Raw genomic sequence first — 72,089 nt, 5'->3', positions numbered from 1 at the left:
TAATTGTATATTCATATAATAAACTTTAGAATTATCATAAATAGTAATTAGGTGAACAAAAATTCATTGTAAGAGCGACATGTGTCAAGTTTTAGAGGACTGTATAGCATATTTTCAATAATCTAGCTTATGATCAATCTAGATAATTGATGTAAATATCAACTTGTGATATTTACGTGTTAAGATTTTTACATAAATATCAAATTTTGAATAACTCATGCGATAATATTGAAGCCACATATGAGTTTGATATTTTTAATACAAGTTCACGTGTGTAAATATTTATTTTTGTAAATGAAAATTACAATAAATCATTTAAGGTATCAAGTTTAAGGAAAATAATGAAAATATTCTTTACATAGGATTAATAAAATTTATATTTTTTTTTGGCATAAAATATTATACAAGATCAATTAATACTATTCTAATATTTACAAACTAATATTTTTCTTATCTTATGCGTAATACTTATAGGAAATAGAAGGTCTTACAAAATTTAGTGAATAACTGCTTTTTTAGGATAGCAGAAAAGAGCTGAAAAATTTTCAATATCATAGTGACGCGTGGAGCTTCTGCCTGGAGTCAGACATGTAAATAATACGACATGTCACTATATGCTAAAACAAATAATAGTGAAAAAATTAAATGCACACATATATAAGAGAAGTAAGAAAAAATGCAATTTATTCTTACATATCACCCGTGACGACATATACAATTTCTGCAATGCGTTTTCTATGTGACTTGCACACCTTGTGACCACTTGTAAAAAGACATAGTAACCCCATGACACCAACAAATTAAGCCCTAATATACTAATAAATTAGAGTAGACCCTTAGTATACTTATTGATAACTCTTAAATAACATATAAAGTAACCCTGACAACACTAATAGTGTAACCATTATAACACTTACTAAAATGTAAGCCATATATCACTTATTGAGTAACCTCTATAACACTAACCAACTAACCTTATGGTGGCTGGCCACACACATATACCACCCTTTGCCCTAGAATAATAACTGACACAATCCAACTTTGCATACATGTCGGTGGAATAGTTTGACCTAATTTTTATATAATTCAAAATCAATAAAAAAAAATTATAAATTTTTAATCATGAAACCTTATAATAATATCTAATTTACAACTTATTTCATGATAAAATATGTATTTATTATATTTATAAAAATAAAAAAATAAAAAAATAAAAAAATAAACTACTATCAAAGTTAATATTATAAATAATGAAAATAAGTCTAATGTGTTACAAATTAACCCCTAATATACTAACAGGTTAGTAGAAAATAAGTAAAGTCATTATAATTAATTCACAATTTAATGTACGCATGCTAATAAGGATAGCAAAAATATATGATACTAAATAAGAGCATATACTCTCTTTGAATTACACAATCTAAACTCTAAAGTCAATTGATAAGGACTAAATATATGCTAAATATCTGTGAATAATATTGATTGAGAAACAATATTAAGAAAGTCAAAGATATTATCTTAGAGTTTCTTTAATAATAAGATCTTTGACAATTACAATAAAAATAAAAAACAACAACAAAAAACCTAAAAACAGGGACACATGTTTGTTTTGGAGCTAGTGTCCTCTGTTTTAGTATAGTACTAGTTTTGTCCCCGTGCAATGCACGTATTTTTATAAAGTATGATATAATAATAGTCAATTGAAATAGAGTTAATTCAAATTAAATAACTTATGTAACACTTTTTTTTTTTAATTTGAATGAATTTTAATACATCTATCCTTTAAATTTTTATTTTTTTAATAATAAAAAGAGCATTTTTGGAAAGTAAATAAGTACGCGTTGAAAACAAACTCCCTTCTCTCCCTAGCTCTCTCTCTCTCCCAAAAACCCTACCCTTCTCGAAAATTTCTCCGGCCATGAGGCTCGCCGGCGAGCGTGTGGCTCACCTCCCATGCCACATCGTCGGCGAGCCTCCGATCTATTTTCTTAGGGTGTTTATTTTTCGTTTTTCGTGTTGGTTTTTGTCCAGTCGGCCTAGCAACAAGCGCCGCTTCCCCTTATTGGCCGCCTCTTATCCTCACCGGCCTTGTAGCCGGCACGCCGCCGACCTTCTTTTCCGCTTACCCGCCGTTTCTCTGCTCCACCACCTCGCCCGTTGTCGCGACGTTTTGTAGGAAAATGGGGAGGGAGAGTTATCTCCCTCTGAGTCCCTCGCGTAGGGCCGTTCTTAGTCTGGTGCTTCCAGCCGTCGCTGCCGCGATTCAGGGGTTTGTGGGGTTTGGGCCTTATGGGCAGGTCTATGCGGTTCGGGCTTTGCTGTCCGGAGGTGCGTGGTTTGGGTTGGTGAATCTCAGAGAATTGGCGGTGGTGCTCGGATGGGCTGCGGGGTCAGTTGTTATGTTTACGTCCTTTGTTTTCATTGTTAGGTTTCCTTCTGTTTTTTCTATTAATGGTGTGTGCGGTTATTAGGTCTCTTTTTTCTGTCTTTGTGTGTGTGGTTTATTCGGGTTTGTTATTTTTTCTTCTTGTATGGTGCGTTTGTGTGCTATGGGGAGTGCAGATCGATGTGCCGATCTTCTGGTGCAAGATTTGAGCCGGGTTTAATAGCTATGGGGCATTGGTTTGATCTTTTTTTGGTTTAGGCTGAAGGGTTATGCTTCCAAGCCAATATCCGTGTTTGAATCGGAGATTGTCTTGTCAATGATAAAGTGTATGACACCAAATTTGAATTCAGTTCAAGGAGAACAGGCTTCTGATTCAATTAAGGTTCACGTCAGAAACTACAACTTATTGTCAGACCCCCTTGCAAGAGGCTGCATAGGACAGCGTTATATGAGACAAGGGTATTTCAAGAAGTCGATTTGCGAGTGCAATTGTAGTTTATTTTATTTTGAACTTGTAATTGGTTCAATTGTCTTAGTAATGTTCGATTACGATTTCTTATGTAAGTGCCGTGTGACTTATTATTAATGAATTTTAATCTCCCCCCTTAAAAAAAAAAGAGCATTTTGGAGTGAAAAATTTTCATAAGACCATGTCAAGTGTCCCTCCAGTGACTACTTTAGTATATAATATAGATAAATAGATAGACTCTCTTCTCTCACATCCCTTACTATTTAATAAATCATTCACTAACTATCTACATTTAACTTTAAGTACTCTATTAACCCTTGATTTAAACTATTTAACCCATAATTAACCCATGACACGCTAATTGTCTCAATATTTGTGCAACAAAATTCTTTGTTAAAAGTTATAAGGGTCATATTAGTCCTTCAATGTAAAGTTTGAGCTCAAAAATGGTAAAAAAAATCATAATCAATTCCTTGATTTGCATGCTTGAAAATTGTTCCATATATCGCATGGTCTTTTTGCCCCTTAAGAATTACATTTAAAGTCAAAAATTGACAAAAAAAAAAATTACCAGAAACATCTCATAGGGTTTGCATGGATGAATCTATTGTGTCATTTTTCAAAAAAGGACACCATAACATGATGATGGGTCAAATTATAATTGGTCAGTTTTTGATTAATTTAAAAGACCAAATGTACTATACATGTAAATATAAATGTAAATACATGTACTACATTTTTTTTTATAAAAAATACATAACTATAATTTTTTTTAAATCTATTTTTATCTTTTTCAAATCATTTTCGAAAATTAAATTATAATGAAAATTTAGAAAATAAAAAAATTATCATTGTTCCTCATTCATGATCTTAATTAACCACCCAAAATCTTGTATAATCTACTCGGAACTCAGAGTAAAATTTCGTCCAAAGATCGAATTTATTGTATTTTGAATATGCTTCAATGATTCGTATACAAAATTTCGTCTTAGGGTACGATTGATAATTTTGATTAATGTAAAAAAAATCAAGTTGTTTGATAGATTTGAGGATGAAAATAGCCTTAGGAACGTGTATTGTGATGATTTAAAACACAAATCTTTCAATTTTTTTTACGATCAATGGATACAGATGGTGTGCTCTGAGATTTAGAGTTCGAATTCTTTTTTTTTCGCAAACCTGTTTAATCCAGAATCAAAATCTGCGATTTTTTAATCTGTTTGTGGTTAGGTAATTACTTGTATCTAAATAGTAATTACATGTCTTTAGTTAGGTAATTACTTATCTTTAGTTAGGTCATTACCTGATAACCCGCAAACAAGTTCGTGAAAATTTAATTACATTTATCAATCAAACAGGGGTTGATGCAAGCAAAAAAAAAAATGCCACCACTTCATCTTCTACAAACTGGGTACTCCGTGTTCTTTGACAAAATTGCGAAATTTGAATCACATGAATCATATTTTCGAACCATTCTAAGCGGAATTCGTTCTTTGCAAATACTTATAAAATGAAATGTTGTTGAGATTTTTTTATGTTCAAAAACCTAAAATCAAAAACTGCAAAAAAAAAAAAAAAAAAAAAAAAAAAACAAAGTGCAAAGCACAATTTGTTTTGGAAGTTTAATCCTGAATTCAGTTCGAATTTACGAATTTATTTGATTTTGGGAATAGGGCTAATCTATGACATGGTTGATGAACTAACATTGATGAACAATGTAATTTTTTGATTTTTAATTATAACTATAAATTCGAAAATTAATTAATATTATAAAAATTGATTTTCATAATTTATAATTATGTATTTCTTAAGAAAATACATGTATTAAAAAGAATACATAAAATACAAATTTAATACATTATGGACATTAAAAATAATCAAAATGAAAATAAAAAACTAAACAGAGGCCAATAAAATTTTGTCACATCAACAAGTTGTGGTGTCATGCCAATTAATAAATTAACTGAATACTAAAACAAACACCGGGAGTGACATGTGTCACATCCTGGTGCTGTTTTTTCCCTTCAAAACTCCCCCTCCCTATTTAGCAAATATCTTATTTGGAAAATTTTTATAATACAACTATTATGAAAACATTATTCCAAATGGTATATATTATCTTTGTAATAAAATGTTCCTTTTTGTTTTTTTGTTAAAAAATATATTCCTTTTAATTTCGTGTTCTTAATTCGTTCATACACATTTACCTAAAATATTTTATCATTATAATAACATAATTCTTCCAAATCCTATATATCATCATTATAATAAATGAGTGACTAGATTTTGACAAAAAAAGTAGTAATAAAATTGATTCATATAATTGATATTATAGAAATTACTTTAAAACATCACTTAATTTTTGTTTTCCAAATACCTCTAATATTTTGTTTGATAGACTAATGGGTTAGTAGAAATGACTATAGGATAAATGGTGTGTTCGACAACTATGTTATATGTCTAATTTTAAAGAAATATAAAATATCAATCAATTATTTGTATAGTATGTAATTTAAAAATTAATATCTTAGTAAATAAAAAATAATTATTATCTTTTTTTAAATCAATTTATTGAGATGATAAACTTATTACATTTGACATTCATAAATAAGCTGCATACTAAACGACACGCCGAGCATAGTTTTACAATATTAACATTAGAATTACCATTATAGTTGTACAATAGTGGGTCAGAGTTTGTTGCAAAAAAAATAATAATAATAAATAAATAAATAAATAAAAATAAAAATAAAAATAAAAAAATAAAACTTTCTGTTCAAAGTATTGATTTGAAATCTTATGCCACATTAATAATTGACTTAATTTTCTACTATATTTTTATCTAATTTTACAAAACTTTAATTTTTTTTTCTTAAAAAAATCTATAAATTATTACACAAACAAATTATACTTACATCATTTAATTTTGGACACATGTCAAACTACATTAAAAAATATCTCACTAAAACAATATACTATATCAGATTTAAGTTATTTTACTTAGCTTATTTTTTGAAAGTATATTGTATAATTTTTTTTAATAAAACAATTTATCAATAAAAAGCCAAACGACAATTACATTGTATAATATAATTGGGAATACTAACATGCATCATTAATGTAATATAATGTAAACTACTTTTAAATATTTTTAGCACACTTTTTCCTTGTTATTTCATTTTTCTTATATACATTGGATTTATTTATTCTACATAGATTGCCTCATTTTTATATTATAACATAATAAATTAAATATGAGAAAAAAAAAATTATTACTATTGTGCATCACACGAGCACTAATCTTATAAATATCTAAATTGCATGTCATAGGTTAATTAATCAAAGGTTAGTGGGTTAGTTAAAATCAAAATGGATTTTTAATATATTACATTATAATTAAAAAAATGCTAACCAATCAAACAACGACACGTGTCACACTTAACTTGTTAAAAAGGTTATCAATGATTATAACTTATTAAGGTTGATAACGTCTAAAGGTAGTATTATTTTTTTTCTCATTTCTTATTAGAAAAATTACACATTTTGTGAAAGAGAAAGAAAAAAAAAATTGCTCTTTTTTTTTTTAATGTTCTATCCGGTTTACCCTTTGGGCTAATTCGGATTCGGAGATCAGTTCTGGGTGGTTAGGTTCCAGTCCCCTACCAATTGTTGTTGCGAGGGATCAAACACAAGTCCTCCCTACCAAATGTAATCCCAATCACCACTAGACCAATATCCAATTGGTAAATTGCTCATTTTGTGCAAATGAGTAAATTTGAATATACAATTATACGGTGAAATCTATTTTCTAATAGTAATTGCCCTAGTGGTGATATTTTTTATTATTTTACAAATATAGTTTTTATTATTATTAAGTGAGCATTAATTTACTAGTAGAATGTAGATGGAAGATTAAATAACAATAGCATTTTATATGATTAAAGCGTAACCAACAAAGGAAATGCCCAAAATGACAAGTGTAATCATCTTTCAGGAAACGGAGGGAGTAATTACAAAGTATTATAATTTTATGGTATTCCATTTTTTCATATTTGCATCACTTTAGCTAGCATATTTTTCATATGACTTTGACTATTTATATCAATTACTATTATGTAGTAAAAATGATTGTAAAAACATTGAAAAATGAAAATAGCCGCCTTTGTAACTAATCCAATGATATGTTTAAGTATTGTTCATTTGGTTAGCTTAATTTCTTATGGGCAAACAAAATCCATTGAATATCATTTTGGACTTCTTGTTGGTTGACATAAAAATTGAAAATGGGAGCAATGATGATTCATAGGAATTTTGACTTCCCCTCAAAACTGAAATTTGCTGAAATGAACTTAACTGAAATGTGCTGAACTAGACTGAACTAGACTGAATTGAGAACTAAATTGATCTGCACTGAAATTTGCTGAACTAAACTTTACTGACCTAAAACAACCTAATAATAATAATAATAATAATAATAATAATAATAATAATAATAATAATAATAATAAGAAGAAGGAGAAGGAGAAGGAGAAGGAGAAGGAGAAGGAGAAGGAGAAGGAGAAGGAGAAGAAGAAGAAGAAGAAGAAGAAGAAGAAGAAGAAAATTTTAGAAAATAACACCACAAAAAAAACACAAATTTTGATTATAACACCACAAAAAAAAAAACTTTTATTATAACACCATAAAAAAAAACTCACAAATTTGATTTCACCACCACTAAACGGATTCTATAGGTTTAAAAAATTGAATAAAAAAAAGAAAAAAAATTAAAAAAAAAAAAAGAAAATCCCTAACCCAGCTAGCTCCACCACTGGCGCCACCTTATCTCAACCGCTGACACCGTAGCCCAGGTCGCCGACACCCATTTGCCTCCACCAAAACCGGCGAAACCACCCACGCTGCCGTATTTTGCCATCCCCCTCCCCTAAAACCACCCACGTCGCCGAAATTCTCACCCACACAAACCCAAAAACCACCAGCTTTGACGAAATCATCTCCCACACAACCCAAAAACCACCCACGTTGTCGAAATCCTCTCCCACACCATCATCGTCGCCGAAATTCTCTCTCTCACCCAAAACCGTCATCGAAACCCCAACCCACACCAACCAAAAACCGCCCTCACCTGACCCTAACCCGTTTCCAGAAAACCAATTAAATTAGAGATGGGCGGAGGCTAAACTGGGTACGGCTTTAAGGGTTAGGGTGGTGCGTCGTTCAGGTGGTCGGGGGTCGAGGGTGGTCGACTGGGCGAACCAGCAGCGGCGGTTGGTAGGAGTTTTTTTTTTTTTTTGGGAACAAAGTTATAATTTAATATTTCCTCTATTTTCATATACTTGCAACACACCTTTTATCACGCTTATTGATGATGTGATTAAACTAGGTAAACGAATGAATTAAGCTATGAAATATAAACCGTAGCAACTTAACTCTTTCTTCTTATAGGTGTTAAAATTTTGTAATTTAATTTATCAATTTACCTAATCTGATATCTTCCTTAACATGCGTGCCAAAGGGGTGTGTTGCAACTAAATAAAAACGGAGGAAGTATGTCATATGAGGTATTGGTATTATATTGAATATATAACTCCAAACCAACAATTTTTTTCTACAAAATTTATCTAAATTCACAAATTCCTATATGTAGTTGGCCACACAGTGAGACCAGCCCATCATACGGGTTACTTTGTTAGTGTAATAGATTCGTATTACTTGGTCAGTGTTAAAGGGGTTATTTTGTCAGTGTAAAAAGAGTTACTCTGTCAGTATTATAGGGATTACCCAGTCAGTATTATATTATAGGGGTTACTTGTCAGTATTATAGAGATTACTTTGTTGTTTTATAAATGGCCACACGGTGTGGCCAACCACACACAAGACCGGTTGATCCAAACTTATTTAAATAGAACTCTAAACTAACTTTTTGTCTATCCTACAAAATCTATATAAATCTATCAAACTTTATATCCTAATAGATTAGTCCATAATTTTTATTCTACAAAAAAATAATCAAATAAATCCTACGTTTCATACTAATATAGTAATATCCAATTGTTGCCTATGTAGCGCGACACCTAGCAAAAAGCTAACACGTCAAGTGTCGATGTCTCGTGGTCTGGCTTAAAGCTTAGCTTTATATATTAGTTACTAGTTTTGTACCCACATGATGTATAGATGGTTGATTATATTTTAGGATAAACTTTTTGGCTGGATTGTTAAATATAGTCATATAATCCATTTTATTAATGCATGATATTAAGACATACGATATCATGTCACTTATTTATATAATAGTGTACTTTTGGTAATTTTGTTTGTAGATAGATATCTTGGTTATTATTGACTTGAAAATATTTTTATTGAACTGCAATTATTTTTACAAAATTATATTATTTTAACTATTTTTTTTTTAAAAAAAAAACTTATTTTTACTAATTCTCTATTTTTAAAAAAAAACAATAAGTAGATGAGTAAGTCTTGTACTCCTTTCGTTTTTAAATACTTGTTCTACCCTTCATTTTTGACCATTATTTTCCTTGTGTGTTTTTTTTTTTATAATTTTTTATTCTTCCAACTACCCACCTACCCCACTACTTCCATACTTTATTATTTTCTCCATTTTCTCCTTAAACTCCGTGCATGGAGAAATGGAACAAGTATTTAAAAATGGATGGAGTATGTAGATAGCCACATGGGTTGACCACATTGATTTATAAGAATAATCCTTATTTATATATATATATATGAGTAACCATATTTATTCGTAAGAGTAACTTCATTTTGTCCATTAAAGTAACTCTAATTCATTGTATGAATAATATCAACTAATTTAGAAATAAGTAACCCCATTTATTCTTTCAAGTAACCCATAATTTTTTGTTTTAAAAATTGAAATAACATTTCATTTATCTAAGAGAGTAACCCTTTTTTTTTCATTTAAATAACCTACATACGTCAAGGTAACCTCATTTGCTCATCGTCGTAACCCATTATTACTTAATTAATTGCCTTATTGTGAAGTGGTCACACCATATGGCTAGCCACAAATAAGAATTTGTGAATTAAATTAAAAACTTTTTAAAATGAATTTTATTTTGGAAATAGAATCGATTTATATGATATTTAATAAAAGTTATGATTTATTTTGTACATATTAAATATTGGAATTATGTTGATGATAAAATTTATTACCCGTACAACTTGTTTATCTTACGCAGTCTATTTAAAATTCGCTTACATAGTATCTTATGTGTCACAATAATAACTATGTATTGTATATGTGGCGCTCCACTTGACGACAAATGGGAACGCTAAGGGCCTGTTCCGATTTATACTAAAAATAACTGAACTGAATTGAATTGAACTGAACTGAAATGAACTGATTGGAGCTTAATTGAACTGGATAGAGCTAAAATTAATAGTTTAAGAGAGAAGAAAATTAGGAACTGAACTGAATTGAAATGAACTGAAATTAAGCTGAACATTATAGGCTCTAAGTGTCTCGTAGTATAGTTGTGAGATCCGACTTTATTTATTAGTTATATTAGAGGGAGTATTAATATAGCTTTTGATTATTTTACAATAATAACTCTACATTTGTTTTATAATATTTTATTTATACTTTGTCCACAATATTTAATACGAGTAGTTTGCAAAAATGATCGACACCCAAATAATTGAGAAAATCTTTTTAATTTTTTAATAATAATTAAAAAAAAATGAATGGTTTAATTTCCCTTCCTACAATTCTTCTCCATCCTTTCTAATCTATAATCATTCTTTAGAATAATTACGTGAGGGAGAGAGAGATGGATGTCAACATCAAAAGAGTTAACATTTGAAATGAAGTGGGTCCAAATATCCTTTTCTTTCTAAAAAGGAATTTTTGATTTTTCAGGATGTAAATTTCTGACAAACCAAAGAAAAAAATTTAATTTATTTTCCAATCAATTACTGTAAAATTTTTCAATATAATTTTAATAAAAAGAAAAAAAAAAAAACATAGGGGGCATGATGGTAGGACACTGCATTTACAGAAGAGGTGCATTGGGAAACAGCTCCCGCGCTGTTTTCGCGCGCTATTTCTGAAAGATGTCTCAGGACTTAAAAGTAGCTACGACAAAACCCTTATTGCTTATTTGGGCCCTACTTTTCTATCAGACCATCTTGTAATTACTTGTATGACTTGTGTCACGTTTACTGTTTTTATGTGAATCTTTCTCTTTTTTTTTTTTTTTTTTAGTATAAAGTTTTTGTGCATTATTTGATTTATTGCTCCTCTGCAGTCTTTTGCTGCACATCGTTATTTCTTCTCAATTCATGTCAGTTGGACTTTGTATTATATTGTTCCGTAGTTCACTGTTACTCATAAAACTACTATAGTACATACATGTATAGCTCATTGGATGGTTGTATGTGGGTCGAAATACAAGGAAATCATTCAATTAATTAATGGAACTATGGATTTGAGGTTTTGTAAGATCAATCAACCAGCGACGACAACTACGGGTGTGGATTCTCTTACCCTTTTTGCTACTCTTAAAGAGTCTCGGTTATTATGCTCGAATTTAATTGATTTGTGAGAGATATAAATCAATTTAATTCTATTATGTTATATTTATAGTTGTTATTTATGTACTTAAGTCCTAATTGGGTTTTAGGTTACACTTGGGTTGTAATATATATACTCTGTTGATATGCAATACAAATCAAGGAAAATCATTTACACAAAACTTGAAAGATTTTGATAAGGTGCATTCTCGTGACTTGGGATACAAAATACTTCGTATAATCGTATATAATACGATGTATACATTTACAATTGCTTTAAAATTGAAGTTTTCATTAATGAATTGAAAAAAACTAAACAACCTTGATTTCCTTATTGTTTGGTAAATCAATCTAAGTGCTAAATTAAAGGAGTCTATTTATAGCAATTTCTAACTTTTATTCTCTATCAAGATAATTGGCTTCATTTTCTCAAGTACTCCTTGAGTCCTTGTTTAGTAATCAAAGTTTGATTAGATTAGTGATAAAGGTTTGGTCTTATTAATTGAAGATTACTTTCCTTAATAATGGCTAAGCAAATTCAGGGACATTTAACATGATGGTTTCCAAACCACCAATCACCTCCAATACATACCATGCATGGTAGTTCATTATGGTTTGAAAGGGGAATTATAAATCCCACTAAATTAAATCTAACTTTTTTTTGCATTTATAGGGTGTTTGGTGTGTCGGATTATGAGTTGGAAATAGAATTATTTTTTTTGGTGAACATGAGGAGCAAACCCCAGGAAATAGAATTATAAATTCCAAATTTTAATAAACAAATGTTTGTTTGGTAGGAATTAGTTAGTGAGTGGAAATGAGCATTGTATTATGGATCTTGCTAACGAGCGTCCTGAGGCGTTAATTAAGGAATAATTTTATTAGTTGAAAGAGTATTAAGTTAGGAATGAATGACAAAATCACGCGTCGTTCGGTGTAATTAATGTTAGTTTTACTTTAATATTTCCACTTTTAATTCTCTTATCTAACACCCCGGGGGCGCTCAATCCGCTCATTAACTTTTGCCTTGTATTATTTGGCCTTTAATCCCAAGATTTTACAAGGGCATGGCAATAGGTAATAAAAATGGGAGGAATTCTCTGGTTTAATAAAAAAAAAATTATTAAAAATAATACCATTTTTTAGCGGTCAGCTAAAAACAAGTCAATCTTTTAATTATTTCTGAATAATACAACCTGTAAGGGGTATTCGCTTTAAAAAGTTATTATACTTGCAACTTATATGGCCAGTTAATTTTTTATTTATCTTTTAAACTTGTTTAACAGTTTTAAAAAAATAATGCAATACCACATGCTCCATATAATATGTTCATTAGGTAACTAACTGGTTTTAACTTGTTTATAGCGAATATCTCTCAAAGTTTGTATTATTTAAAAATAATTTAAAGATTGACTTGTTTTTGACGGATCGTTCAAAGTTTGTATTATTTGTGATAGTTTTTCCTAATAAAAAATGCAATATTTCCCTTAATAACTAACAAGTGATATACTTTTAGTCAAAAAGGTAATGCTATATAAGCAATTAATATACCAATTGATTGTTGGTGTAGTGGTGATTGGGACTACACTTGGAAAAATTGCATGTTCGATCCCTTACAACAATAATTGGGAGGGGACTGGAACCTAACCACCTAGAAGCTGATCCCCAAATCCGGATTAACCCAAAGGGTGAACCAAGTGGAATAAAAAAAAATATATAAGCATTTAATATATTTCTTAATTTGATATTATTTTAGGAATGCATGACAAAATTCACGTACAAATTAGTGTAATTAATGTTATATAAATTAAGATTGAGAGTCCAAAAACTTCATTAACATTATACTTTGTATTAAATTATGTAGTTGATGGAAAAAAAAATGCGCAAACAATTTATGGTTCTTCCAATGTCCAAAAATCCGGTAACTAATTTACGTTTTATCGTGAGAAGCAAAGTAATTTTCTAATTTATTGTCCCTCAACAAGTAATAAGTGATACTATGAATATATATATATAGATAGCACGAGAAGTATAATAAGATCGTATATAATATTTTTTACCTGACATGTAAAATACTTCCTCCGTTTTTTTTTTATATGCACCTACCACTTTGACAATTGCACTATTCACATATTATGGTTGACTTAATTTTTTTCACCTCTAAAAAATGAATAAATGTTATTATATTATATATCATCAGATTCGTCATAATGTCTAGTTTCATAAAATAATTTTGTTACAATTTTTACTAATACACCATTAAAGATATTTATAGTTAAAGTAGCGTCTCGCCATATATAACTGTCAAACTGATGCATATAAAAAAAAAACAAAGGGAGTAATAAAGGTGGTCATTGGAAGAACTGAAGAACATGATTTCAGAATAGTACGATTTTATAAACTTTGTAATTAACAGTGAAAGGAGAAATGAAATTTTTCTTTAAAGATTATAGTATGAATTAGGTTAAAGCTTAATCAAGAAATCACATTAAATCTTAAAAATTGTGTTTTTTCAGGGGAAAGTTTTATACATTGCTAGAGGAAATTCATACTAGGCTAGTGTCATAGACTCATAGGGAGTAGCTTAGCATGTATCAAGAAATCAATAATTGTGAACTTGTAATTCTTCTTGTTTTTTTTTTCTCTTACTTTTGACGTATGGTAATTCTTCTTGTCATAGTAACAATAATAAGTTAATAACGAATGATTAATTGTCACATTTGGCAACAAATCAAAGGACAAAATTATCCTTGTATGTACATGACAATTTAAATCAACCTCCTAATCCATGAAAGGGATACGTGAATCTATTCTAATCTTAACAACACTGTTACATGCATAAATTTGTGAGTAATCTTCCAATAATCTTTTTATTAAAGGTCCCGCTTGATTGACAAAGGTACTTAATTATGATATGAAATAGTTCTAATTTGGTCATTAAGAGACATAATATTAAAAAGGCTACATACAACTCACCTAACAAAGCATTTTGACAGTTGTTTTACTGTTGAAAAATGATTAAAACGCTAAAGCATTTTGGATAAACTAGTTGATGAATAAGTTAATTGTGTGAATGAAATTGTTCCACGATCTTTTCTATTTCATCAAAGAGTAATTTATACTCCATTAATCTGGAATCTACCAGAGCAAGCGGGGCATAACTCAACTAAATGAAATTATTTGATCCAATACCTAAATCGAATTTATACATAATATTATCACTAGGGTTGTTCATCGGTCCACTCTTGGACCGAAAGCTAAAATTTTAAATTTTAAGATTCAAAGACTAACTCGAGTTTGCTTGACTGGACCTAGCTTGGACCGATTACACTAGTGCAAAACTTAGACCGAATCAGTACATACCGGTTTTAGTTTTTTTTTTCCTTCTATATATCATATATTATAATATCAAAATTAAAAAGTTAAAAAATGAAAGGAAAAATCAAAGGATGGAAACTTTGCGCTAAATTATCACAATTATGTATGCAAATTAATTCAATCTATGCTTTTGCTTTTAGCATCACCACCTATTCAAGTATTTGTGCAAAATAGCATGGCACTGACTACTAAAATGAGAATCTTAGGAAATATTCCGTTAAAACATATTGATTTGGGTGCAAGGACATGCTTCTTTTTGAGTGCTTCATTTCCGAGCTGCTAAAATTAATTGGTTAAGGTTTAAGGGGTCATTACTTTGGTTTTTAAAAGTCAATTTAGAGATCGAAATTGGCAAAAAGACCAAAAATCTCTAAATTTGTGTGCTTTTTCTAAAGCCGCAAAAATTGTTTGATATAGGTTTTGGAAGTCATTTTAGCCCTCAAAAACAAATTTAAGGCTAAAGCTCGCAAACCACAAACACCTCCATTTGCATGGAATGAAGTAAATGCATGGTTTAGTTTATGTGTTTCATTTCCAAATCCAAAATGTGTCCGGCTAAGATTATGGGGATTATTTTGGTCCCAAAGTACCACATTTGAGGTTGAAATTGGTAATAATGGCAAAAAAATCCTTGGTTTGCTATCTTGTAACCACAAATTATTTGATCTTTAATAAACAAAATGATCCCCAAAACTTTAATTCAGCGATTTCTGCAGTTTAATAAATGATACACTGAAAATCGGGAAATTCCTTGCATGAAACTAAGGAGTTTTTGTCTTTTTTTTTTTTTTTTTTTTTGCCCAATTTTGGCCTCAAATTTGGCACTAGACCACCAAAACTTTAATCAATCAAGCAATTTTGCGGCTTGAAAATGAAGCACACAAACCAAGGCATCAACTTTTTAATACTAATTGTAAAACGATTAAAACGATACATTTGAATGACGAAATAATATTCCCTAAGATTTAAATTCTTGTCACTGGCGTTTGTACTATTTTGCAAGAAAACTTTAAAAGATGCTAGTGATGAGAGCAAATTTACCTTACCTTATGTCGTATTATTATATTGCGCACACCACAAAAGTTGAGATTATTTAATTTAGAGTGCCAATATTCCTTAATATTCAAAAAAAAAAAAAAATGTTAGTTAATTCCCTATTTTGAACTTCTATAATAACATAGTTGATAATGGAAAAATATTACTAACACATTGAAAGAAGAAATAGAAGTTTTATTCCAAAATTTTAAATTTTAAAAAATCAATCTGATCCTAGATCGATTTTAAATGGATTTGTAATGAACCAGACCAAAAGACCAAACAGGCGAACATCAAATGTTTCTCAACCAAGAGACGAGAATAGTTCTAATGAATTCAGTCATGTTTGTCCTAATTCAAACCTGTTTTTAAAATATCCCTAATTATCGTAACATAAACAAAAAAAATTTTGTTTTGCTCCTCTCACGTGTAACAACCTTAGATTATTTGACACTTTTTGTAATAGTGGAATCTAATTAAAATTGTTGCAATCTGATCATCCTACACGATTTCATAAGTTTTACTCATTCGCTAAGTTACAATCCGAGTGTTTTGACACTAGATTCTACACTCTACCCTTGCCCATCACTCAAAAGGGTCGGGTGTAACCCATGGCACTTGTGGGGACGAAGGAACACAAGCTAAGTAAACTTTTGATTTGAGAAATCAGGGGCGGCATTCTTGCCTGTTATAGATAAGATAGAGAGAAAGAGGGAATGATCTATTAGAGTATTTGTGTATACACAACACACACAAGCGAGAACGATGAAGAAAATATAACATTTATTTAGACTTTGTGATTGTGATGATGCATTAAACAAGTGGCTACACAATATCTATATTGGTATAACAACAAAACACAAGTATTAAAAAAAAGACTACTTTACGTAGAAAACTAAGACTTGATTCTCAATATTTCTCATCTCTTAAAGAATTTCATTTACCCATAAAAGAAGAGATTTATTTAAGATCGAGATTTAATTCTCAATATTTTTTGTTCAAGCTCATTTGCATTCTTAGTGAATGAGCTATTGACCAAGTCTTTACTGAGCTTGTTCACGAGTGTTTGACTCATTTAGAGAAGTATTGGCGGCTTGGCGCATAAGCTCTATATATTTGGCATGCAAATATGATGGGGTGGCATTGTTGTAAATAATGGGAACTTGAGGGTGGAAAATATGATGGAAAAAGTACCACTACATACATAATGTTATATCCACCCTTTCTTTTACCAGGACCACTGGCATACTGTCTGGAAGGACTTGCTTGTATTCACCAATCTTGCTTCTCTTCCCTCTTTGTCCTTCCTGATATAAACCAAACTTCTAACTGTCTCATTCCCAAGACCATGGATCCCTAATCAATCAAGCAATACAGACCTATTAGTCTCTGTAACATCATCTGTAAAATCATCACAAAAGTGCTTGTCCAAAGAATCAAACCTAAGATAAACTCAATCATTTCTCCAAACCAAGTAGTTTTCTCCCAAGAAGAGGCTGCTAAAACAACTACATTACTGCTTCTTTTGCCCTTCACTATATTAAAACCAAACAGAGTGCCACAAGGTGGTTTGCTTTGAAATTTAACCTTGAGAAAGCCTGAAAGCCTATGATAGGTTAGAATGGCCTTTCATTAGGTTTTGCCTTGCTAGAATTGGATTTGATAGGGATTCTTGTGACTTAATCATGAATTGCATTGTCTCATCCTCCTTCCAAGTTATGGTTAATGGGAAACCCACTAGAAAATTTCAAGCTTCTAGTAGGGGTCTGAGATAGGGGGATCCTATATCCCCTTACATCTTCATAATCTGCATAGAATATCTCTCCTATTTTATTCAAGAGGCCTGTGATGAGGGAGATTGGAGACCTTTCTACTTCAAAAGGGGAGGTACTCCTATCTCCCACCTCCTGTTTGTTAATGACCATCTCATGTTTGGAGAAGCTTCTCAGACTACCCTCCATAGTATGTTGGACACCCTCAACACCTTCTGGGAGGCTTTAGGAAAGAAAATGAACTCTTCTAAAAGCAAGATCTATTTCTCTAAACATTGCTCCATTCAAATAATCCAAGACTTCTCTGTTGCCCTCCATGTTCATGTTAGTGATGATCTGGGAACTTACTTGGGTTTCCCTCTCACTAACAAGAGACCTTCTCCCTCCCAACTTTCCTATATCATCACCTCCAACCTAGCCTAGAATTTTTTTTTCTTAGAAGTCTTCATCTCTCTCTTAGGCTTGAAGAGCTATTCAATCAAGTCCTCTCTTGCTGCGATCCCCCAATACTATATGCAGGCTATTGCTCTTCCAAAGAAAGTGTGTTCTAAGATTGACCAAATCTGCTCCAATTTTTTATGAGGTTCCACCTCCACTACTCATAAAGTTCACCTGCTTGCTTGGTCCAAACTTTGTGGCCAAAAGGATAAGCGAGGCCTATGGTTTAGACCTGCTCACTTGCAAAATGTTACCCTTCTTGCTAAATTGTGTTGGAAGACCCATAACTATGACATCTTGGCTTCAACTATATATAATTAGAGAAAAATACTATAAGAGAGCTATTTCCACTCCTTTTAAGTATGGCTCTCATGTTTGGCAGAGTATGATAGGAAGGGATGGGATATCTTTGCCCACTTCACACAATGCACTATAGGGAAAGGGGACACCTTTTCCATGTAAGGATATGGTAATGGATCCGTACTCGATCCGGATCCGTGGATCCATATCCGTTTTTTTACAGATATGTCTTAAAATTTTGGACTTGACGGATACGGGTCGAATTCGAATCCTAAGCTATAAAACGGATCTATATATGGGTCTAACAAAAAAACCCGTATTCAGATCCGTTTACTTGCTATTTTTTTTTAAAAAAAAAAGTTTATTTTTAAACTTAGGCCTTTTCCACAATATGTTACATCACTATTCATATTATTTCCCTTATTGTTCCTTTAGTCATACTGACTCACAGTTTGCATGATTTATTTTTGTTTTATTTTCTTTTTAATTTTATTTTAGGAAAAATTGCAAAAACCCACCTTTTATAATACCTTTTTTTTAAAAAAAAAAAAAAAACACCTTACAAAAATTTTCTTGGGAAAGCACACCTAAAACCACTTTTTTTTTTTTTTTTTTTTTTTTTTTTTTTTTTTTTTTTTTTTTTGCGAAATAACACCTTAAGCTGGTTTCCGGTGTTAGACTTGTTTTTTTAGCGTTAACTTTGCACGTGTGGGTCACATGATCTCATAAAACCACCTTCTTTTAAATTTTTCCCCTTTCCCTCACCGCCACCACCACCACCTCACTGCCATACCCACCAACACCACCTCGCCGCCACTACCAATTCACTACCACCCTCACCAACACCATCTCATCCAATAAATCTACTCCCATGAAAATTCCAACCTTGTTAATTCACCCCCATCAACCCAAAAACTCCACCCCACCTCCTCCCCCCTTTCTCCATTGAATTCCAATATTGCAAGCACATACAGGAAAAAAAAAAGGAATCAAAGACCACATTGGTGGACATCCTAAACACATTGGCCCCTCAAAATTATTGCTAATTTCATCCTAAACACATTAATTGACATGAATCAGTCCCAAAATAGCAACCCTAATTTCCAATTACAAACCCTAATATATGAAAATTTGAAAACCTAGCAAAAATTAACAAGCAATTTCATTAATTAAAACAACTTACTAGCTTCGAAATTAGGTTAATTACAATAATTTGAGCTCAACAATGGAGTTTTTTTCTTCGATGGAGAGTAATTGAGGCTTGGTTGGAAGAATAGAGGAGAGATAAAGTTCAATTGGAGGGAAAAAGGAGAAAAAAATAAGAAAGAGGGGTTTATATCGGGACCATGTGCGACTCACGTGAGAGTCCATGCCTGAAAACAGTTTAACACCGGAAACCGGGTTAAGGTGTAACTTCGCAAAAAAAAAAAAAAAAAAGTAGTTTTAGGTGTGATTTCACAAGAAAATTTATATAAGGTGTTTTTTCACAAAAAAGGTGTTATAAAAAGTGGTTTCTTGCAATTTTTCCTTTATTTTAATATGTGTCAGAACCATTTAGGATCCGTTTTGGACCGGGATCCATAGGATCCAACGGATATGGATATGGATCTCCCTTTTCCATACCTGACTGATCTGGATCCTGGGTACAAAAATGGATCTGGATCTAGATCCAGTCGGATCTGGTCCAAATCCGACCCGTTGCCATCTCTAGTTCCCTATGGTTTGATAATTGGTCTGGGTTAGGGCTCTTAAAAGCCTTATTGCTGGCCCCCTTCTCCCTCACCAACAAGGCGAGAAATTAAACACAATCATCAAAGATACACTAATAGAAAAAACTAAACGGACAGCCGCAAATGGCAATTGGTTATTGACTTCCGCTTCCAAAAACACCAAAAAAAAATGGAATAAGCAAATGGCAAGCGGTTTTGGATGAACCACTTTCAAAAATGTAAATGGCAAACGATTTAAACATTGAACCGCTTGCCATTTACTAAAAAAACCCTAAAAATTAAAACCCCATCCTACGCCTCCTTCTTCTCTCTCCTTTATCCCTCTCCCCTCATTTCTCACGCTCTCTCTCCTTTCATTTTTTAGTTTTCACTCCATCCTCACACCTCACTTCTCTTTCCTCTCTCCCCTCACGTCCTCTTTCTTCTCTCATCTCCTTCTCTTTCTTCTCTCATCTCCTTTCCTCTCTCATCGCCTTTCCTCTCTCGTCTTATCACCGAGAACAACCACTGACGTCGAGCACCACTGAGCAACCCATACCCTCACCGACCACAACAACCACTGACGCCGAGCACCACCGAGCAGCCCACACCGAGCTCCCACAAGCAGCCCACATCAATCAACCCAACGATCAACTAATTTTCATATCTAAGTTTATGGTAAGAATTTCGACCGATTTTTTTTCCCTTCAAATTTCATCTTCTATATGAATTTCTAGGTTGTTAGATTATGTTTTGCTTTGAATCGGTTAGATTATGGTTTTTTTTGCAGCTTTTGAGTTGAAAATTGGTTAGATTTATGGTTTTTCTCTTTGTTAGATAGTTCTTCTTTTTTTAATCTAAATTTTTAGGTCGTTCATGTTTTGATCTAAGTTTTTAGATCTTTCGTTTTTTGATCTAATTTTTTTTTTTTTTTTATGTTTGTCCGTGTTTGATTCAAATTGCGGTAGTGGCGTCAGTTATGGTGGTGGCAAAATAGCAGAGCGGTGGTGACATCAATAGTTTTTTATTTTTATTTTTATTAAAATGTAATTTTTTTTAAACAATATTAAAATTTAATATTACAACTAATTATTAATGGAAATATATATTTTTATACATATGTTTTATTTTTGTGTATCAATTTCTGTGAAAAAATAATTTTTTTAAGCCATAATGGGTAGCGGTTCGGAGCAAAACCGCTTGCCATTACCTTAAAATGGGAAGCGATTTTGAACCGCTTGCCATTTAAATGGACAATGACAAGCCCCCCAAGTGCAAGCGGTTCAAAAACCGCTTCCCATTAGGTTTTTGAATCGCTTGCCATTTACTATTTTCTACTAGTGATAACAGTTGGGATCTTGACTCTATCCAAATTTAACTCCCTCCCAACATTCACATTGACATTCACATCTCTGCCATTCCTATTCGTAGTCAGGGGGAAGACTTTCCATTCTGTTCCTTGGGTAAAGGGGAATTTTTTTTATACTGCTACTGCTTATTTCTATAAGTGGGACTAGACTTATCCTAGGGGAGGTAGGAACTTCATTTCCGATCATTTTTGGAATCTTAATGTGAGATCAGCCATCAAATACCTTCTATGGTCATGTTCTTGGCAATATTTGCCAACTGCTGCCATCCTCCACCACTAGAAGATCATTCCTTCTGACTATTGCCCTGTCTGCCTAATCAGCCTGAAACCATAGCCCATGTGTTGAGAGCGAGATTGCCTTAGAGCTTCCGAGATATGGCTAGACATTCCCTATAACCAACACTTCTTCTTTGCACCTTTCCCTATTTGGTTTACCAGCAACATTAAGGACTCCTCTAACCACCATCTCTTCAATCTTGACTGGAGATCCTCCTTTGCCACTATCTGCTAAAGAATATGGCTAAGGAGAAATATGTGGGTGTTTGGTAAACAAAACATTACCACTCAAGAGTGGTCAGCTGCTACTAAAAGGGTTAGTTGTCAATGAATCTTTTTTGTTTGACCAGATAATACTATTGCTAAACCATTATGTACCATGAGTAATCCAACCATTGCTCGCTATAGTATTTAATTACATTGATGCTTTCCACTATGCAAGAACAATGAGTGCTGGGTAAGCTTGTATATGCAGAGATCAACAAGGTTCATGGGTGCAAAGGATTGCAACCCATGTCATGGTCACCTCCCCACTACTTGCTGAATGTCTGGCCATCCTTATGGCCTTCCAATGGTGCAACAGGAATAACGGGAATGAAGCTGTTATTCTGTCAAATTGTCAGAGATGTGTTAAGGCCATTACTTAGCATAGCACTCCAACTGATGATCTGCACAATTTTGCTCTTACTTGCAGGCACCTAAGCCAAAGTCTACAAGAGGTCAAGCTATTGTATGTGTCAAGGATGAAGGTGCAAGAGGCAGAAAACTAGCAAGGGAAGCCAGATCGAATCTTGCAGCTCAACCAACTGGAAACCCCTGATATGTTACTTTGTAAAGCAGTACTTTTAACCCCATCCCTTCTTTTGGATGATGTTCTCTCTAACTCTAACTTTGCTACTATTAGTCCTACTAGGATGTATGTGGGTGTTGTGCCACCTTATTTTGACCCCCACTGAGGGGAGAAAATTGGTTGTATGTTTGGTGGTTATTCCACATCCTAATTAATTAATATGATATTTCCCACCAAAAAAAAAACACATAATAATGATACACAAAAAATACTATTCAGACAATACTTTAATGGTACATTATACATGCATAGTAGTATACAAAAATGTACCACTATATCATTAAGAGACAGAAAATGTACCACCGAACTCCAGGTCATTCTCCTATGTGCATGCCAAAACCCAATCATGTTTAATGAGCAACACTTTTATAGGGGAGTACTGTACTGTATGTAGAGGTGTCAATTCGGATAACCGGATGGAGTTTGGGTCGGGTCTGTTCGGGTCGGATATGTTCGGATCAAAATTATCCTTTTAACTCGAATCGGGTCGGATCGGGTCGGATTCGGGTCAGGGTCTATCGAGTCTGGGTCGGATATGGGTCGGGTCAACTCCAGATCGGTTCACTTTCAGTTCGGATAAATTTGGATCGGCTTTAAAACGGGTTTAAACGGATAACTTCGGGTCGGATGAATTTGGGTCGGGTTGATTTCGGTTCGGATGATTTTGGTTCGGTCAAGTTCGGTTTGATTAAGATAAGGTTGATCCGTTGATTCATTAAATGGTCAGTTTCAATTCAATTCCTTTTTGTGCTTGGCTGAATTTTGGTCGAGCCCAAATTCATATCCAAATAAGGTTATTTTTAATCTAGAGATATTATTGAGTTTTTACCTTATTATTGGTTCAATATGATTATTAATTAAGAAGCACGAAGTTTTAGTTTTCTCATTTGATCAAGTTATATATAATTTTTATCTTAAAGGAAAATTGAGATTGAATAATTATCGATAACTTATCATACCTATATAAGTGAGACCGAGCTAGTGATATATTGACGAGTAATAGTTACATATGGTGATATATACAAAAAAGAATATCAATTTTTTAAGGTTATTACAAGGTTACAACTCTTCATCAATTGTACAATCTTACGAGGTTATGACTTCTGTACTATTAGTTTAGTTTATTACTAATTCAATTTGTATAAGATATTTGTTAGAGTTGTTAGAATTACTTTATTACTAATTCAATTTTTATATTAAAAACTTGTCATTATACATATTGATAGTTAAATTAATTGTTACGATGTACATTCTTTTTATTTGCGCATAAATCATTGCATATGTATGTAATGTGTATATAACCGTACGATGTATAATGCCTATAATTCTAGGATAGAGGAAGTAGTAATGAAGGAATGTTATGTATTTGTAAATACATAACAATGATTAAAATGTTCTAAAAACACATGGTAGAGAGAGAAAAAAGGAGAGAGATAGGAAGAGAGTGCTCTTTATATGGACTCCACCTACTTTTTGGTTAGATTGTCTCACGTGATGGGTTTGTAGTAAACTTAAGACTTCAGACTATTTTTTTGTAGTAAAAAAGTTAACTTATTAATAATTAGTAAATATATAGTATAAGAACTTGAATAAAAAGGTCAATAATCAATTATGGTCAGGTTAAATTCAGATCGGGTAAAAATCAAATCGAGTTAAAATCGGGTCGGGTTAATATCAGTTCGGGTCAAAAAAGATCGGATCTGATCGGTTATTTTTCGGGTCAATTTCGGATCGGGTTGAGCTCAGGTCGGGTCAAATCGGTTCGGTTTGAGTTCAAATCGGGTCAAATCGGATTCGGGTTGAGTTCAGGTCGGATCAAATTGGTGCCGGGTTAAGTTCAGATCGGGTCAAGTTCGGATTCGGGTTGAGTTCAGTTCGGTTACATTTCGAGTTTGGGTCTTGAATTTCTCGGATCAAATTGGATCGGTTACAGTTCAAAACGGATAATTTTTTTCGGGTCGGTTCGGGTTTGACACCTCTAACTGTATGACAAGGACAACATGCCAAATTACTTTTATTTTACTAAAATTTATTCTTGGCATCGATTACATACTTAGGCCCTGTTCTTTTAAGCTTTTGGGTAGAGCAGGAGTCAGCAGAGCAGAGCAGATCTTAGCAGAGTAGAGCTGTGCCGAGTCAAGCAGAGCAAATTTCATTGTTATTATTGTTGTTGTTGCTGTTGTTATTATTATTATTATTATTACTGCATTATTATTATTATTATTATTATTATTATATTTTTATTATTATTACTGCATTATTATTATTATTATTATTATTATTATTATTATTATTATTATTATTATTATTATCACTCTTACTATTATTGCATTATTATTATAATCATTAAATATTATTATTAAATATTAATTACTTATTATTATTAATTATAATTATCTTTCAATATTAGTTAGTATCTTTAAATATTAATTTTAATTAAAAAAATCAATTATTATTATTATTATTATTATTATTATTATTATTATTATTATTATTATTAATTTTATGCATTATTATTATTATATTATTATTATTATAATTATAATTATAATTATAATTATAATAATTATTATTATTATTGTTGTTGTTGTTGTTGCTATTATTATTATTATTATTTCTATTACTATTATTATCACTATATAAAATATTATTTATTATTATTATAATTATTAAATATTAATTATCTATTATTCTAATTAAATATTAATTATTATTATTATTATAATTCAATATTAATTATTATTTTTCAATAGAGCAGAGCAGAGCAGGACTCGGCAGAGCAGAGCTAAGTTGCTCTAAAGAACGGGGCCTTATAATGGTCAATGGACGATGTTCATCCCGTAATGTTACACAGTTTAATTTTGATTAATTTGATTGTCCATTACAAAAATCATGTGAATGATGACTAAATAGTTAATAGTACAACTCTGAGTAGTGTATGTACTAGTATGTCCATAGTGAATTCACCGATTCACAATTAATTGTATTGAATAGGATTAACTCTTCAATATTCTATGTACTGTTTATAATAGTATAATACTACGTATCATTTATTTAGCCAACCTCTACGAACATACCCTGTATAATCAACTCTATCTACAACTACTTTTCTAGTGGATTTTGCCATATAATGCTCTTGTAATTGGTGATGTTAGGGTATGTTCTCTTTTCCTAATTATAATCTGCTTTATGAAAATTGTAAGATTAATATTACATCATGAGTTTAACTTTGAAAATCTTGGATTAATAGTCATTAATTGATCAAGACAATGTCTCAGCTACTTCCATGTGAAATGAGATTAAGTTCTTAATTAGCATGATTGTTAGATATGTTTAGAAACAAAATGGTGTGATGGAAAAAGTATAATTGATGTTAGGTTGTAAAGGTAAATAGGTAATGGTGAAAATAATTACTGTACAATGTATGTTTATGCTAATCATTTCTATATACTTTTTTTTTATTATTATTTTTTTTTATTTTTTTATTTTTGTATAAAAATGTTCACTTATCTCGTAAATTGGTAAATACTACGGATTGATCGAACTGAACTAATTAGAGCTGAACAGAACTGAAAATAAGCTGAAAAGAACATGCCCTTATTAGAGAGTATCGTACAACTTTATGTAATACTCCGTTAGTGTTATGATCACTGTACGCTTAAAAAAGAATTTTGATCATTAAGAAGTTAGAAAGCACTGTGAAATGCTAACTCCACAATCTCCGTATAGTTTAAGCCCTAACTTTTAGAGACAAGATATACTATTTTAAACTTTAAAATACTAGCAATAAACTTTAAAACAAAACGTAACAAACGTGACCAAATTATAATACTCCCTCCGATCCGGCCCCGAATGATAGTCACTTTTGAAGAAAAATCACGGGAATTAAGGAGAATTAAAGAAAGTATATTGAAAAAGTAAATTTACGTTGGGTATGCAAAAAAGTAGAGAGAGAAAGTAATTAAAGTACATGGGAAAGTTAGATTTGCACAAACATTTTTGCAAATGTTAGAGAATTTTGGTAAAAAAATAATATTAATGGTACTTGAAAAAAGCAAATGTGACTAACATTTTGGGTCACTAAAAATGGCAAAAGTGACTATCATTCGGAACTGGAGGGAGTATGTTCTAAACTAGTTTTTGGAAAAATGATCAAGGTAAAAGTTAAGTGCCGAATATTTTTCCCAATTTTTGTTTTGTTTTTTTTGTTTTTTTTTGTTTTTTTTTTTATCTTTCTCTAATGAGTAAAATCTATTCTATTAACTATTACTAAAACAGAAATGCTGATGTCATCAATTCTCTAAAGTATCTTATGTGTCAAATTCTTATTAAAAATTTTCCCTCCAAACTCACGTATGATGTCATCATTATTTAAAATTTTTTTTTATTTATTTTGCTCTTTCATTTTATTTGCTAAAAACTAGGACCAAGTAGGTATGAAAATAAAAATTCGAAACTTGATTTTGGCATCAATATTGTTGTATACTCCATACTACTTTTGAATATCCCAATAAAACAATATTGTTGTATACCAAATAGATATTGTTTATTTAGCTTTCACTCTAAACATATAAGAATGCAACATTAAATATAATTTGTCTAACCATCATGTTAGTATATTTTAGTAACATAGTAAATATTATGATGTAGCATTAGATAATAACAATTTTATAAAAAAATAAAGATTATGTAAATGTTATTTATTTTTTTATATACATATTTATTCTCCATAAAACAAACTTTTTTTTTATTTATTTATAAAAAAGCGAGATAAAATTTAAGAACAACAAATTAAAAGATATAAAAGTATTATGAATTATTTATTATTTTTCACTATCGTGCAATGCACGGGTACTAAACTAGTATAAAACATTTTAACTAAGTCGATTTGATTCGAGTTGGTAGCTGTATTATTAAGTCATATTTGAATCAATTATACATAGTACTTAAATGGAAATAATTGAAGATAGTTTTTATGCGTAGTATAGGGTACTTCGTATTTATTTTTGGGCTACTAGAATTTTAGTTTTGATCAAGTAAAGTTTTGAACAAGGCTAGGTAAAGAAAATCTTTATTGAGAATTTTAGAGGCAGTATTATGGTGCAATTAAAAAAAACCGAGGCAGTATTATGTATTCAAAATTTATTATATTACCTTGAATATTGATATTTTGTAGTATAAAAGTGTAAGAATGTTTTAAAATCTATAATAATAAATATATTTTGAAAATAAATGTATATAATTGATAATCACAAGGTCTAATTAAAGTAGCAATCGGTGCAACGCCCGAGCTATACACTAGTGATTATTTTAAAGGTCAAATCAGTTTTGTGAGGCTAATCCCTTCTACCATACAACAGGTACTAACACTGTCTAACAGTTCATAATGGTGAATACCCCACATAAAGATTAACCAAATTCCACAAAATTAATCAATATTTAATGTGTCATTATCTCTTTTAATAACCAATGGGGCCTAATCTACCTGACTAATAATCAACCATAATTTTTTTTTTTTTTGTTAAAATAACAAAAAGAATCATCTCTTTTTTTTTTTTTTTTTTTTTTTTTTTTTTTAATCAATTATCAATCTCCCCTTCTCTCCAAACTCCAGAAAGTAAAGCCATCACTATTTTTTTTTTTTTTTTTTTTTTTTTTTTTTTTTTTTTTGTGTAAACTAATCAACGCACCTTCTTATCATATCTTCTTCTTCATTATATTATTTCTCCTTCTATTCTATTCTATTATCCGTACACTTCGGTAACATTTCTCCTCTTTCTCATCTAGTGCAGCTCCTTATCTTTGTTTAACCCTATCTTCGTGTTCGTTTCTCTTCCATCTAATTTTGTTTAATTCTTACGATCCCGATTTATTCCAAGTTCCGAGTATCCTTCAATTCGCTTGTTAGCTATTGCGAATGGCGGGATCTTTTCCAACGATCATCCCAAATATTTAGGGTTTTATTAGGAAGAAAAAAATAAGTTAAGCCTAATTTTATTTTAGTTTTTGGAAATGGAAGATTATAGTCATGAATTGAGTGAGAATAATGGAGCTCGGAATTTCACATATGTAACATCATCAATTTTGGGACCGAATAACTCTTCTTCGACTTCACCCTCGTCGTCGTACGTTGGGAGAACGACGACGACATCATTATTTCATCCTCAATCATGTTTTCAGCAGCAACAGCCTCCGGTTGTGAAGACGGAGTCTGGTACTAATCATCATCATCATCAACAACACAATCATCACCCTCAGCAACAGCAGCAACATTTTTCTAGATTTCATTACCCTTTACTTACGAGTTGTGGCCGAGCTGTCGAAGATTCGCTTCATCCGCATATGCAGCAGCAGCACCACCACCAAGATCAAGACGATGTTGGTGGTGGTGAGCAAAATAATCATGTGAATACTACAAGTAGTTGTGGTAGTCATGAAGTTGATGCTATTAAAGCTAAGATCATTTCTCATCCTCAATATTCTAGCCTCTTGGAAGCTTACCTTGCTTGCCAAAAGGTATCCTCTCACACTCTAATTCTAAAATAAATTTTGACATGAATTTTATGTGAGATCTCATTGGTTTGACATAACATAGAGAACACAAATTTTTATTGTTATTTTTTATTTTAGGTAAACCAACCAATGACTATTATCCAAAACCTATTGGTACTAATTCGGATTTGAGACAAATCAAGTCCAAAAGGAGGATAACTTCGCTATTATTTTTATTAATGATTAGACAAATGTCTTACCAGTTGATCCGAATATATGTTGGACAGAGTGGGAGCGCCGCCGGAGGTGGCTGCACGGCTAACTTCGCTATTATTTTTATTATTTTTATTAATGATTAGACAAGCTTTTTATGACGGATTCATTAATTTACGGTGTATTGTCAGGTGGGAGCGCCGCCGGAGGTGGCTGCACGGCTAGCAGCGGCACAGCAAGAGTTTGAAGCAAGGCAAAGGGCTTCTATCTCAAATTGTAGGGACCCTTCTAAGGATCCGGAATTGGACCAATTTATGGTAAATCACCTTAATCTAATCTCTAATTCATTATTTGTACAAACTTTTATCTTGCTCTTCTAAATAAAATGTCGGGAATTGATTTTGGCACTCCTATTAATATCGAAACCCAAATTTAAGTTACAACAGTAGTTATTATAGTCTTTTAAGATATAATTAATTAATTAATTAGTTACTGACAATAATAAATTTGTATGGGCAGGAAGCATATTATGATATGCTAGTAAAATATAGGGAGGAATTAACAAGGCCAGTCCAAGAAGCTATGGATTTTATGAGGAGGATCGAAGCTCAGCTTAATGTCCTTGGCAATGGTCGTGTCAGTGTCTTTTCTACAGGTACAGTTTCAACAGTTATGCAGCCTACTCACATTGATTAATGCATTATTAATAATTAGACCTGTTAAACGAGTCGGATTAGTCGAGTTTGACTCCGAGGAATGTCGGGTTTGGATCCTACTACATATTTTAACGAAATGCAGGTAAACAACAAAAATGATCGGATATTACAAAAATTAGTTTCCAGTTAGAGCTGGCTAGCTATCATCTAGATTTTGAGTCTATGATTTTCTCACCTCCAACTCTATAGCTGCAAGTTTCTCGCCGTGATGATATATTCAGACTGTATATACGTATTAAATATATTTCTAAAATCGTACTTCATTTATAAATTTAAATGATAAGATTAAGAATTGAATTTGTTAATGTTATTAGTGCATAATGTTTTGATACTTCATATTTCGTTTTTAAATCTTCTTAAATGTGGCCTATAATTGGGTAAGGATAACCCTAATCCATAAATGCTCGATTCACAAGTTGAATAGGGGAAGCATCCATTCTAAGTTGTAACGGTTTGTGAATAATTAAATTATTCTTTGCTTTATTTTCTTCTTCATTCTTGCCTTTTTTTTTCTTTTTGTTTTGGCATGGACTGTTCTAGATATTCAAGCCATCCAATCCTTATCTAAGACTGTTTCCATTGTAAAGTGTCCATGAGCTAAACTAAGTAACCAAAGTCATTACCAATGTCATTTAGCTTAGTTGATACATATAAGATTCTATTTGGAGATAATATGTAATCTAGTATGTTGATATCAAAATTTTGCCTAAGTAATTGCATTTTGTGGCTTTATTATACAAAACATAACCATGTTTCAATGTTAATTTGTACTAGCATATAAAATGTGTTTAACTAGTAAAAATTTCCTTTTGTTTTTTTTCACTTTGCAAGATGACCCCGTAGGCCTTTAATGATAGGTTGGTTGCCTAAACCACGAAAAGAGATCAAGAGCCTTGTATAATCTTCACATATATATGACATGCTATATACGAAGTATATGTATGTTAAAAACAAATTTCTTAATTTTTTTATCGGGGTATTCCTTATTTTTATATCATACAACCGTGTAGTAGTAAATTAAAATATGTTTGATTTTGTTTTGAGAAAACTAGTTTATGATGAATTTCGATCCACAATTACATTAAGTAATTAATTATAAAGGTCTGTTTTGTTCACTTTATTTTCACTTATTTCAGGTGTATGTAATAAGTTTAGATAAATTCAATCAAGTTCAGATAAGTTCAGTTTAGGTTTAATAGGTTTTGATTAGGGTTACTCAAGTACAAACTATAACTAAAATAAATTTTAATAAGGTCTATTAAGTTCAAATAAGTTCTAATAAGTTCAGTGAACATCAGGTAAATAGAACATACCCTAAATTTATATAAGTTTAAATAAAATAAGTTTTAAACTATATATAATTTTTTTTTTTTAAAAAAAAAACTTTAAATAAGTCTAAATAACACACTTAAGTAGAGATATGTGAAGGATGGGTGCATATGAGTGTATTTAAAGATATGATCCGTATGTACTTCTCTAATATTATATTATTATCTGAATTTGTATAAACAAAACAATACGAGGTACATAGTTTTATTAGATGTTTTCTAATGCTTTGCACCTTCGCTATCTAATATTGGCCATTAAATTCTTTATCTCTCCTACGTTCTAAAATATTCTTTAAAAAGTCCACAATAGTTTGGTAATTGGTAAAATTCCGACTTAATGAAATAGCTTTTAGACATTTTAGGCCAAAATTTTACAAAAAGGTCGGAGAAATAAACACGTACATTTAGTGGCACAATTTTTCTTCTCTATCTCTCCTTTTTTCCAATTAGATGATATTTTGATGTTTTACATAGCATAATTATTGACACTCCAATCATATTGGCTAAACATTTGATGGTTTAGATTATTGAAAATTTATTTAGATCGATATCCATTTTGCTTTAGTTTCACACATCTCATGCTCCTTCCAAAAGTTTGTTTTTATTTATTTATTTATTAAATAAATTACCAACCATATTTTCCTCTTTGTATTTTATCTTTGCCAATAATGTCCTCCACATAGACTGTTTTTGTTATACAGAGAAAAAGTTAACCTATCTGATCAATAAAAGTACTCCTGTTTTCAAGATACTCTTAACTGTTTTAGTTTGTTTATGCATTTTATTTACTTGATACACCATCAGTATTCTATTGTTCCGCAACTCCTATTTTGATTGTGTATATTTGTCTATATATATCTATGATTAAAATTTCTGTAGATTTTCTATAATGGTTGTTTGGTTTAATGTAGATTTTTTCCATCTTTAAGTGCTACATATGCATAATAGACATTATAAGATACAACTTTAAATATAATTATAATTTAAATACATATTGTAAATATTTTATAAAGTTGGTATTTAGAAAATTCACAAAGAGATGGTTTTAATAATCTCTCAATTTAATATATATCGTATATGTATTGATGTTCAACAATCGTAAATTTTTATCTTGAAAATGATTTATAGCTTCTTATTTCGTACGGGGTAATTTATTTTAATTCATCTTCGGAAAACAAAACATATCTCTTTATTTAACACAAGTATGGATCTAAAAAGGTTTTTCAAGATTTAAGAAACAGTTTAGCTAACTACAACACGTTAAAATCAAAAGTATATTTGTATGTTATTATTTGTAATACAGGAAAAGCGAATTTTCCGTTACCAAATATAAATTAATACTTCATAGTTGTGGCTTGAGGTCTTGAGGGTCATGAGAAATGAATCACATCCTCATGTTTGGGAGTTGACAACTCTACCATTATTTCTCAATTCTCATATTATTCTCTTTAGTCAATCAGTAAGTAAAATTATCATTCCCAAGTGAAATGAAAATTAAAAAAAAAAACACTTAATAAATAGTGTAGTTTTTGAATGGATTAATAGTGTAGTTTATACTTCCTCTGTTTTCTTTTACTTGCAACATAGCCTTGTGGCACGTGTTTTGAGGTCGGGTTTATGTAATGTAAATGGACAAATTTTTCATTATAATTTTTACAAATGATACTTAACCCTATTCTAATTTTCGTGTAAAAATTATATTGATAAAATTGCTCGTTTATCCTCACTAATCATCTCCTAAAACTGCGTGCTTGAAAGGTATGTTGCTAGTAAAAGAAAACGGAGGAAGTATTCTGTACTGTAGTACGTAATTCTTTACTTTTCTTTGGTACTGATTTAATATTTGGTCTAAAAAAAATGTTATTGCAATTTATAAGACTAGTCTAATACGAGTATTTAATACGCGGGGATAAATTCTGCACCTTATTGTATGGGCGTCAAAACTCAATAATTAAAGTACATCATGATCACCATCTTTCTCATATGGAGTATTTTTTTAGTTTGATAAAGATGAATAAATAATAGGAAGTATACAATTAGTGCAATAATAATTAAGAAGATGAAATTCACACGTTGTCATTTGCTGATTATATGATAAATTTCATCTTAATTATTGTTCGAAGAAATAATTCCATTGGGTCAATGGTCAAATCCAACAAAGACTAATTTTGTTATTTTTTTTTTTTTTTTAAATTTAATTTTTACGCCGTATTCATAAAACAAATTGGTTATCATAAAAGATGTGTGTAGCATAGATTAAAAAAAATAATTCCGACACGTTTTTCTACTTTGCATAGTTTGTACGATACAAATTTTTATATATGGTCGGTATATTGTGTGACTAATTATCATGGAGTTATTTTGTTAGTATTATATGAGTTTCTCGTTTACAAGAATTTTTTTTTTTTTTAAAGGGGGGAGATTAAATTCATTAATAGAAAGCCATACGGCACTTACATAAGAGATCGTAATCGAACAATACAAAGATAAGCGAACCAATTACAAGTTCGAATTTACAAAAATTATTCTGTCAGTGTATAGAGGAAAAAAAATTCTAAATAGGCATGGGAATTGTCGGTAAATAAAGAATCTTGGCTTTTTTTTGGAAATGAAAATGATTAGAATAGCAATTAAAAAATTAATTAAAGAAGTGAACTTAGGATGCTTATGCTATAATGGTCGAAACAATGAGTGGGATAGAGTTCCTGTAGGTATAGCCTGTACGCTTTGTCAGAACATCTTTTCATATTAATGGCACTACTACTCTTCTACCACTCTAACTTCCATTTCTACTGTCAATCCATCTTTCTCTTTTTTCTTTCTTTCATTAATTTAGACTACTCTCTCTCTGTAATTTTTATTGTGCATGTGTGTTGTGTCTATATGAACCTTGTTTGTACTATTACTTCTCTCTAAAATCAAATTGTCTGTTTCCTAATGGAGAAATTAGACCACTGTCACAACACTTTGCTTATAGACAAGTGTATCATTTAGTACTACCTCCATTTTTTTAAAAAGAAAAAAGTATTTTTATTAATTTGTCCATTATGATTTAATATATTTCTTAATGTACGTACTATAATGATCTGTTGCAATTAAATAAAAGCGGAGGAAGTAAAAGTTTGTGGAAAAAAAAAATTCTGAGAATAATACATAAAAAATTGACCGCATTAAGGGTCTGTTCACATTTATTTTATTTCAGTTCAGTTCAACTCCAATCAGTTCAGTTCAGCTTCTAATTTCCCTCTCTCATAAAATATTCATTTCAATTCAGTTAAGCTCCAATGAGTTTAGTTCAGTTCAGCTTCGGCTTCTAATTTCCCTCTCTCTAAAATATTCATTTCAACTCAGTTAAGCTCCAATCAGTTCAGTTCAGTTTCTAATTTCCCTCTCTCACAAAATATTCATTTCAACTTAGTTCAGCTCCAATCGATTCAGTTCATCTCAGTTCAGTTAATGTGAACAAGCCGTAAGAAAGTTTAACACTTAAAAAAGGACAGAGGGATTATATAAGTAGGTGATAAATCGAAGTGATGCATTTACTTAAACAAATGGAGTAATTTTATAATCATTTTAAATATTTGCTTAAAATATATTAACTTTCTCCATTCCACCAATGTTGTACCATGTTGACTTTTGCATTTGTCAACACACAATTTTAATATGTTTAACTTTTACTATGGCGATATTATACATATATAGAAAAATAGCACAATAAATAATTATATGAGAATGGATGAATAATAGAAAAGTCAACATGGTGCAATATGTTTAGAACAGAGGTGGTAACATGTGCAATATGTTTAGAACATAGGTTGACAAACCTCAACACTAACCTAACTCTAATAAACATATCATGTTGACCCATTTAACTAATTGTGTCTAGGGGTATAAATGAGCCGAGCCAAGTACTACCTTGTTCATTTTCAAGTTCAATTAACTTAAGCGAGTTCAAGCACGATCCCGAGCTTTCAAGCGAGCTTAAAAATCTGTTCAAGCTCGGGTCATTTAGTATACTATATGTTCGCGAATGGTTCGTGAACGGCTCGTTTATTAAACGAGCGTTTCATGCATGAGTTTAGTAATAAACGAGCTTCTCTAATAAACGACCTTTGTACTTTGACATTTGAAAATCTCAAAAAATAGCATAATAATTAAATACTAATTATAAACCTAAGAAAATCTTAATTATTGAAAAACTTAAGAATGGAATAAACAATTATGAATAAATCAATAATTCATGAATATAAATAAACGATTAGTTAGCAAACATAAATAAACGATTAGTTAGCAAACATAAATAAACGAGCTGTTTATGAACTTATCTGAACGAGCATATCTATGTTCGTGTTCAAACTCATTTATTAAACGAGCTTCAAAATTTGTTCATGCTCGACTCATTTATCAAGTAAACGAACATGATATGAACGAGCTTTAACTGAGCTTGGACACGAGTAGTTTATTGATCGACTTGGTTCATTTACACCCCTAATTGCGTCGGAAAATCTTGACACAAACCTGCTTTTTTCGTGTCTGATTCGTATTGTGTTGTCATGTCATAAATTGAAATGTTAGTTGCTAGCCCTATTCAAGATTTTATCATAAAATTCATAAAATTATTGGTTATTTTTCTTAAGTGGGTTGATTGTGTTAGTTTCGTGTTGGAATTCTAAGCATTAACCCAACCTGTTTGATTAAATGTGTTGTGTCATGTTATGTTAGCATGTTTAATTAAACATGGTATTAACTCTTGACACTAATTTGAATTTTTCGTGTCCAATTCTTGTCATGTTTTCATGTCAGTTCAACTTTTGGTGGCTCCAAGTAACCTACTCCCTTCATTTCTAAATAAAGCATAACTAATTACCTTAATCTACTTCAAAAAACATGCATCATTTCTACATTTGGCTCTATAATTTTAAATTCACTCTCTACTCTACCACGATCCCCATTCATAACATTTTATTGGTTTCTTTCTCCCTCTTTCATTGGTTTTCATATTTTTTTTATTGTTTCTCTTTCTCATAAACCTAAAACTTCTTAAACCACTTTCACAATATGAGATTTTTTTTCATAATTTGCACTAAAATGAATAAAACGCTCTTACTTGCTTTCATCTTTTGCAATTTTAATTAAAGTAAATTACAAAATTAAAAAAAAATAAAAAATTACCATTCTTTACTAATTACTTTACCACTACTTACACCACACTATTATACTTTTCTTACCTTTTTTAGTTTTTTTCATTAAAATTTTCTTACATTCGCTTATTTTTTTTCCTCCCTCCTTTTTGTACTACTTTCGTTTTTTTCTTACACAATATAACTCTTTTTATAATTTTTTAATACTTTACTTTTTCTAAACGTGAATTGAGTGGTTTTAGTTACTTATTAGTTTATTAACCTCTCTGTCCCTATTCTAATAGTGTAATTAGTTATATAGTTTATGATTTTAGCAATTTTCTAATTTATGCTCTATACTTTATAATTAGTACTCTGTTCACTTCTTTTGTTATCCCATTTTAAACTATCAATTTCTACAAAAAAAAAAAAAAACTATCAATGTAAAGAGAAAATTTGGTTTTATGAAGAATCATTGATAAATGTATAGAAAGCCAAAGTTCACGTGAGATTTTGGTAGATTCACCCATCTTGTATATTTTTAAAATGTCAATTTTATTTTATTTTATTTTTTCTTTCATAAAGTGTACTTAAAGACATTTTTTTTTTTAAAAAAACTTATGCATTTTGCAAAATGGCATATGTAACAAATAAATTGGAAAGAAGAAAATCAATGATTATGATTTAAGTAACAATATTAAGTAGATAATAATTATCAACTCTACATTAATGGTTACGAATTAATATGAAATAATATATAAATCATTATACATAATCATACTAAATTTATTAAATATTAATACAGTTATTTTATTTGAGTTTAATTCTTCTAGCAACGGAAACTAAAGTGAACTCAAGCGGGAGCCACATTATTATATATAACTATCTTAGGTAAGTCTATTTTTTTTTAATTTTTTTTTACAGAAAATAAATTATATCCAACAAATAAAGTTTGATAAAACGTACAAATTAAATCTATAGAAATTAAAATGTCATAATCTATATTAATAGGCAAAGCAACAAATAATCTAAAAATGAATTTTTAAGTCTCTCCGAACTCGAGAATTTTTCATGCGGGGCTTAATCAGGTCTAGTGTCCATATTAGTGAATACATATTTATAAATGCATTTTTAATAAACATCCAAAATTAATCGAACATCATACTAAAATCTCCATTAAAATTATTAGCAAAAGTGCAAGCATACACAAATTTACAAATAATAAATCACACTTTATATCTTAAAAATCATAGTTTAACACATCATTTATTTTATAGCTATACTATACTCTATAAATAAATTTGTGATAATATCTATGTATAGTAGTAAAATTTCATAAAGAAAATTGTAATTAACTTGAATATATAGTTATATTGAATTGAAATAAAATATTGGCTAGAGGTATTTGAAAAAAAATTAAGTGATGTTTTAATGTAATTTCTATAACATGTATTATATGAATCAATTTATTATAAATTTTTTAGCAAAATTAAATCTAAAAATACTCCATTTGAAAGATAGTTAAAAGGAGAATAATAATATTTATTTTTTTTGAAAGTAGTTGAAATAATTATATAGGTAAATGTATATAGAATAATTATGAACACCAAATAAAAAAGAGTATATATTTATCATAAAGATAATCTAATATATATATTTAAAGGGGAGTTTTTTCTCGAGTTTTTAGAAAGCCATGTAGGATTTAATTTTCTTAGCGCTATGTAGGATTATAAATTTTAGTTTTAGCCAATTAAATAAGAGATTATTAATTTCTTTTATAATTAAATAATTCAAATGCCACGTAAGCGAAATTGACGAATGAGATTTTTAAAATTAAATTAATTATATATAAAATATTATCTTTTGATAGTATGAATTTTATCTAAATATATAACAAATTTTAGCACATAAATTTAAAAAAAAAATTATTTTAAAAATTCTAAAAAAACTGTGCATAGTACAGGCTTCATCTAGTATAAATAGATTTGGAATGATATTATTAAAGAATCAAATATTAACAAAAATAAAAGGTCTAAAAGGAAAGGGGAGTTTAGCACCAGAATGTGACATGTGTCATCCCGGTGTCTGTTTTAGTATTAAGGGTCTATTCTCATTGATCGAACTCAGCTGAACTGAACTGAAATGAATATATTATAAGAGAAGAAAATTAGGAGCTGAACTGAACTGAAGTGAACTGAATTTCAATGTATGAGAACAGGCCCTAAGTCATTGATTGATTATATCATAAAAAGTAGGATTGGAGATGATAAAATATGAGTAGAAGATTGACATAAATGAATAAAGAAAGAGTGAATAGAGATTAGAAAAATGCAAATGATAATGGGAAGTAATTTAAGAAAAAAAAAAGGGAGTAAAATAAGCTATTGTGCGTCCGATTATTTTGCATGGTTATAGGCTATAGCAGAAGGCCACCTGTTGATTTTACCAACCGAACATTAAAATATTTACATATGTAAATGATAACATAATGTTTAGAAGCATGACGTGTATTATACTCCTAAAATAAAAGAACATACATGATATTTACATATGTAAATGATAACATAATGTTTAGAAGCATGACGTGTATTATACTCCTAAAATAAAAGAACATACATGTAATATCAATGTAATTTGACAACTTTTTTTAAATTTTTTTTTTTATTTTTTTTAAAGAATTGTACTTTGACAACTTTGTTAATTAATAATACTTCATATACGATATTCATTTATTTATGAAGATACTTCCTCAGCACTTCTGCAATATGACATTTTGAACATTTGTGTTATTCATAATCTCCATCAATCATTGATCATAATTTGTGATTTTTAAATTAGGACAAATATACATAAATGAGACTTTGTTATAAACAATTGTTATAATTTTTACAAATTGATAATTAAAGGTATCAATTGATTTGTGCAAAACGCCAAATAATAAAATGAATATTGCATTAAAACAATAACATGGATGTCATGTCTTATAAACTAAGCACTTGTATCTTTTTTTTTTTCTCCCTACATGGACAATACAAAATCTTCCATCAATCGTCTCTTTCTCACATTAGGGTAGTCTTTTATCTTCCTTTCCTTCTTTTATGCATCATCCCCAACTTCTTGCTACATTTTGTAACCTTTAGCCTTCTAACTAAAAACTTAACCTTGCTTCATTGAATAATTGTATTAAAATGTAATAGGGTGGATTGAATTGGACATGCTTCAAGTGAAATTAAGCAAAATTGGTGGAGATATATAGTCAATTGTAATCCTATGTACTAGTGTTTTTTTTTTTTTTTTTTTCCAAAATCATATAATATATGTCATATAATGAAAAATTAATTTAACTTATTAAAATCATGATAATTTTGTAATTTGACAAAAGAAAAGTGAAAATACCTTTTCTTGTTCTTTTTCCTTGTTTTAAAAACAATTAGAAAAATGAAAAAAATGATGCCAAACAAGCCTTTATTGTGTACAAATTCAATTAAGGGCTTGTTCTAATACGTTTATTTTCAGTTTAGCTTAGCTCTAATCAATTCAGTTCAGCTCCTAATTTCTTTCTCTTATAAAATATTCATTTCACTGCAGTTCAGTTCAGCTCTAATTAGTTCAGTTTAGTTCAGAGAACATACCCTAATATAAACCTAACATTTTATCAGATAAATTAATTTAAAATTAAAGAATTATGGAAACCTCTTGTTATGATCACCAAATTTTTTCCAGTAATTGTTTAGATCTCCAATGTTATTGAATGGTAGTCATTTTATTATTGGTACATAAGCAAGGGTGAATGTAAAATTTAATAAAAAGAAAAATGAAAAAATTGAATTTGGGCCCAGAAATGAAAAAGTGTAACCTATTAAGTGATATGCTACTTAGTTTTTTTATAATTTATATTCTTTTTTTTTATTTTTGTGATGTAATTTTTTTGTAAAATAGTTACTTATTGTGCATCACTAAATCTATCAAATTTCTCAATGTGCATGACTAAGGCTCTGTTCTCTTACGTTGAAATTCAGTTGAGCTTAATTCAGTGCACTTCAGCTTCTAATTTCCTTCTCTTATAAAATATTCATTTCAGCTCAGCTGAGTTCAGTCAATGAGAATAGACCCTAAATCTATCAAAAAGATTATTTGAAGATGGAGAGAAAATTTTCATATTTTATATTCCCTTTAATTTTTTTAGTTTTACTTAATTGTTGTAAGCAAAAAAAAAAAAAAGCAAGGAAAAGTAAAATTGGGACCATGCATGTGACTACTTTGATTTTAAAAAGAGGGATATAGAAAGTAGAGATTTAGGCCTTGTTTAGTTCAACTTATTTTTATTTATTTCAGAAAAAATAAGTTCATACTACCTCCATTTCTTTTTAGTTGACACGTATTCCTTTTTAGGAAGTTTCTTTTTAGTTAACACGTTTCCTTTTTGGGTAAATTTTTTACCTTGCATTTACAAGCTACCCCACTTGCTTTTTCATTCTCTATCACTCTCTCTCATCTCCTAAATATATGTGCCTAAATCAAACGCGTCAACTTAATAGAAACGGAGGAAGTATTAGATTAGAAAAAATAAGTTCATATCAGATCAGAAAAAATAAGTTAAGATTAGATCATCGTTTTATGTGCAGTTTTTATCGCTAAATATCTTTAATTTCATAATGAAAAAATTATGAAAATCTCTATTAATAAAATACACATTATTACGAATCTAACAAGACACCACTTGATGTATTTTTTCCATTAAATTTTTTTTTTGAAACAATTTAAATTATCGTATATTTAAGGTCAAAGTTTGGTCAAATTTGACATTCAGATCAGACTAGATTAGATTAGATTAAACCATATTAGATACGTTTAGATAAACAAAATTAAGGTGAACTAAGCATGTCCTTATTTAACATAATTGGCTCCCATAAAGTGGCATTGTAATAAAAGGTAGGGCCTGTCCTCTTACGTTGAAATTCAGTTCAGTTCAGCTGAGTTTAGTTCAGTTCAGCTCAATTCAGTTCAGTTCAGCACCTAATTTCCTTCTCTTATAAAATATTCAGTTGAGTTCAGTTCAGCTCAGCTGAGTTCAGTTCAATTCAGTTCAGCTGAGTTTAGTCAATGAGAACAGGCCCGTAGTCATAAAAGGAGTAAAGTAAATTTGAATAGAATTGAGAAAAGTGATCTTGCTAACAAGTGCAATGTTTATTGGTTAGTTTTGGAAAGCATGTCAATTGGTATAATTAATGTTTATTGTTAATTTACCTTAATATTTTCACTTTTAGTTCTATTATTTAACGTCTCGTTGGCAGGTTTTGCCTTAAAAAAATGGATGAACATTAAAAGTAAGTAATTTTAGAAAAAATGGAGGAAATGGGTAGCTTTACTAGTTTAGGACAATAAATTGTACTAGCTCTTTGTCCGAAAATAATCATCTACTAGCATTCTTTTTATAGGATGTACACAAAAAGTAGAAAATTCTCTTATTTATGTGAAGTGGATTTTTTCAATAACTCTTTCTTTCTATTTCTCCACTAACTATATAAAGTTTTTTTTTAGGGAAGTTTTTTCATGCACTGTGATGTATAATATGATTATACTAAATAGATTTAGGCCTTGTTCTCTTACGTTGAAATTCAGTTCAGTTCAGCTCCTAATTTTCTTCCCTTATAAAATATTCATTTAAGTTCAGTTCAGTTCAGCTGAGTTCAGTCAATGAGAACAGGCCCTTAGTACAAATGTTGAGTACCATACCAAATTACCAACCTAAGAGAATTCTAGGTTTCATGCAAAAGTCTAAGTTTATGAATTTCAAAACAGAAACGGAAACGTTTACCCCAAACAGAGTTTTCATGCACCATAACTGTTAGCATTGACAATATAAGGAAGCTGTTTATGGTTGGAAATTAACAAGTATCCTTGATCCTTATCAGTAAACAAACCTGCACATCTGATGGTCATGTTCTAGGAAATTGTAGCCGCAGAGTAACTGGCAAGCTAGCTAAGCTTAGACCACCAGACATGACATTTGATTGACGACTTCTTTGGGTTTTACTTATTTTATTATTCAATTCAATCAAGTATTTTATTTATTTTAATTTAAGATATTTACTCTGTATAATTTGGTTTGTTTTCATGTTTGAAAGTTTTGGAATTAATTGGTCAATTCTGAGATGAAGTTACTGAGTGGTGTCATTTCCTGTCCTGCGAAGTGGGCAAATGCATGTTTTCCTCTGACATATGGGCCTTTCAACTGAGAGTTTTATACCACTTTGCTCTTAATTTTCTAGGACAACTTTTATTTTTTGATTTAGTAATGTGTTATTCTTGGTAAATTTCAATTTCCCAAATACTAATAAAATTTTTACTGATGATTTTATTAGTACTAGTCACTAGATGAGTTGGTTAAAACTTACTAAAGATTTTTAGGTTTTTTTGTTTAGCATTTTGGAGTAGGTTTTTAATTTAGCATACTAGTTGAATTGAATATTAAAAGGAAAAAAAAAAAAAGAAATATAATTGTTGAAATCCAAAATCACTAAATTGGGGTAATTATTTGAAATGGGGAAGATGAACAAGCAAAAGCCACAAGAGATCTACATCAAACACTCATTTCATAGTTGATCATTTTAATCTTAGATAATGTATGTGGTAGTAATTGAATTGATTTTGTGCCTGATTTTGTAAAGAAAGTCTTGTGTCAATGTCCATGACAGTGTTACTTTACTGTATGATATTGCTTAAGTCTGAAAATTTATCATGAGTAACACATTTTTATAGAAAGAAAATCATAACCATGCAAATTTGCTAAATCATATATTGTAGAACCAAACATAAACCAAGTGGTAAAATTTCACTTGAATTAATTAGCTCTCTTCGAAATTTATTACTTGGTTAGCATTTGAGGCCTTGGTAGGCAAACTACCCCCGATCGGGGTTTGGGGTTGCCTCCAAAATTTTCTAGGAATTGCTTACCTCCAAAATCAATGAAAATTCTCTTTCTTCTGCCATAGACGTAGTTAACTTATCGTGAGTGTATCACGTTAAACATATATTTTTGTTTGTTGATTTCGTTGATATATATTTTTCAAGTTTGTTCATCTATAACACCAATGATTGGAAAGTTGATATCCATTTGCACAAAAAGATATAAGTTTGGATGTTATAATTGTGTGTATTGTTTTTCGGAGCAAACATGCGAAGAGTTGAAATTAGTCATGGAGATAATATACTTCTGGGAAAAGTGGTGTATTGAGTCAAGCAAGCGTCTAAAGCATGTTGAAATAGGCTTGACATATACTTTTGATGAATAGCCTATTATGAAATAGTAACATTAAATATTTTTGACATAAATAAAAAATAATCCATAAATGTGTGATAATATACCCTGAGACTCATTTAGTAGTTTCTAGGCAATTTTGAACTTTAGAAAGTAATTATTTTGTATTATATCATCATTAATCAAGAAACATGTGTGTTGATTAAGCATGAGACCTACTGTACTTACCAATTCTATATTTGATTGTTTTGCACTTTTACAAACTGGTTTTCCTAAACACAATCCTTTAGAATATGGTAAAATGTTACTCCTATTATATAATATTTTTGTATCAATATTCTAGACGTTTACAACCAATAGTTGGTGATGCTAGCTACATTGTTTTGATTGCTTACAATCTTACGTGCAAATATGGAGCAGATGATAAATCCGAGGGGGTTGGTTCATCGGAAGAGGATCAAGAAAACAGCGGAGGTGAAACAGAACTTCCGGAGATAGATCCTCGTGCTGAAGACCGAGAATTAAAAAATCATCTTCTGAAGAAATACAGCGGTTACTTGAGTAGTCTCAAGCAGGAACTCTCTAAGAAAAAGAAGAAAGGGAAGCTCCCCAAAGAGGCCCGTCAGAAACTACTAAGTTGGTGGGAATTGCACTACAAATGGCCTTATCCTTCTGTAAGTTTTCGATCTCCTTATAAATTACTTTAGGTCGTTTATTGCAAATATAATTAAAGATATTATTGGTCAAAGTTCTGTGTTGACATATCGTCTACTCAGATTTTAATAACTAGGTGTCTTAGGGGCAGTCTACAACCCTTCTCTAGTCCCAAGTCTATCAAACATTATTAGAGTTTGGTTTGTTATATTTACGTTAATATTGTATATTTGGCAAGTCGATCTTGTTAGAAGTTTTAGGCAAGTTAGGTATTCTATTGTATTGGGTATATATTTGTGATTAATAGAATACACAAGGCTAAGCCATTTTCTCCAATATTTCTTAAGTTTAACATACTTGAGAAGTATGCATGATAGCGAAATAGGGTAGATTATACCTACTCTAACCCCATTATGCCGACTTACCATCACTTTATTTCAAGCATGCCATTCATTCCAAGGGTCCATAGTATGACATTGTTGTTTGATGATCTTGCTATTGATTTTAAACCTACCTATTTCTCTTGCATCAATTTCTTGATGCCACTTAATTCTATTCCAGCTGTTAGTTACAGCCTATAAGAAGTTACATGATTTAGTGGCTTGTAACACTTTGCACAATTGTTATTTTGGATATTGACCTAATCCGTCCTAATGGACCCATTTCACCCATAAATTATTAGCTTTGCATTTCACTTGCTAGGCAAGGTATACGTTCCGATGACAGCCTTGTTCCGGAGTTCACAATCTTTATCGCCTTTACAGTCTAGGCCCCAGGGCACTGCCCACACGTAGTAGGTCACACCCCTAGTAATGCACTTCATTCTACTCGTATATTTGTTCAGAGAATTATGAAAGTACCACATATTATGTTATATTGCATTATAGCCCTTCTTGTAACAAAGAAACTTCAAATTTCCAAAATGTTGTATGTTTGTATGTGTGACTAAACAATGTTTACCTTACTTCACAAACTAAATAAGCCAATAGTGAGGGATAACTCAAATAGTTAGACCTTTCCTCCCAATTCCAGGAGATCTGGAATTGATTTTCACTCCACACTTGTGGCTCTTTAAACACCAAAATAAAAAAAATAAAAAAACTTATAAGCCAATTATAATATACTAAGATGTTATATGAGAATGATCATCTTGGTATATGTGGTAATAGGCATCTTATAATCAACAAACAAAATTATGTGTCTTTACTAGCCATTTGTTAACAAATGTTACACTCTGGTAACTATGATGAAATTTCATATAATTTTGTTACGAAATGTTTTACTAATGTTGATGTTATGTAATGAAACTTAAACCCCAAACATGTGCTGATAAATTGGCTGTTGTTAACGTATTTAGGGAATTCTGTTTATTTAACGTTTTAATATAAACATATGTTGCTATATTGACTGTTAATGTTAAAAAAAAAAACAGGAATCGGAGAAGGTGGCATTGGCTGAAGCAACAGGCTTAGACCAAAAACAGATCAACAACTGGTTCATAAACCAGAGGAAGCGACACTGGAAACCATCTGAAGACATGCAGTTCATGGTCATGGACGGCATTCATCCCCACAATCCTGCCCTTTACATGGATGGTCACTACATGGGCGATGGTCCTTATCGATTTGGAACGTAACAAGTCCCAAGTCCCGTAGCTTTGGAATAAACATGATTCGATTTGGAAAGCTCCTACGTTGTTCCTATGTAAAGGTTTCATTCATGCTAGTATAAGTTTGTACGGATGGAATGAACATGATTCGATTACCCTAGCAACTGTTGGCATAATTTTGTTTTACTTTGAGCTTGCTATGAACTACTGCTGTTAGCTCATAGCATGTATGTATGTTATGGAATGTGTAGTAATTAAATTGCTGTATTATCATATTGCGTGTATTATTCAAGTGTATAAGAAATTAGTAAGTGGCAATTGTAAGGATTTGGCATATTATTTTTGATAATTAGCCTTCATATGACATTATGTAATGATGTAACTCGAATTAAACGCCTCAAAGATTCATAAGTTTGATAATCTGAGTAATCTGGGTTTAAATTTCTTGCAAGTCTGATGCTTAAGGTTGTAAATAAAAAGTTCTCAATCTTATATGGTTCTTATTCTTTGAATAACATACTGTTATACTTGACGCATCAATTCAATTTGTATTTTACTTGGAAAATCTAAATTTTTTCTACAACAGTAGACTATACTTAGATAATACTTGAATACGTGAGCCATGTTCAGTTTTTTAAATTATTGATAATTGGAATATAGAAGTTTTTAAAGAATTGCGAAGTATAACATAATAGTCAATTAAAAAAATAATCTTCAAAAAAAATTTAATAATAAATAGATCAACAAATTAATGATTTTACCAAAAAAAAAAAGCCTTTAGGAGGAAAATTCCTTCTAAAAAAACTCCAATTTAATATAAAGTAATAGATAATTGGAATAAAGAAATCAAATGTGAATTATAAAAACTAAATAGATACGTTTAATCCATTTTTGGTGTTGGTTATAGTTTTAGTGTATGGTATCTTATATGACGCTAGAGGTATATTCTAAAAAATCCCCCTTTACATATACGCTCCATTTTCAAAAGTTTGACTCACATCGTATGAGGATGAATAAGCTTGAAGAAGTACTGAAAGATAAAAGTGGACGGATTTATCTTGTATGATCAAGTTCCAAGTTATGAACCAGTTGAGATCTTCTTGACACATTGTCACATTGGGCTACGAATTGGACTCTCTTCAAAATCAAGCTTTTATTTCATGTGGTTGATGGATCAAGGCTTAGAGTTGCAGGTCGGCTTACTCCTTACACGTATATACGGACTTTCATTAACTTTTAATAGCTATCTTTTATAGAGTATTTAGCTTTTTTTTTTTTTTTTTTTTTTTTTTTTTTTTTTTTTTTTTTTTTCGGGAAACATAGAGTATTTAGCTAACATAGTTTTAGCATAACTCTGAACTACGGTCTTTTTATGTTGGGCCTTTAATCTAGTTAACCTAGTCCTATTAGGAATGTAGCCATTGTTTTCTAACCCTTTATTTCTTATTTTTTACAACCCAAAAGAATTGTAAAATTTGTCTTTTCTTTTCCTCTTTAAACATGGTAAAAAATCTTAATTAATTTAAATTTTTAGTCACAAAAGTAACCAAAAACAATTTAATATACTTATTGGGATTACAATAAATGATAAATTTTGACATGGAAGATCTCAAAATTGATGCAATCTTTTCGTTTTATTTATTATTTTTTTCGAGTACACTTCGTGCAATACAAGTGAAAGAGACTGTTCTATTTCGATTACATTGAACAAAACCTAAGCTTATACTTCGCATATATTAAACAAACTAGTATACTCGATTTCATACATACTTAACAAAATATTATACTTTATTTCACACAAATTAAACGAAACAATAAGCTCTATTATTTCTTACATGCAAATTAAATAAAAAGTTCTTGCAAAACATCTTCGTGAGCATGGCTCACTTGCTAAAGACCAAGATTACCAGAAAAGATATAAGCATCAAGTCGATTCTAATAGAGTATCCTTATGGAGCTAATATTGTGAGACATGAGCACGTTATATTATAGTCAATAAAATCAATTTTTTAAAGGTAAGATCTGCTCATTCTGGAGGGTGTGAGCATGGGACGAGTATCCGTACCGTAAGTACTAACGGTTCGGTTACAAAAAATCACTAAAAGTGATATTCATAAACCGAACCGATAAGTTCGGGTACCCGGACTTTGGGTACCCAGATTTTCGGATCGGTTATCAGATATCTAATTATAAGATATCCAATAATAATTAAACTTAATAATGTTTTTATTATAATATAATTTAACACTAATTAACAACAATACCACATGATCTTGACCAAATTATTAATAATATTACTAATCATTGATATCATAAAGTGATTATGAGGTAAAGTAAGAGTTTAGATTTTAAAAAAAATAGATTTAAGTAGGGAAAAAACAAAAGAAATGCTTATCTGATCGGATCGGATCGGATCAGGTAACCGTTAATTTAAAAATGATACCCAATAACCATACCCGATAACAAATTATCGGAACGAGTACCCTAATTTTCGAAACGGTTACGGATCGGGTTTTCGGTTTTACAGGTAGTTTTGCTCAGCCATATTCTGGATAATATCAAAATACTCTGTGAGATCTCCACCATCAATAACATATTTAGGCATACCATAGAATAGTGTTCTATCAATTTCAGATAACCCATAGAACTAGTAACCCTTGTTTCATAGCTATTATATGAAATCATCAATCAATATGTATAATACTAAAACAGACACCAGGAACAACACATGTCACTTTCTGGTTTTTTCCCTCCAAAATCCCCTCTTAGTTTTTTAAGCCAATGTATTCAACTGCTTAGTATATATATTATTACATACAATATATTCACCAAATCTTATGATTGTAATAGTTTGATTCCCATAGTATATATATTTATTTATGTAATAAAATAATTTCCATATCTGTAACTTTGTATCTTATAAATATTATCCTGTATGTCATTTCTTTTAGTAGCACAATGTACATCATATTTTATTATTGTAGGCGTCATTTGAAGCGCGCCTACGTTAAGCACGAGATGAATATGCTTGGCTATCTTAGGAAGTGGGAATTGACATTAGAATTAGGGACAACGATTAGGGACAAAGCAAAGTAGGGAACCGCTAACAAGTTTTTAAGGAACTTGTAAATCGTTCACGGATCATAAAAGACAACCATGATTAAGGGACAACAAAAGGCAACAATGATTGACCCGTGAAGGTTACACCCCGTTCATAATCCATGAGATTACTAACTGTTATGGGTAAAGATCTACAAGTCATAGTCAACGATGGTCAAATAAAGACAGCGACGAAGACAAGCTCTGACGAAGGCTGGGAATTGACGAAGACGAACCGACCTCAATGGACGAAGGAATCATCAACAGCTCCCTATTTTCTAGGAGAGGATAAGAACAAAAGACTAAGTCTAAAGCTCAGTTGCGCATTACTGTTAGTGGGAAAAACAGAAAAGATCTTGGTGCAACTAAACCCCGAAAATCAAGGAGTCAAACCTATCACCTTGCAACGGCTAAAGATTAAACCTAGGAATCATCTATATAAAAAGGGGGCATCGTCAGACGAAGAACACATCACAACCTAGCTACATTCATATTCTAAACATACATTATAAACTGTTCTCTTTGATATTTTTGTATAGTGAAAGTTTGGTAGATCCTTATTCTACCCGCGGTTTATACCTTCATTGGGTTTTCCGCGTCACCAATCCCTTGTGTCATTTACTTATTTTTGTTCTAGCTTTATTCTTGATTTTATTTAGTTGATCCGTAGCCTAGATTTTGATATTCAATCCCACCTAACTAAAATAAGCATAAACAATTTGGAGCCCACCCTGGGGCTACTACAACTAGATAAAATCCAAAAAATCTCAATTCAACCTTGAACATGTCTCCCAGTGATATGACCCCAGAACAGCTGAAAGAAGCCTATGAGAAAGCTTAAGCCGATCTCGCAGCAGTTCGGGAATCCAATGAGCGCCTGAGCAAGGAAAAGGAAGCGTCGGAGTCTGATGCAGCCAACCTTTGTCCACAGTTGGAATCAGCCTAGAGCAACCGTCATCGCCACCCAAGACGTCTAGATCTGATCCCTAGGATGCGGCCATTTGAGGTGGTTGAGTCGTCGCATGACACAAATGCTGAGTCCAGTGACAGAGAAATGCAGATGGACCCTCCGATGCGAAACAATGGGCAACAAGGGAGCTTCCAGACTGTAGGAAATGACCAGCAGGGCAATCAAGAGCCAAATCTAACTAAAATCCTGCTCCAAAGGTTGGTCGGCTTAGAGAAGCAGAACTCCATGGTGATGTCGATGATGAAGGGAATGCCAGTTGTTCCGATCCCCGTCCAGAGAGAAGCTCTTGATGGATTCACAACAACTCCGTTCAGTGATGAGCTGTCTAGAGCCAATATTCCTAGAAGACTATCGCTCCCGACGTTCACGTCGCTTTATGATGGGACGACCTGTCCAGAGTAGTATGTCGAGTACTACAAGCAGCGGTGTGGCAAGCTTCGATCCCGTTCGAGTGCTGGGGAGCATGCATGTGCAAGTCCTTCGGTGCGACGCTGATTGGTCCCGCCCTCAAATGGCTCGGCAAAGTTGAACCAGGTAGTATCACTAGTTTTTCTATGTTAATTAACAAGTGTTATTCCTATTTTGAAAGTAGCAGGGATTTCGAAAATCAGACAAGCGATCTATATCGGATCATCTAAGGACCCAAGGAAACCATCAGGACTTATTGGTCCTACTTCAACAAAGAAAAGGTCTCAATCAAGAATGTCGACAACGATACTGCCATCGAATCTTTCCTCTGAGGATTGCATACAGATTCAGATCTGTACAAGGATATGGTCAAGTACCTCTGCTCAACATTTGAAGAAGTCAGGACGAGAGCCGTGGCCCTGATGCGCTTCGAAGAAGATATTGCCAATCACAGCTTTAACCCAAGTGCCCGAGGCTCGTCCGATCGCAAAGCCCCAAGCAACCAGCGAGGGTCATGGCGACATCAGCCGTATGAGGCGTCAAGTAGATCACGTTTTGTTAATGCTGTGCAGGTAGAACAGATCCTCGACGCACCACAGTACCCCGAGATATCCGAGTATGGATTCCACGTGAACATCGTAGCTGTGGTGAAAGAGTTGGAGCCTTTGGGAAAAAAAGTGCTCTGGCCGATGAAGAGCAACAAGCTAGAGTCGGAGAAGGATGTGAGCAAATGGTGCGAGTTCCATAATGATCATGGTTGTAAGACGGAGGATTGCTACGCCTTGCGAAGAGAAGTCACCTTCTTGCTGAAGAGAGGCAACCTCAAGCACCTGCTAGGAAAGAAGAAATGCAGCGAAGCTAGCCATCCCAAAGTCGAGACGACAAGCGGACCCCCAAAGCTTCCCGTACCTAAAGGTAGTATTAACGTTATTACTGGTGGTTCTGATATTTGTGGACTAACCTATTCTGCAGCCAAAAGAATCGCAAAGTTGTCTACAGAAAATGCGGATGTTTTGGAAGAGCTGAGAGACCCTTTGGAAAAGAAATTGGAAGCTATGTCCATCACTTTCGATGACGACAACATCAACAAAATCAACAGAGAACATGAAGCTTCTTTGGTGATTTATTTAGTAGTCGGGAATTGTCTGCTTTGAAGGGTGTTGGTCGATGAGGGAAGCTCTGCAAATGTTCTATTCCAGAGAGCTATGGAAGATATGGGACTGAAAGACAGCGATATCACCAGAAGATCAACAACTCTAGTCAGTTTCAGTGGCGAGAGCATGTCAACTCTCGGAGAAATAACCTTACCAACCTATGCAGGAGGCTTAAATCCCCAAACCAAATTCAACGACATTGACTACCCTTCAGCCTACAATGCCATAGTAGGTAGACCATGAATCCACAGACTGAAAGCCATTCCTTCCACCTACCACCAATCAATCAAATTTCCAACCCCGTGGGGAATCCAAGAAAATAAAGGAGAACCCCGGGAAGCCAAACACTGCTATAAAGCAACCCTAAAACCGACCATGAGAACCGCACATCAATTACAGCAAGGTTCAATACCAGACAATTCCAACAACCTCGAAATTGACAAAATACCCTTAGACCCTGAACAACCAAATTAAACCGTCCATGTCGGAGCCAACTTAGCCCCTGAACTCAAAAAAACCATCCTAGCCTTCCTTCGAGAGAATAAAGCATCATTTCACATCAGCTGAACGTCGACCCGAATTATAAGCTTATAAAGCAGAAGCGTCAAAAGTTCACTCCAGAACGAAACAAGATCATCAACGACGAAGTGCAACAGCTGATCGACACCAGAAAGATAAGAGAAGTTAAATATCCAGATTGGCTTGCTAATGTTGTCGTCGTCAGCAAGAAGAATGGCAAGTGGAGACTGTGTATCGACTTCATTGATCTCAACAAAATGTGCCCTAAAGATCCATTCCTGTTGCCGCATATCGACGCCATGGTAGATGCAACAGCAGGTCATGAGCTCTTAACATTCATGGACGCCTATTCTGGATACAGCTAGATCCTAATGCATCCCGATGATCAGGAGCAGACAGCCTTCATGACCGACAAAGGTATATATTGTTATAAAGTTCTGCCTTTTGGACTAAAAAATGCAGGTTCGACGTAACAGAGGCTAGTCAACAGGATGTTCAAAGACCAGCTAGGGGACATGATGGAAGTATACATGGACAAAATGCTGGCAAAGTCCAAGAAGTCTGAAGATCATGTCGATCACCCCGGACATACATTTGAGGTATTGCGGAAGTATGGTATGAAACTTAACCCTACTAAATGTTCTTTTGGAGTATCCACTAGAATATTTTTGGGCTATGTAGTAACGCAAAGGGGAATCGAAGCCAGTCCTGACCAAGTCATGGCCGCCCTAATAAATATTCAATCTCCCTAAAACGTTAAAGAAACCCAGAAATTAACAGGACGAGTGGCAACATTAAATCGCTTTATTTCTCGATCGTCAGACAAATGCCATCTTTTTTTATAATGTTATAAGAAAAAATAAAGGTTTTGAATGGACTAACGATCATGAAAAAGCATTGCAAGATCTAAAGAAATACTTAATGACGCCGCCCCTCCTGTCGAAACCCAAAACTAACGAACCTTTGCAGCTTTATGTTGCCGTCAGCGCTGTTTAGACAAGAGAGGACGACGAAGCTAGGCAGCTTCTGGTTTATTACGTAAGTAAAACCCTGCTCCTATTCGTCGACGGCTCGTCTAACCAACAAGGAGCTAGCCTGGGAATGGTGCCAAAGTCGCCACATGGGGACATGATAGTAAGATCTATATCTTGTGATCTTAAAGCAACTAATAATGAAGCAGAATAAGAAGCTTTGATCACAGGAATGATCGTTGCCAAAGACTTGGGTGCAACAGCCCTAGATGTATACAACGACTCCCTCCTCATCGTCAGCCAAATAACAGTTGACTTCGCTGCAAAAGATTCCAAAATGAAAGCATACCTTGAAGTAGCCAAAGAAAAAGTCAAACACTTCGACCCATTTACTAGCTCACAGATTTCATGGGACCAAAACGCCCAAGCTGACGCACTTGCTAACCTAGCCTCTGCCCTCAAAAAGAGCACCTTCACAAATATCCCTTTAGTTCACTTACAAAATCCGTCCGTGTCCACAAAAGAAATCCTACCCTTCGATGACGTTAACAACAACGACGACTGGAACAAACCCATCATAGATTACCTCACCAAAGACATCTTCCCTAGTGACAAAGCTGAAATACAAAGCCTCCAGATACTATATTGTCGACGGGGTCCTATTACACAAGTCCGCATCAGGTTTATCACAGAGGTGTATCGAAAATGATAAACAACAGTTCATCCTTAGCCAGCATCTACACGACGGTGTATGCAGCAGTCACGTTGGAGGCAGAGGACTTGCTAAAATCGCAAAAAGACAAGGATACTTCTGGCCGACGCTACATGAATACACCATGCAATATGTGGTCAAGTGCGACAGCTGCCAACGGTTCGCAAACACCGTCCATAAAACCTCAGAGTCCCTTCACCAAACCTTGTCTCCATGGCCTTTCACGAGATGGGGAATGGATATCGTCGGGAAATTACCCGCAACGCCAAGGCAAAGAGTTTATACATTAGCTTTAACTGATTATTTTTCTAAATGTATTGAAGAAATTGCTTTGAAACAGGTGACGGACAAGGAGGTTATTTCGTTCATATGGACTAACATTATTTACAGGTTTGGCATCCCGTCAGTTTTCGTCTGTGACAACGGATCATAGTTTATTAGCGACAAAACTCGTTCATTTTGCATGAAATTCCGTATAGAGTTGAGGACATCGACGCCAAGATATCCTCAAGCCAATGGACAAGTTGAATCTAGCAATAAAGTAGTCACAAATACCATCAAGAAAAGGTTAAACGAAGCAAAAGACAGGTGGGCCGACGAGCTCCCAACAGTCTTGTGGGCCAATCGAACAACGCCAAGGTCTATAACGGGGCAAACACCTTTCTCCCTCATCTGTGGTTGTGAAGCCGTCCTCTCAGTCGAAGTTCACTTCCCGATGTCCCACTTCGGCCACATGACGGAAGAAAGAAACCAAGAAGAAATAGAAGATAGCCTGGACGCAAACAAAGAGCTAAGGGAAACATCACTAATAAGGATGGCAGCACAACAACAGATCGTTGCAAGGAGTTTCAACAAGAATGTCAAAGCCAAGACGTTCCAGTTAGGCGACTGGGTACTAAGAAAAGCATTCCAGAATACAATAAACCCCGCCGACGGAAAGCTTGCTTCTCCATGGGAAGGCCCATACGAGATCACCTAAGTCATCGGAAATGGCTCTTATCGATTGATTGACCTGCAAGGTAACCCCGTTCCAAGAAGTTGGAACGCAACTCATCTCAGAAAGTATTACTTCTAGTAAAACGTCAAAAGTGTTTGTCGACGAAAAGGTAATATCTTAGCTACTATGAATTGATTTCCTTCATATAAATTATTCATTTTACTTTTGATTAAGTGTTCTTACTTAAGCATCGGAGGGCTGTTGGCTGCGCTAACGGCCAACGATACTTTAACGATGTCGGTTTTGTTGAACACTGATCGACGGAGTATACAGCCACGAATAAGTAGAAAGATTTGGTCACGACTCACAATCCAAGTATACAAAGAAGCAAACGATGAAAGAAACAATAGACGTCAGCTACACTGACATCCTTGAAAAGGGTGAGGAAAGCTGTTGTTCAAACGATAACAATCGAAGCATGATGAAGCCCAGGGAAAATTTGACCTTAGCGTCTGATGCCAAACACCCGATACCTGAACAACGAACTAGTCTTCAGTGTTCAGCGTCGACGCTGGGACGCAAGGGGCATTTGCAAACAACGCAACAAAAGGCCTAAAAGCAAAGTCTTCGACGAACATGTTGTATTGCTATAAAAATCTTTTTGTACTTAAAAATTTCTTTAGCCAAGTATATTTCACGGATTAATAAAAATTACTATTCCCAAGTCTTTTTAAAGTTTTTCGAAATTCCCGACATATTATCTTTTCTTGAACGTTTTTACTTAGTCGTATTTCTGAACTAAACTTTAAGTTATGTTTTTACTTTGAATTCACAGAATCAAATCAATGACAGTAGGCAATAAACACAAAAGAAAAGTACCACTTAGTAAAGAAAACATCATCAAAAGTGCAAAAGATAGTCAAAAGAACCACTTGCCCTCAAGTGAAACAAAGTACAAAAGGGAAAAAGCAAAGTAAAATGAAGTTTTTCAACAAAAGCAGAATTGAACAAAATACACAAGCAAAATTTTAAACCATCACAGACGATGACCTTCAAACACCGATACCAGCATCATGAGCGTTCAGCCCGTTGACAACATCTTTGACAACCTCGTCAGCACGAGCGTTGTCATCAACACCCTCGTCTGTCGAAGGCAATACCTCAGCAAGTGCCGCAGGATGATCACCGATAATAGATGGCTAAGCTTCAATCACGGCAACAGATAAAGGAGCGACGACTGATAGAGTTGGCTCCGAATCTGCAATCGAAGCCACTGGAGTATCCTCCCCCAGTTCGTCGAGAGTTCCACCGTTGGCCAGAAAACGGTTGTTCTCGTCTTGAGGACGCCACTCTGAAGCCTTCCCATCCAAAAACTACTTCATCAGCCTAGCCTTCACCTTTATCTCCAACTCAGCACAATCATCTAAGGCGTCGTCCAATTCCTTTGGGACTATCGCCAACTCATCCTTCGTTTTCGTTAGAGCTTTGTCCTTAGCAGTTATGACTGCAACTTTGTCCTCTAACTGCTTAGCCTGCTCTTTTAACTTATCCTGCAGCTTTTAAGTCTCTTCCCCCATCTTCTCTAATTGAGCCTTCATTTGACCTTCCAAATCGTCTCCTTCTTCTTCGTCTCGTCCAGCTCTGTCTTAGTCATCTGAAAAACGTTCATTGTAGTCTTGCGCCGAGCCTCACTATTTTTGGCAGCATTGTCTAACCTTTTCATCTCCTTTGCCAAGCCAATCACCCTTTCCCTCAACACCAAAGAATTCTGGAGACACTAGCAAAACACACTCCACATCATAAACCATAAAACAAAGGAAAACAAGTTAAAAAACCAAACCAAGCAAGTACTTACATAAAGATGAGCCGTAGCAGCTTTAGAAGGAATGTCCAACGCAGAAGTTCCAGCCAAACTCTCCTAGAACCAGGAAATAACAGCTGATTCATACTAGGAAAAAGAGACTAACGTTTCTCCTTTTGAAGACTCTGGAAATCTGCAAGGAAACATGCTTCGACGTCAGGAAGTACTGGCGTATTGTCGACCTTTTGCTGCTTGCGCGGGGGAGACGGTGACAGCATAAGAGGCCTAGGTGCGTCGCCAGTTTTCTGGGGCGACGAAACTTGAAGCTGTTCTGTCCTGTCAATTGCCCCTGATTGCTTTTGCTCCTGAGGCACCAAACCTCACTTCCTCCTTATCCGCAAGTCCTGATCCGCCTCAAATAGGCTTCTCCCACAACGAACCCCCTACGCTGCAGAATCTGACAAAGTATAAACACAAAAGAGAAATCGCGTAAACAAACGTACAACGACAGATCAGACGATGATAAAGAAGAACTTATGAAAACGCCAGACTTACGAGTTGACATTGTTTCTTCAGAATCCTCGACTTGCTGAGATGTGTTTGTCGGTGTCCCCTATCTTTGCCCTAATGATTCGCCGGCCGTTTTCTTTTTACTCGAGAAGGTTCTCACTGATGGACTAATCGCAAGAAATTGCTTCACCTTCGACGACGATGTCTTCGACGCCTCGAGAAAATCCAAGTCCAACTCTGCATAAATGAAACCAAGATCAAACAATTTAGCCAAAATTAGCCCTAAAAAGCCAACACTAAAGAAAAACGCTTACCCTTCATCGGCCATCCCTCTGTGAACCACTCTCCTTCGACACCCAAGGATACCCTCTTGACGAAAGCAAACCAGTTCTTCCAACCCCTATCATTCACATTAGTATTCGGAACCAACCGATTCCCCTTCTTGTACAGACTAACAAGCCCATTTTCTGCCATCTTGATCTCATGCCCCGCTGCCAAATCCGCCAAAGTGAAAGGGTCGTCCCAATCTTTGGTGACTTCCTCTATCACCGACAAAATCCTCCAACTAGAAGGCATTAATTGCCATGCACTTAAACCCAATACTTCAAATAAGGAACGAACTAGAGGGGTAAAAGGAAATTTAATCCCAGTCTCCAAGAATGGGTATCTAAAGAAAACGACAAAACCCTCGGGACTGTCCTCTACCATCTTCCCTGGCCTTGGAATAAAAGCGAAAGTAGTCTCGGGAAATCTCGCCATCTCGACAAAGCCTGCCATATTGTCTTTCGCCATTAAAGATGTCGACCTGGACATAGTTTCCTTCTATGAAACAACCGTTCCTCTTTTTTTGACAACGCAAAGAGAAAACCTAGTTCTAATTTTGGGAGTTTAGCTCGACGTTTTGCCCAAATTAACTAACAAAAGAAGAAATTGAAGAAATTATTTGTTAGAAGAAGTCATTGAGAGCTCAAGATCACCACTGCACACTGCCTCAGAACGCCGGAGTTGTTTTGTGCAAGAGAGAGAAAGAAGAGAGAGAAACAAGAGTATTGTGGTAACTTGGGGAAGCGGGAAGCGTGTAGTTGCAATTAAAGGAGAAAAGTGACGGTTAGAAAGAGAGTGGAGTAAGTGGAGTATCTTTTCCTTTAGAACGTGCCTACTAGACGAAAGGACAGAAATGCCCCCAAGTAATTGAAAATTTTTGAGTTTTTGCAGTTTTTCTATAATTTGTGTTTTTCTTTTTTTGTTTCATTTTTATGTAAATTGCCAAAAATGCATATGGCAATACATATTTAGCAATTAGGGGAAAATTGTTATGGGTAAAAATCTACAAGTCATAGTCAACGACGGTCAAATAAAGTTAGCGACGAAGACAAGCTCTGACGAAGGCTGGGAATTGACTAAGATGAACCGACCTCAATGGATGAAGGAATCATCAACAACTCCCTAATTTATAGGAGAGGATAAGAACTGAAGACTAAGTCTAAAGCTCAGCCGCACATTACCGCTAGTGGGCAAAACAGAAAACATCTTGGTGCAACTAAACCTCGGAAAATCAAGGAGTCAAACCTATCACCTTGCAACAGCTAAAGATTAAACCTAGGAATCATCTATATAAAAAGGGGGCATCGTCAGACGAAGAACACATCACAACCTAGCTACATTTATACTCTAAACATACTTTGTAAACCGTTCTCTTTGATATTTTCGCTTGGTGAAAGTTTGGTAGATCCTCATTCTACCCGCGGTTTTTTACCTTCATCGGGTTTTTCGCGTCACCAATCCCTTGTGTCATTTACTTATTTTTGTTCTAGCTTTATTCTTGATTTTATTTAGTTTATCTGTAGCCTATATTTTGATATTCAATCCCACCTAACTTAAATTAGAATAAACAATAACTCCATATGGTTCGGTACCACGAAAGGAGGATCGGGGATGATGGTACGAAGTGAGTCATGGAGTCACATTCGCCCGTATTGGCCTTTACTCAATTCTTATTGTGAAAAGCATTCTTTTGATCTCAAAGGCATACAAACAAAATATTCAGTTCGCTCCAAACTATTATTATGCTAAATTGGTTGAATATTAATGCATCATATAATTCTAAAATATCGTTATCACTTGATTTAATAACAAGATTATAGGAACCTAGACCGGTTGTCCAAATTATTTTATTAAGCATTATTTTCAATTACGTATTCCCTTTAACATGAAATACGGTGATCATAATAACAATAAAAAAAACATTAAATATTGGAAGCAATTTAACAATAATCTAACAATATAAAAATCGTTAGAAGAAGAATAGGAATAAAAGGAAAAGCTTGTCTAATGATGAGATTACAAGTCTATGTGTATCGAGAACCATGCGTTGTGAATCATCTTCGCCTGGGAGATGATCACTAAATGATGATGGTTCGATTGTCCCCGAACGTGGGCCGTAGATGGTTCACCTGTCCTCGAACATGGGCTATAGATGGTTCGATTGTCCCCGAACGTGGGCTGTAGATGATTAGACCTTTCAGCCGAATAATTTCGACCATATTTGGTGCTTTAAATATCGAAAATGTGATTTTGATGCTTGTAAGGGGTAAAATGGTAATTTTAGTACCATTTAAATATCAGTTAGAATTTCTCGCGTGTTTTCAGTGAAAAAATAATTGTCAAAAAGCTGCGGAAAGCCGTTCAAATTTGGTCAAATGATGCCTTGGAATATTCGCTGACAGATTCCTGCAGTGCGCATGTCACGCGCGTGCATCGTTTCACGTGGCTGGGCGCCGTGACACAGGATTTCTTTTCCTTGCCTGTTTTTGCTGAGTGATTCTTGCTCCAATTCTACGCCCTTTGACCTGCTGGTTTACCGAGTCACGTCAGGTAGTACCGTGACACGACAACGGTTACCGTCACGAGGAAAATTACATCGTGTCATCATTTCATTTTGTTATTCTTTGCTACACGCGTTCTTTATCACTGCCGCCAGCATTTTCAAGCTCTCCTCACTTGATTCTTCATCAAATTCACTAAAATTTCTTGCTTACTTCCCCATTTTCGAATTCCTACAAGGATTTATGTAAGTTTTCTTGCCTTTTGTCTCAAATTTTGCTATAAATGAGCCATTTTCGCATGAAAACCCTTGATAAATCAAATTGGGGGTTTTTAAATTTTGAGCTTTTATGTTGAAATTCTTTCCATGAATTATCTTGCATATTGATGTATGTTGATTTGTGAGCAATTTGAGACAAATTTTACATGATTTGGTGAAGAAATGAGCAAATCACCAATTTTGGTACTACTTTGTGCGTGAAATGTTGTTCTTGTTGTTCTCGTTTTTTATTGCACTTGGAATGATGATATAATTGTTGTAGATTTTGTGAAACATGCTATGATGTGTCGATCTATTGTTTTTGTGCAATTTCGAAACATGCTCTGTTTTTGTGTATGTACTACATTGTCATGGAGAACATAGTATCATGCGACTAGGAGAACTGTAGTATTAGCTTGTCATGAAGAAACTAAAGGCCTGTTCTAATTAACTGAACTTAACTGAACTGAACTGAAATTATTCGAGCTGAACTGAACTGAAATGAATATTTTATAAGAGAAGAAAATTAGGAACTGTACTGAACTGAACTTATTAGAGATGAACTAACTGAAAATAAACGTATGAGAACAGACCCTAAGTACTAGAAATTATTGTATCATTTTGCTAATTTTTAGTCTTGAGGTAAAAATTTAGTGTAAAACGGAAAATACAACTTGAAATTGCTGTTAAGCTATTTTCAATAAATAACTATTTAGATCTTTATATTTTTTGAACATAATTGCATTCTTAGACACCGAGACCGAGATATCTCTCCTCGTGGCCGACGTCTGGCCTTGAGAGAGGACACTCCTTCGGTCCCTAAGGATGTGGCCGAGATTTTGGAGCCTGAGCCCCGACCTTCTACGAGTAGGGGCAGGTGGACCCCACCTTCGTGGACACTAGACAGTTAGTTTTCAATTGTGAGAACCATGTTTCTCACCGTCTACTTGCCAGATTAGTTGATTGTGTACTTCGCCATAATGGTTATGGAGCTGGAGATACGATTCCCTGACTATACGGGCTCATCACGGCGAATCCAGATACCAACGCTTTGTGGAAGTCTGCAGGCTTAAGTAATTTCTGTGCATCAGTCGTAGGATTTTGTAGTCTTCGATGCTGTGGTTCGATAGTTGTTCGAGCCTTGTTGGACTATATTTGGGATACTACCAACACTTTTCACTTTTCTTTGGGGGATATGACGGTGACCCCTCTTGACTTCAACATGATAGCGGACTGCACTTTACCATTCGGCCCGTCCAGCAGATACCCGACCTTACTTGGGGATTAGATCAGGTGGCGAATTTGCTGGGTCCTATTGTTCACCATATCAGGACTTAGCCGGTGCCTCGTGGGGGTCCTCGGAGTAGGTGGTCAGTGCAGGCATCCATTCTTGCTCATGCATTTGATATTGTTGAGACGACACCCGAGCAGCGGGTACGGATCTTCGTCTTGATCCTCATTTTCGGGACTCTTTCTCATGAAAGGAGTTCTCGAGCGCTTCTCTCCTACTTGCCGCCTTTGATCAGGATTGGTGAGATCGGTTCCTTTAGCTGGGCCAATCTGGGGTATGGCTATCTTCTTTTGTCATTGCATCATGGTTGTCGACAGTTAAACGATCAGTCTCCTGTCTCTGTCTACGGTCTTTGGAGAGTTGTAGAGGTGACGATTCTTTTCCTTCGTGTTTTGCTCTTATTCCTTTGGCTCGTGTACTTATATAATATTTTTGTTGCAGCTTTTGTTCTATGAGTACTTTTCAAGACTAGCCCCTCGGCGGTGTTGGGGAGCATTCCACGACTTTGCTACTGGCGCCAGCTGGCGCGACCGGGGTAAGTCTCGAGTGGAGTCAATACCAAATCTACAAGGGTTGCTGCGTCGCGGCACCACCACTGTCGGCGTAAGAATTGACTTTACTATGTATTCTCCTCATTATGATGTTGCCTTTCTGTATTCACTTTATTTTTTCATCATTTTCAGATCTCGGTCGAGATTTAGTATCGACCTTAGGTTGGCCTGACCAACCTTCCGAAGGCTTTGGAGCTCTCGACGTGTCGTACGATCTTCTATGGTACATCACGTCTTGTCTGGTATCTTGGTGAGCGGTCCGCCAACATATTGCTGACCGTTTTGTAGTAGTCGCCTCCACTTGCTTAGATGCTGCACTCGGCTAAGCTGGTGTCTCTTGTGAGCGAAGGAGAGCAATATCAGTTTTCTTTAGCGAGAGCTCGTGCGCATGTATGCTGATTATTCTCCAGACCTGCTTCCTTACTTGGCCCCTCCACCACGTCTGCCTGAGATTTGACTCTTGAGAATGCCGTTTTTATTGTGGAACCTGTTTAAACTGTCGAATAACTTGATTATTCGATCATGTTTTTAGACGACTGCTCGTCGTAGGGGAGGATTGAGATCCCGTCCCAGTTTGTCCGTTATCGGGGGCCGATCGGTAGTGTCGAGGATCATATTGACGATGCGCCAAAGGGTTTCAGGTAGGCGCAAGAGTCTCTTCCTAACGAGCTTGATCCGGTAAGATTTTGGACACAAGTTTTACACTTATAACTGTTGCTTGTTACTCACTTTTGCTTTCAGGTTACGTACTCGGATATGATGGGGATGATGAAGTTGGTTGATGCTCTGAAGTACTACATTATTAAGCTTGCGATGTGGTGCGAGTTGTCACAGTGGTTTAGACGATGTGCATGAGGTATGTCCACTTGTTTTTCCCATGCTTGCCCTTTTGTTTTATCGTACACCACTGATATATATTTTTTTATTTTGTGTCTTTCAGGAGCGACGGAGGCGACGGAGGTCTCCCTCGCACTCGAGGCATAGAGGCTCAGGTGAGAGGGAGCCTAGTCATCGAAGACAATCCCCTGAGATTCATCAGCATTCTTAGACCCACTGGCAACATTTTCCATCCTCGCAACTATCTCAAACCCAGTGGCACCAACCTCCTCATTCTCAGTCATTTCAGACTCAGTGGAAGCAACCTTAGTCCTCTAAGCCATTTTAGTATCTATTTGACCTAGTGGCCGCAACCTCTACCTTCTCAGCCATTTCAGCCTACATCATGGAGTTAGCCCACGCAGTTTACCAGTTGGTCAGGGCCTGCTTTGTCTATGCCTTCCGCTGGAGTTGTGGGGGCGAGTAGGGACACTACTCCTTGTAATCGGATGCTAGAGGGACTCTTTGGCTCAAGGTTCCCGTATTTGCAGTCTCATGTTGATGACACTTGACACTACTTATGTACCATGACTTATGTACCATGACTTATTCTGTATACTTATGCCTGCATTTGACATGTTACTCATTTAGTGTGTGTGTTAACGTGTGCTTGAGACTGATTGTATGTGATGGTGTATATATTAATGACGCAAAAAAAAAATCGTTATTTTTTTTGTAAGCGGAGGGTATCGACCTTCTCCCAAAAGAAAATAAGACGAAAAAAGGATTGAAAAGTTTTACAACTTCTCTAAAAATAAAAATGAATATAAATGGGACAAGTTTTACAACTTCCCCAAAATAAAAATAAAATAAAAATAAAAATAAAAATAAAATAATGGGAGAATTATATTAGGAATAAAACTCTCGAAAAAAGAGTTTGAAGGATAAACGGTTAAAGAAAACAAAAGAAAAATCCGGAAAGAATAGGTTAAGGATAAAAAATGATGACGCGTAACTACCGTGACACGTGGCATGTACCGTGTCACTGTAGAAATTGCCACGCCACGGTGGACTCTCCCTGTGTCACAGTATTCCTGACCGTGTCACGTCGCGCAAACAGTGCATGTGCTTTGCGCGTACAACTAGATAAATTTTTTGCGTTTCTGGACTTTTTTGGCTATGAATTACGACCAATTAATCCGTGATATATAAAATAGCTATAATTTCATATTTCAATAATAATGTCTCAGAATTTCGATAATACATTGTGTGACTAGTAGTATTCTTTTTCTAATGCAAAGAAAAGAGAGCTAGAATTGTTCCATGTCGGAGGTTTATTGGCATTAAGGTGTGTAGGAATTGAACATTATTTTCTAAGAGCAGCCCTAGACTATTGGAGTCCAGAAACCCATTGTTTCAAGCTTGATTATGATGAAATCCGCCCTCTGTCGGAAGAATTTGGTGCTTTCTTTGGCTTCCCTGCTAGAGTCCTTGTTGCAATGCCTACTCTGCGTGAACACTATTACCAGGATTTTGAACGTCATCTAATCTGGCAGATCCAAATTTAAATAGCATTATGTGTGGTAACGAAGTAGATCTAGAAAAGCTTGCAAATTTATATTTTAATCGTCTTGTCTCTAAGTCATATCATGTATACAGCTTAGCAAGCTTTTATTTGCAAACGGTAGAGTAGGACATGATGGTCTAGCATCTGTGCTTGAAGATGTTGAATCTAGAAGATCATCTATGCCGACTTGTCTTGAAGAAACTCTTAGTGGTCTTGACGGAGCAAAATCTGACCGGAAAGCTGTCAGGAAGGGCTCTCTAGTCTTGTTGCAGGTAAAAGCGGGTTCTGCTTAATAACCGTGACACGTGGCTGGCAACGTGCCACGGTATTATTTGCCGCGACACGATGTTGTATGCCGTGTCACATTGTTCCATTATTTTTAAATTTTTTTTTATAGATTTAGTTAATGGAGCACTTGGAACTCTTTGAAGCCCCCGACAATGTTAAAAAATATCGTCCCAATGATCTAGTTCGTAGGAAGAAAAACTACTCTGGAAACATGTCTTATGATGATTAGAAGTTGTTCTTTACGAAGAGAGAATATTTCATTCGATGGGTGGTGCCTTGGTGGAGGCTTACTAAGATGTTCGGGAGGAATGATACTTTGTATTGTCGTGTTCCTAGTATTTCAAATTGACTTTTTATTACCCTTCCCGATTGATTCGACAATATGGACTTGAACAAGTAGTCCCACGCTATGATGATAGTCCTCGTGAAGTATCATTACATGAAAGTAATGTTCACAAGTATGAGACTTATTGGATTGGAAGGCCTATGTGGACCGTTTCTGCGAGTAACCAAGCTCATTCCCCTTAATCTAGTTCATACAAGGCATGGTTGAATCCTCAAAGTAGGAGGGAGCGAGTTGGATCACGTAAGTTTGATAGTGATGTGAACGGACAACTTGGAAGTAAGAAGGCGCCTCCTAAAGATCGTCTTGGTCCGAGAACAGAAGGGATTGAATTTAAGACTCCTATAATGCCTAAAAAGAAGAGTTATGTAAAGATGATTTATAGGGAAAAACAACCTAAGAACTATGAAAGGGGTGAAAAGAGTGAAAGTTCAACTAGAGGTGTGACGGTTTGAGCTACCAATGATATGCTAATGGTGAAGGCCGACCTAGTTGAAAAGAGGAAGGAAGCTCCTAAGGTGAAGTAGGATTAGATCAATATTGCTTTGCTTTTATGATTTAAGTTTTAATTTTTAAATAAGGTGTATGATGCCAATAGTTGTACTGACATTTATTTCATTAATAATTGCATATTTATTTTTTCCTTAATTAAAACTTATAAATACTTTTATTTTTTTTTATATATCTGAGTTAAGAAGTCGGACGCAATGGAAGAATAATATAAAACGTCGTACAAAATAAGCGTAAAATAATTTAATTAACAAAAATACAAAATCCCACAAAAATACTTTGTCGTGTCACGGTATATCTGTCGTGTCACGGTGGCAGATTCCGTGACACGGTGTTGGTGCCACGTCGCGGTGTGCTCTGGCATAGCGCAGCAATTGCGACATCCAAAACTGATGTCATGCTGCGGTGCATTGTACGTGGATGCTGACGTGGCAAGGCATTGCTTTCCGTGCGGTGCCTTCTGTTTTGTGATTTTCTTTATTGTATGCTATAGTTTTGTGGAAGAAGAAAGGATTTTTATTTTTAAAGTGGTCGAGCCCCCTTGAAGGGTTTCCTACGTATCCTTAAAAGGAATTAGGCCAAATGTAGCTGTAACAGGTCTTGGACCCATGTAATTAGGCATAAAATTTCCTGAGTTGATCTAAATTGGTTAAATTGTGGAAACCGTTGCCATCCATGTCTACTAATTGTGCTGCTCTGCCAAAAAAATGGACTTGACAATGTATGGACCTGACCAGTTTGGTCAAAATTTTCCTCTTGAATCTAACACATTTGTTGCGAAGTGCCTTAAGCACTGAATCACCTTCTTTGATATTCCTAGTCTATACTTTTTTAATTGAAATGTCGTGCTAGACGATGTTGGTAGGTTTGGACATGATGCAAAGCTGCCAAGCATTTTTCGTCAAGTAAGATTAGTTCATCATATCTTGCTCTAATCCGGTCGACTTCATCTAGTTGGCTTTCCAACGCGATTCATAGACAAAGGATTTCAAGCTCTATAGGTTGTACGACTTCAACTACATAGACTAAAGAGAAAGGGGTTGCCCCTGTTGATGTACGAACGGAAGTTCGATAACCCCAAAGAGCGAAATGTAGCTTGCTTGGTCAATCTTTGTAATTTTCCGTTATCTTTTCGATGATAGTTTTCACATTCTTATTGGCCAATTTAATCGCACCATTTGTTTGTGGTCTGGAGGGTGATGATTTGTGATGTTGATATGATATTTTTATAACAAATCTGCGCACTCAGCTTGGAAATGCATCCCATTATCACTAACCATTTCATGGGGTACACCATAGCAGCATATGATGTTTTTTCTCAATGAATTGATCCACATGTTTTGCAGTGATCTTAGCATATGAGGCAGCTTCGACCCATTTGGTGAAGTAGTCGATTGCTACAAGGATGAACTCGTGTCCCCCTTGTCCTAGTGGTGTTATCTTCCCAATGATGTCGATTCCCCAAATAGAGAAAGGCCATGGAGAAGTGTATGTGTAGAAAGCGAGGGTAGAACGTGCTGTAAATTTGCGTAGACTTGACACTTCATACATCTCTTGATGTATTCGGGGCAATCTTTCTCCATGGTAGTCCAATAATAACCTTGTCGTTGAATCTTTTGGACTAACATCTTAACGTTTATATGAGTACCACATATCCCGGCATGAAGATTTTCCATGAATCTATATGCTTCTTTCTTATCCATTCATAAGAGGTTTCTCCCTAGTGCGGTCCTTTTATGGAGTTCAACCCTGATGAGCACATACTGTGAGATAAGGAGCCTCAATGCACGGCGTGCCCTTTTATAAGTGTTAGGAGGGTATTCTCCCTTCGTTGCATAGTTAATGATGTTCGTATACCATGGCTCTTCATCTTCTTCTTGGGAATCTTGTTCATCATCAAGTTCATGAACATAAGTCGCCTCATATCTTTTTTTCTATGGTCAATGGCATTCTAATTGTGTCTCCCGGAAGTCGCACCATTGATGCTAACTTAGCTAGTGCGTCGGCAAACTGTTTATATTCTCTAGGCAAGTATGCATATTCCACTTCATCTAGTTGCTCCGTGAGAGTTTCCAGATGAGCTTGATACATAACTAGACTTTCACTTCTCACTTTCCACCTCTCGGAGATCTCTTTGATGATTAGTGATGAGTCGCCATAGATTATGAGCTTCTTAATTCCCAAGGCCACAGCTTTCTAATCCCAAGATGCACGCTTCATATTCTGCAGCGTTGTTGGTGATGCGTGGACATATCATCAAGCTCTTTTGCTCAGAGATGCGTGAGCATCCTATTAAACTCTTTGTTCGGAGACGAGTGAACAGTCCTCAAGAAAGCTCCATTGTTCAGAGACGAGTAAACAATCCTCAAAAAGAAGCTCTTTTGTTCAGAGACGAGTGAACATCAACAGTGGCAAAGCACGACCACGACATAAAGAATAGCGAGATAGCGTTCCCTAGCTTGTGGAAGGTCGTCACAACAAAAATGCAGCAACAAATAAAAACGGTTACTCCAAAGACGTGTGCTCGACGGTGTAAGAACGCGTTTCTTAACTCTTTTATCTGTTTAACTAACGCTAGGGTGCAGGTATCGGCGTTACAAGAATGATTTAGGATCGCAGAACGTTCTAAATCATTCTTCGTTCCTATTGCTACTTTGACTTTTTTTTTCGAAACTTAGTTTCTCCAAACTCAGTCAAAGTGGGGGCTTCTGCAGACAACCAAATGTGTCTCCCCAAAAACCAAACCCAGTGATGAATACCTTTCACGTCATTATCGAACGAAGCGAAAGTGTGGAAAGTCTAGTGTTGCGGTTGTTTTTAATACAAAAAACCTTCTTTCTGTTATTGAAAATCTACTCTATTTATAAAAACGTTTAGTACAGTTTAGTTTGGTCCTTGATGAAGGTCCAATAATGGTTTAGTTGGAGGATTTTGGAAAAGATCTTTCCAAAGATATATTATAAGCTCAATTCCGATGAATAATGAGGAAGTTATGGCCAAAATACTAAATTTAGCCCAAACCGGATTATACCTACGACCCAATGATCATGAGGAGGGTCCAAAGGTTTAATCCTATTCCTAAACTAATTAGGATTAATTAAAAGCTTCTATAAGTTTTCAAAAGATCTTAATTATCCTTTTTTGAAAAGATAAAATCATAGAATGTGAAATTGAATAAAACTTTCCTTTTTTAAGTCCTAATTCTATTCGAATATAAAGATATTCAAAGAGAGCCAGATACTATTTTCGTGCCTCATAATATTTATCTGAATTTTATATGGTTTGATAGATCTTGAAATTATCTTTCCAATGATATATTATAATATGAACATAAGTCGCCTCATATCTTTTTTTCTATGGTCAATGGCATTCTAATTGTGTCTCCCGGAAGTCGCACCATTGATGCTAACTTAGCTAGTGCGTCGGCAAACTGTTTCTATTCTCTAGGCAAGTATGCATATTCCACTTCATCTAGTTGCTCCGTGAGAGTTTCCAGATGAGCTTGATACATAACTAGACTTTCACTTCTCACTTTCCACCTCTCAGAGATCTCTTTGATGATTAGTGATGAGTCGCCATAGATTATGAGCTTCTTAATTCCCAAGGCCACAGCTTTCTAATCCCAAGATGCACGCTTCATATTCTGCAGCGTTGTTGGTGACGCGTGGACATATCATCAAGCTCTTTTGCTCAGAGATGTGTGAGCATCCTATTAAACTCTTTGTTCGGAGACGAGTGAACAGTCCTCAAGAAAGCTCCATTGTTCAGAGACGAGTAAACAATCCTAAAAAAGAAGCTCTTTTGTTCAGAGACGAGTGAACATCAACAGTGGAAAAGCACGACCACGACATAAAGAATAGCGAGATAGCGTTCCCTAGCTTATGGAAGGTCGTCACAACAAAAATGCAGCAACAAATAAAAACGGTTACTCCAAAGACGTGTGCTCGACGGTGTAAGAACGCGTTTCTTAACTCTTTTATCTGTTTAACTAACGCTAGGGTGCAGGTATCGGCGTTACAAGAATGATTTAGGATCGCAGAACGTTCTAAATCATTCTTCGTTCCTATTGCTACTTTGACTTTTGTTTTCGAAACTTACGTTTCTCCAAACTCAATCAAAGTGGGGGCTTCTGCAGACACCCAAATGTGTCTCCCCAAAAACCAAACCCAGTGATGAATACCTTTCACGTCATTATCGAACGAAGCGAAAGTGTGGAAAGTCTAGTGTTGCGGTTGTTTTTAATATAAAAAACCTTCTTTCTGTTATTGAAAATCTACCAACATAGATTAATTAGGTTTAGGATTAACCTAATTATTGTATGTTAGTTAGAAAGTGCACATGAATACGAGCAGAATAAAGTAGAGGCCTATTTTATAGGGCGGGTTCTTTCTCTTTTATATGGAATTCATACCTTCATCCCCGAATATCCAGCATGGTTCCAGACCACTATGGAGTAAGCGATTTTATGGATTGTGAAGGGGTGTAACCTTCACCCTGTGAACGGTTTACAAGTTCCTAAAACTTGTTGGCGACTCTTTTGCTCTTGTTTCTTTCCCTTTGGACGCCACCATGCTTAATCGTATGATCACAATTAGGTTCAAGTTTGGGATGCTTGAAATATTCCCTATTTTGGGGCTTCATCCCCGAATATCCAGTCATGGTTCTAGACCACTATGGAGATAGTGATCTCTAGGATCGTGAAGGGGTGTAACCTTCACCCTGTGAACGACTTACAAGTTCCTAAAACTTGTTGGAGACTCTTTTGCTTTAACTTCCTTTCCTTTGGACGCCACCATGCTTAAATGTATGATCACAGTGGGGTTCAAGTTTGGGATGCTTGAAATATTCCCTACAATAATGAATGTGGTTTTATCCATGTCTTCCTCGGCCATCAATACTTGATTTTATCCAGCATAGCCGTCCATGAAGGAGAGGAGTGCATTGTTTGCTCTGTTGTCGACCAGAATGTCGATGTGAGGTAGAGGGAACCCATCCTTTGGGCTTATCTTGTTGAGATACCTGTAATCAACACACATTCTGACCTTTCCATCTTTCTTTAGAACTGGAACCACATGAGCTATCCACTCTGGATACTTGGATACTTTGATGAAACCTGTAGCCAGTTGTTATCCGATTTATTCCTTGATTTTGAGAGCCACATCTTATTTCATGCAGCTTAGCTTTTGTTTAAAGGGCTTCATACCTGAAATGAGTGGTATCGAATGCTGAGCTATGTCCCTGTTAATACCTGACATATCTTGGTATGACCAAGCAAATACACCAACAAATTCACTAAGCAAGTTAATTAGCTCTTTGCGTTCACCTTGACTTAGTGTTAATCTAATTTTAACTTCTTTGAGAGTCGTATCATTGGAAATATTAACTGTATATGTATCTTCAATTATAGTTGAATTATTATCATGTTCTTCCATTGCTTTTATTATTTGTTTTTCATTTTAATCATTAGCAAAGCAATATTGATTAGGGTTAGGGGAATGACACACATCGTAAGCAAAGGTACTCATTTCATTGAATTCATTGGTCATTACATCAAAGAGGGCAAGGTCAGCTGCGACCTCCTCGGAAATATTTGGGATAGAGGGAAGAGACTCAACAAGAGGCTCAACATTAGGAAGAACTACTGAAAAAGACTCAATAGCAGAAAAGAGGTCGGCCTTAGATCCTATGGGCTTATGAACAGAATCAAACTCAGACGATTCAGATTCTTCAAACATAGGGCCTTCGTCAGCGGTGACTTTCAACTCCTCCCTGTTTGGAGTAGTGATCTTCACAGTTTTGTGCCAACCCTCTATAACAGCATCATCTGGGACAATCAGCTTAGAGGGGTCGAAGTCTTTGCTTGACACGACAGCTTGAATAAGAGCATAGTTATCATTGTCGATGCGCCTAGGTTCATTCTTTTCCAAATCGAAAAGAAGATTAAGAATCATATCATAAGAGCCTGGACTAGTTGGTTCCTCAGAGATTAAGAATCATGCGCCTTCGTTGATGAAATCGTAATCCATGAACACCTCGAACCCTAGCTCACACTTCTTATTATAGATGAAAGGCTCAGGAAATTCATAGCATGGGAAGTTTTCCCCTTCCTTGATAAACTGGCCATTGAGAGTGAGGGGATTAGGATTCATAGCCATCTCTTTGTTCCTATTACGAGTTGTGTTTCGAGCAACCATCTTGCTCACAGCTTGCTTCATGTCTTCTTTTGTTGGCTTGAATCCCAAGCCAAAAGTGTCTTCTTGGGTGCACCTGGTGTAAACACCCAATTGTGTCTCCTAAAAAACCAAACCCAGTGATGAATACTTTTCACAGCATTGACTATTGAACGAAGTAAAAGTGTGAAAAGTCTAGTGATGCGGTAATTTTTTTTTATTAAAATGCCTTCGTTTTGTTTTATAAAATCTACTCTATTTATGAAAATTTCCAGTCCAATTTAGTTTGGTCCATGATAAGAGTCTAATAATAGTGTAATTGGATTGTGCTCGAAAAGATTTTTCCTACGATATATTATAAGCCCATTTTCGATGAATAATGAGGAAGTTATGGCCAAAATACTAAGTTGGGCCAGAAATGAATTTAATATACGGCCCAATGATCTAGTGGAGAGCTTATTAATT

The 72,089-nt window shown here is 33.9% G+C and overlaps 1 protein-coding gene across 1 annotated transcript; it reads left to right on the top strand.

Annotated features, from left to right (window-relative positions):
* The first annotated feature begins 28,535 nt into the window (after positions 1–28,535).
* Positions 28,536–45,952, top strand: LOC145614978 (homeotic protein knotted-1-like). The gene is made up of 5 exons (XM_081670057.1): positions 28,536–29,048; positions 29,429–29,554; positions 29,757–29,892; positions 44,083–44,336; positions 45,749–45,952. The coding sequence occupies exons 1-5, from the start codon at positions 28,545–28,547 to the stop codon at positions 45,950–45,952; spliced, it is 1,224 nt and encodes a 407-aa protein (XP_081526183.1). The 5' UTR covers positions 28,536–28,544.
* Positions 45,953–72,089: the final 26,137 nt, after the last annotated feature.

The sequence above is a fragment of the Chenopodium album genome, chromosome 25 (assembly GCF_948465745.1).
Source record: "Chenopodium album chromosome 25, dcCheAlbu1.1, whole genome shotgun sequence".
Classification (NCBI taxonomy): Eukaryota; Viridiplantae; Streptophyta; class Magnoliopsida; order Caryophyllales; family Amaranthaceae; genus Chenopodium; species Chenopodium album.
The sequence above is the reverse complement of the archived record's forward strand: the minus strand, read 5'-3'. Positions and strand labels throughout refer to the sequence as shown.

Excerpts from the sequence above, each read along its gene's own strand:
- LOC145614978 (XM_081670057.1), top strand. The coding sequence starts at position 28,545 with ATGGAAGATTATAGTCATGAATTGAGTGAGAATAATGGAGCTCGGAAT. Across the intron at positions 29,555-29,756 it reads CGGAATTGGACCAATTTATG|GAAGCATATTATGATATGCT; the intron begins GTAAATCACCTT and ends TTGTATGGGCAG. Across the intron at positions 44,337-45,748 it reads ACAAATGGCCTTATCCTTCT|GAATCGGAGAAGGTGGCATT; the intron begins GTAAGTTTTCGA and ends AAAAAAAAACAG.